Source organism: Aspergillus viridinutans, assembly GCF_018404265.1.
Source record: "Aspergillus viridinutans IFM 47045 DNA, scaffold_11, whole genome shotgun sequence".
Taxonomy (NCBI): domain Eukaryota; kingdom Fungi; phylum Ascomycota; class Eurotiomycetes; order Eurotiales; family Aspergillaceae; genus Aspergillus; species Aspergillus viridinutans.
Genome location: NW_025091227.1, coordinates 913,301 through 983,711, shown reverse-complemented (window position 1 = coordinate 983,711; position 70,411 = coordinate 913,301). Strand labels below are relative to the sequence as shown.

Here is a 70,411-nt window from a genome sequence, read left to right as displayed (position 1 = left end):
AAGAGTAATTAGAGAAGGATAAGTTATCTAGTATTATAAGAATATTTAAATAGAAAAGAGAAAACCTATTTAATTTAAGTTAAAACTACTTAAAAATAGCTAAATATAAAAGAAAATAACTAAATATCTTAAGAGATCTTTTAGACTTTCTTAACTTTATTAGCTTTCTTAATAGAAGTAATACTTAATTATCTTAATCTCTATCTCTACTTTAAAGATTAGTAAGATTAGAAAGTTATTTATTTTAATATACTTTATTCTTTAGGTTAAGTTCTTTATTATTTTTATTTATTTTATTAGAGTAAAGAGCTTCCTTAAGCTTTAAAATTTTTCTATTAATAAGTTTAAAAAAATAGATAAAATCCTTCTAAACTATTTAAAATATAATAAGGTCTTTAAAGTTAGATATTAATATAGGCTAAGGGAGAATAGTACTATTAAAAAAATAGTTAAAATAATATTTTTTATAAGAAGTTAGAGATACTTTATTTAAAGTAAGATAATATTTACTCTTTAAATTATTAAGACTAGAAGTAATAGAGTTAGGCTAAAATAGATTTAAATAAAGATTAATAATAATAGCCTCTATAATAAAATCTATACTAAAAATAAAAAAATCTATAGTACTTAAAGTTAAAGTAATACCTAAGGTTAGAGAACTATTATCTAGTATTAAAAAAATTAAAATATTAGAGTATATTATTTTAGCCTAAGCTTTTTCTATAGTAGTATAGTAATAATAAATACTTAATATAAAAATAAGATTTTTTTTAAGACTACTTAATTAACTTAATTTAATCTAATACTTTAGATTAGTATTAGGTATAGATGGAATAGCTTTACTTATAAAAGAAGAGGAGTAATAACTATAATAATTTAAGTTAGATTTAATAATAAGCTTAGAAGAGGTCTAATATAAAGTATTTAATTATTATTTAGTAGATATATTAATAGTTTTACTTAGAGATATATCTTATAAGGTAGGACTATTATTCTAAATCTTTAGTAGATTACTAGCTTATAGAATTATCCTATATAAATAAGTAACTATTAGTAAAAAGTTTAAAATAAAAATTTATATATTATTTCTAGAATTCTATTACTTACTATAATCTAAATAGAATTTATAATTTAACTCTTTTCTATACTATAAATAATTAGTATAAGCACCCTAGAATAATACCTAAGTTATATTATTTAAATTATATTTAGGAGATATAATATATTTAAAAAATATACTAGAGTCTATATATTACTTATAGCCAGGACCTATAGTAATACCTTATTAATAGAGAATAATAGCTAATTACTAAGATAGATTAATAATTAGCTTAATTAATAATTTATTACTCTTACTATAAGACTATTTAATATTATATACTATATCTAGGAGGGTAATATAGAATTTATCTTACTTTATTAATAGAAAAAAATACTTCTCTATTACCTACTTAATAATATTATAATAATTAGGAATAAGTATCTTTAAATTAGGAATAGAAGTATAATAATTAAGAAGCTATAGAAGGTAAATATACTTTATAAAAAAAACAGACTCTAAAAGTTTATTAATCTAAATAAATAAAAGCTAAGCTAGGGGATCTAATATTAAGACTTAATTATAAAATATCTTATATATTAAGTAAGAAAAGTTAAGGATATTTATATCTAGGCTATATATACTAGTAGTAAATACTTACTTATTTATTTATACTTATTAGTTAATTCTATCTTTATTAATTTAATTATTTATATATATATATAAATAATAATATTTATTATAATTCTTTATATAGTATTTAAGGATTATTAATTACTTAGATAACTTACTTATTAATATTATTAAGTAAGATAATCTAATTATACCTCTTATATATTAAATAAAGAATATACTTAGCTACTACTATAGTAATTTTAAAATAACAGCATAAAGAATAATTTAACATAATTCCTGGGTGAGCTGCCATCCTGGGCGAGCCGCCACCCCCCCATTCAAATTCAATGTATTCAAATTCAAAGCTATCCAAATCACTACTATACCACTAAAACCGCGTCAACCCCCTAGAAATTTAGTGGAATAAGAGGGAAGGATCTAACTAGTAATATCTACTTTAAGAAAGAAAGAAATTTCAAGTATTTAATATACTACAGAGATATTTGATGTACCTAGATCTACCCTCTGTAGCTAACTTAATGGACACTAATATTAAATTAAAAAGTATACTAATAATCACAGGCTATCTCCTATGCAGGAAGAATCATTAGTAGAATAGATACTATCTAGGGATCTACATAGGGTGCCTCCTAGGCCATCTTATGTATAAGAGATGGCTAATATCCTTCTCCAGGCAGATAATCCCTCTAGATTCAAACCTATTAGTAAGAACTGGGTCTCTATCTTTACTAAATAGTATAAGGAGATTAAAACTTAATATACTTAATAATATAATTATAGCTAAGCTTAATATAAGGATCTAAAGATTATTAAGAAGTGGTTTAACTACTTATAATAGATCTAAATAGAATATAGCATCTCCTATAAAGATATCTATAATTTTAATAAAACTAGCTTTACTATAGGCTTGATTGCAACTACTAAGGTAGTTATAAGAGCTAATATACTAGGGAAGCCTTATCTTATTTAGCTAGGTAATTAGGAATAGGTTATAATAATTAAATATATTAATATTACTAGCTGGGTGCTTCCTTTATATATAATCTTTAAGGGAAAGGTTTATATTAAGGGATAGTATTAAGATTATACTCTACTACCTAATTAGAGAATTAAAGTTAGTTAAAATAGATAGATAATAGATAAGATAGGCCTCTAGTAGCTTTAAAATATCTTTATCCCTATAATAACTAGCTATATAGTTAGAAGATATTATCTACTTATCTTAGATAGCTATAGGAGCTATCTAATACCTGATTTTAATAAAGCCTATAAGGAGAATAATATTATTACTATCTATATACCTGCTTATTCTTCTCATCTCTTATAACTACTAGATATTAGTTATTTTAGCCTATTAAAGTATGCTTACAGAGGCCTTATTAAGTAGAAGATATACTTAGAATATAACTATATTAATAAGTTTAACTTCCTTTAAGTATATCTAACAGCTTATCTAGAGGTTTTTAAGCCTCTAAATATCTAGAATAGCTTTACTATAGCTAGAATCTACCCTTTTAAGCTAAAGAGGGTGCTTAAGAAGCTAAATATCTCTATATCTACCCCTACCCCCCCTCTAAGCTATATAAGTTAATTAACTAGCTCCTTATAGCTTGCTATACCTTATATAATTTAGTAATTATAAAAGCAAGCATCCTTAGTTAAGAAGCTCCTAAAATAATAATCTTAAAGCCCTTTAATGTCTTTAAAACTAGCTATCTAATAACTTATTAAGGGTTATGAGATGGCTATGCATAATATAGCTCTACTAGTAAAGGAAAATCATGATTTATATATAGCTAATAAGAAGGAGAAGTAGAAATTAAAGAGATCTAGATACTAGATAACTCCTAATAAAGGACTCTACATCCAGGAAGCTAGGGATCTTATCCAGGCAAGAAATAAGAGAGATGGGGGTATATCTATTAATTCTACATCTTTACTATTAGAACTAACTAAATGTGTGCCACCAAGGTGTTTAAATTGCTTTATTATAGGGCATACAAGAGTTAGATGCCCTACACGCAATACTAGCTAGATCTAATTAAATAATATTCTATTTTGGTTGATTTGGATAGCTTCGAATTTGAACGCGTTGAATTCAAATGGGGGGGTGGCAGCTCACCCGGGATGGTGGCTCACCCGGGAATTACATTAGTTAATTTTATAGATTATTAATAAAGAAATAATAATATCTAATACTAGATTTAGAAACTAATATCTCTTAGTAATAATTATATCTATATAGTTATACTAATAGGTGCTAACTAAGAACTCTATAAATAAAGTTTAGTTTAAGTAGAAGAGGATATAATATTAATAATAGATATATAGCTTTAGGGAAGCTATATAGGATATATAATAATATCTAGTAACTAATATTACTATTTATATAGTTAGTTAGACCTTATATTTATTCTTAGCTTAGGTTAAAATATAAAAGATAGCTAGAATCCCTTAAAGTAAAGGAGATATATATAGGGTAGCTACTAGCCTACCCCCCTATCCTTACACTCTTTAAAGACTCTACATCCTTAATGACTACAAATATGCCAATAATAATTCTAACTTATTAAGAGTAATTAGAGAAGGATAAGTTATCTAGTATTATAAGAATATTTAGATAGAAGAGAGAAGATCTATTTAATTAAAGTTAAAATTACTTAAAAATAGCTAAATATAAAAGAAAATAACTAAATAAAGAGATCTTCTAGACTTTTTTAACTTTATTAGCTTTCTTAATAAGAGTAATACTTAATTATCTTAATCTCTATCTCTATCTTAAAGACTAGTAAGATTAGAAAATTATTTATTTTAATATATCTTATTTTTTAAATTAAGTTCTTTATTATCTTTATCTATTTTATTAAGATAAAGAGCTTTCTTAAGCTTTAAAATTTTTTTATTAATAAGTTTAGAGAAATAAATAAGATTCTTCTAAACTACTTAAAGTATAATAAGATCTTTAAAGTTAGATATTAATATAGGCTAAAGGAGAATAGTACTATTAAAAAAATAATTAAAATAATATTTTTTAAAGAAAGTTAGAGATACTCTACTTAAAGTAAGATATATTTACTCTTTAAATTATTAAGAATAGAAGTAATAGAGCTAAGCTAAAATAAATTTAAATAAAGATTAATAATAATAACTTCTATAATAAAATCTATATTAGAAATAAAGAGATCTATAGTACTTAAAATTAGAATAATATTTAAGATTAAAGAACTACTATCTAATATTAGAAAAATTAAGATATTAAAGTATACTACCTTAGCTTAAGCTTTCTYTATAATAGTATAATAATAATAAGTACTTAATATAAAAATAAAGTTCTCTTTAAAACTACTTAATTAACTTAATTTAGTCTAATACTTTAAATTAATATTAGATATAGGTAGAATAGCTTTATAAAAAAAAAGAAGTAATAATTATAATAATTTAAGCTAGATTTAATAGTAAGCTTAAAAGAAGTCTAATATAAAGGTAGAATTTATARTTTAAATCTTTTCTATACTATAGATAGTTTATATAAGCACCCTAGAATAATATCTAAGTTATATTATTTAAATTATACTTAGGAGATATAATATATTTAAGAAATATACTAGAGTCTATATATTATTTATAACTAAGATCTATAGTAATACCTTACTAATAGAGAATAATAGCTAATTACTAAGATAGATTAATAATTAGCTTAATTAATAGTTTACTACTCTTACTATAAGACTATTTAATATTATATATTATATTTAGGAGGATAATATAGAATCTATCTTACTTTATTAATAGAAAATAATATTTCTTTATTACCTACTTAATAGCACTATAATAATTAGGAATAAGTATTTTTAAATTAGGAATAGGAGTATAATAGCTAAGAAGTTATAGAAGGTAAATATACTTTATAAAGAAAAGAGATTATAAAAGTCTATTAATCTAAATAAATAAAAGCTAAACTAAGGGATCTAATATTAAGGCTTAATTATAAAATATCTTATATTATTATATTTTACTATATAATATTATCTACACAGCTGGTCTATATGYTATACTATACCTCTATAATATTATCTATATAGCTAGTCTGTATGCYATACTATACCTCTAGAGGTTATAGTAGGTGGTAGAACCACTATCTTAGCTAGTTCTTTAATTAACTTACTATACTYAGAACTTTAGTTTACTATAACCTAGTAGTATATCCTTTTAACTAGAGGGTATTYCTCTTAGGCTTATAATTATCTCTTYCTTATAAAGCTTTTATTAGTATTTATAGATAATTAGTTAAACCTTAGGATTCTAAGCCTRTTAGTCTGTTAGTATCTTTCTAACTAATTAATAGTTATAGCAGAGGGTTTAAYCCTATACTATATAAATATTATATATACTTACTACTTATCTAACTATCTAAGAACCCYACTACTTAYRCCCTCTAAAATCTATAATTATTATTCTTCTACTAATTATATCTATTATTTTACTTCAYACTATTATTATCTCTATCTTATTATATTYCTAAACTATTATTCTAAAYCCTATACTATATCTTCCTGACATACTGYAGAGTCTAYTAGTYAGACTATTAGATAGYAGGTCTAATATCTAGAAATCATCCTAGTTTACTAAATAATTAGTAATTAGATRTTACACCTTACTAAACTTAGTTATTAAATTTACTAGTTTTYTAAATAGTCTAAGAGTTTACTTACTAGATAGTTTAATACTAAGACTCTCTATCTAGCCTATTTTATTTAGTCTATAAAACYAYCTCTAACTTTATTAAGTCTCCACCTATATCTAYCTAATTAGGATATTAATTATTCTACTTTAAATAAGGCYACTAAGGATTTCTTATATTTAATCTATTAATTTAATATYACTAACTCTAAGGAATACTAAATATAGCTAGCTAGTAATTCTACTAGACTAAATAACCTAGATAAACCTAAAAGACTRTTARAGAGAACCTATTCCTATTCCTARTTAATATTAAGCTTATTAATAACCTTATCTAACTACCTATCTAAGGACTAGGTTATACTAGTAATAATAYTATAATAAGTACTAATTAGTTAGTAGGGACCTACTATAGTATAACTAGTATAGAGAACTTACTCCTATTTAGCCTTATTAGGYAYTAYTACTAGATAGCTATTTCCTATTAATTTATACCTATAGGTTATTCCTACTAGTACTACTATATAGGCTACCCTAAATAATAGATATCTAGCTAGACCTCYACCTCCAGCYAGACCTCCTRCTCTGAATRGAGAACTATCTATTAGGGACCTTATRAATCTAATCTATATAAATTAGTAGATAATAACTTAGTAATTTAAATAGTTCTRAATAATAATAAACTAGTAACTTAATAYTACTAATTAAGACTATTAGGCCCTACTTCCTCTACCTTAAGGTYTACTARATYCACTAGTTTCTCTAGTTAACCCTCTGCTAGTAGTACCYGCTGTTAYTAGYAGCTAGAAAACTAAGGAACTAGGATATTTCTAGCCTRATATACTAGATAATATTTTAATTAAGTAGTATAATACTAGCTTATTCTATAAAGATATTTATATTTTTATTAACTAGRTAAAAGATATTATTAACTATAAGGGTAAAGCCCTAATTAAGATAAAYCTATAGGCTTCCCTCTATAGTACTACCCTAGATTAGTTTATAACTAAACTTAYTAATYTAGAAAAATAATCTCTRYATACTCTTCYCTTAGACTAGGGATAGTTACTAGAGCTAATTAAGTAATTTAAAYCTTAAGTAGTARATAYYCTTATTAAATTATAATCTCTTTCTTATAGATAYACTAATATTAGGAATAACTAGACTTTATATATATTTACTTAAGAAGTTATTTACTATGCCAGAGCTRCTTAAATTAATAATATATTTAAYTAAATTACTATAGTTTAGATCTAATTAGAGCCCTACCTCTRCTAAGAYATCCTAGAACTAATACTAAATACTATATTAACCTAGTTCCTTAAATAGCTTAAATTACACACTAGTATTTAGAAGGATATTACTTTAGGATACTAAGACTAGAATAAAGGCCCTAAACCCTATAGTAAAACTAGTYATCAGGCCCCCCAGAGTAACTAGAATTAAGGGAACCTATAATAGGAATATTTAATTAATTAAGGCAGGCCTATATAGCTATATATACYCTAATATAATTATAGTTAACCCTACTATCCACCYTCTATTCTATAATACTAATATCTATAGATRATGCTATTCACCTAGYAGTACTAGYAGTATACTTAGTAGTAGTTCCTATATCTATAATAGCCTATAGGGCAGGYGCTGGTCTACTARACCCTGAACTATTTAAATACTATTTACTAATAATAAYTACTAGGAYCTATTTAACCACCRYAAGYAGTAGCCCTAGTAAGTAAGGCTATAAACTATAATTATCCTACCTAGAATTAGAATAGTAAGTAGTCCTAGAACTAGGGGGCATCTTATATTAGCCCCCTAGGCTAAGCCTATATTACTAATTTAAGTACTAAACCTATTACTAAATAACTATCTTTRCTATTATAGTATRATGACTTAGGGYATTTAGTATATGCCTTAAATAGGCTATATAACTAGCTATTATATCTACTAACTAAACTAAATAGGCTATATAATTAATCTAATAATAACTTAGGTTATTAAGCCTTCCTTAGTTATCTAGTATTTAAAYCTAAGGACTTCTCTAAGTATAAGCCTAAGGAAGAATTATCTRYCTTTATAGTTAATATTAAACCTGTTATTATAACCTATAATAATTATAGTATAATATTCCTATTATAGAACTRTCTAYATRCCTATATCCTRGAGTATCTAGGTAGCTAGGATTAACTAATACTAGTTACCCCTACTATAAATAACTAGAGTTRYATTTAGTRTRAGTTTAGGTAAGTCCAGGCCTAGTTAGYACTAAACYACTATRGTTTTAAGCCTAAATTTTAGAACCYATAACYAAATTAAACCTAGTGTAATTTAGTTGYRGATTCACTATAAAAACCYACYRCTAGGCCTAGCTAGGCCTAGCTAGGCTGATCATAACTAACCATRGTTAGATTTGGTTYAGTTTTAGGTTAGTTAAACTRTGAATTTTAAYTATTTTACCCTTATYATTCCCCCTAGGGCCCCCTTTAGGGATGCCCTCTAAGGCCCCCTATYAAGCATGCTTATATAAAATYATTATTTTTATATAAAATATATRGTAATTATCATCATACTAATTTAGATCTAAAATATCAATTYAATATCTATAGATTTRAATAGGTRRTGGTTAAAAAACTATAGTAGTTATTAATCCTTAGTTATATATATATATAAACTACCACCACTTCTATACCAACCTATRACAGAGATGATTATTCCCTTATATCTTAGTAACCACTAGGTATTATAGATTAATATTTATATATTTAGATAGCCTGAATCAGGGGCTATCTAGTGATATYAATATTAATTAATAATATCTAGAATTTAATRATTTCTAGGTAAAATGGTGCAGGTTRGTTAAACCATTAGGTTAAACCTATAAAAACTATAACTAATGRTTTCCCCTAACAGATTTAATTTAGTGCTAAGAGAAATTAAAACYAGTRTAGTTCCCTAGGCTAGGCACTRAACCYAAACYACTCTAGGTTYAGTAAGRTTTAGGTTTAATTTTTATARTTTAGTTATATAACTCTATAAATAACCTAATAGTAGTCTAGATTATTAAGTCTACTGCTTCTAAGCTAACTAGTRTTATTAAGATTTATTCCTAGTATTATACTATAGTAAAAATCAGGATTAATAGCATATTAGAGTACTATAAAATCTATCTAGATACTAGTTATTTCTCTACTATTAGGAGTACTAAGTTYATTAAGGGAATACCTAATATARTTATTACTAAGCTTACTAATAGCATYACTATGTCTRGTATTAGTTCCTATTATTAGTCTAACTATTTAGTAATCCTAACCCTATRATTCCCTAGATTAATAAGTAATAGTGGTTCTGCTAATACTTTTACTAAAATCACTATCYATTACYATCTAGTTRATGATTTAAAGCTRAAACTATTAATTAGAATTAATATTATTTATAGAGAAGRCTTTAYCCTTAATTTTAGATAGGGAATAGTAAGGATTACTTCCTATAGRTAATTAATCTTCCCTATCTTAGTRTAAGYAAAACYATAATAAATTAGTAGTGYAGTAGTCTATACTAAATAGTAATTAGTTATTCCTRYATACTTAGTTAGTAAACTAGTAGTRTRATTAAAAGTAGACTTACTAAGTAATTAGGACTTTATCTTTAATCTACTAGATAACTTAATACTATATAGAGCTACTATATAYRCCTACTTAGTAGACTATAAGTTCTTATTTATTAAGGTTTATAATAAGACCYCTACTCTAATTACYATTACYTATTATRCCTRAATYAGGACTATCTTAGAAGCTAATTTYATYAYAGCCTACTAGGTYAGGGAGGAAGCTAYACTATTAGCCTAGCTAGTAGAACCTAGCCTTATTAAGCTAAYAGAGCCYATGATTAGTTACTAAGGGCTAGTTAAATACTAGTTAGAATATACTTATTAGCTAACTATTAAACCTAAGTCTGTTCAGCCTTTGGACTATGACTAAGATAACTAAATAGTTCTACTAAATAGTATTATAATCTACAGCAGGGGTCCCAAAGCTAATTAACTTACTAAGCTATTAATAAGYTATAATATTTAGGGAGATAATAGGTTAATAGTTTAGATTCTAGAAGATTAATAGATAGAAGTTCCTATGAAAGAGGGCTAGTAGAACTAGTTACTAAAACYATATATCTATTAGGTTAGCCTGAAGGACTAAAACTATATTAATAAAACCCTAGACCCTCTCTATACTACTAGAAAGCTTAAGCCTACTATAGGATATAYAYCTTCAGCATACCTAGTCTTTATTATATAGAAGATAGTTACTAATTAAAATGGTTAAACTAAGGAGAAAGGACATGTYATTATTAATTTATATAGTATTAATAAGGAGGTAGTGCCAGATCTATATCTAATTCTAATATAAGATRATATTATTAATATARTCTATAGCTATAAGTATATTACTATTATTAATGCTTGYAAGTTCTTCTACTAATAGCTAGTAAAATAATCTYATTAGAACTATCTTACYATTATCAGYCATTRTGGTYAAGAGATATTTAATATRGTGATAATGAGGTTYATTAATTYAGTCCTATATATTTAATAGTAGATGGATTAACTATTAAAGGGATTATAAGCTAGGCCCTATATTAATAATATTCTYACTATATCTAAGATATTTAATAAGTATTTAGAACATCTAGCTATAGTTCTAYAATGCCTATAAGATATAGGAATCTAGTTAGAACCTACTAAAGCCTTTGTTAGTTTCCTAAGCATTCAGCTATTAGGGTAATAAGTTAATATATTAGGTTTATCTATACTAGAGGAGAAGCTTACTGCTATCTGTAGCCTTGAATTCCCTTAGAACCTTAAAGAACTAGATCACTATCTAGGTTTAACTAGATAGTTTTATTATTATATTGACAAGTACACTACTATTACTAAGCTATTATAAGAATAGAAGATAGTTTTACTTAAAGGTAGTCTATTAAGGAAGGGATCTAAATAGTATACCTTTATTATAGGGAAAATTATTAAGTTCCTAACCACCCTTAAAACCAAGGCATTCTAACAGCTATAAGCCACCTTTAATAGCCTATTATTTTATGCTTACTTTAACCTAGTAAAATATCTCTATACTAATCTAGACATATTATATAAGGGATTTAGAGTCATAGCATATTATATCCAGGAAGATAACTAGTATACTAACCTGTTAGTTCTACTACCCTGGACAGTAGTTTAACTAATTCTCTTTCTTAGCTAAACTTTAACTATAGCTAAGTCCTGGTACTAGCCTACTAAGCTAGAGGTAGCCTGTTTAGTATAGGTACTCTAGAAACTATATTATTTAGTTAAGGCTTCCTGTCATCCCACTATTATCTATATAGATTATATATTAACTATTAATATCTCTACTTAAATGTCCATGAACACTGTTATACTAGAATAATTAAATTTATAACTAGTTTGTGTGTCCTAGTATATCTAGTAGTTCTAATTACAGGTCTTTTATTATCCTAGAAAATTAAATACTGTTACTGATATATTATCTTAGTTACTAATAAGATAGAAGGCTAAGTAGGATAAACCTGACCTTAACTTTATTAATATATACTAAGCTAAAGGTATTTATCTTACTATTAGTACTTATCTAACTAAGCATAACCACACCATGTTATCTATCTAGCTATCTAATGATTTTAAGAAGCATGTGGTTAATGCATACTGTAAAGACCTATAGGCTAAATATATTATTAAAGTCCTCTACTATAATTAGATATCTAACCTGCCTGCTACATTACCTTATAAACTGGATGATGATGGTTTACTTTACATAGTTAAATAATATATAATTAGTAATAGTATTATTAATAAGCCCTGGATCTACATCCTATATCTACTTACCTATAAGATGTTCTAGTTAATCCATAATAAATAAAACCACTAGGGGATAGATAAATATTTAGCTTTACTTAATAGGTTTATTATATACTAGGGACACTAATTACTCTACTAGTATATTAAGTATTGCCTAATTTACCTATAGAATAAGGTCTAGTACTATAAACTATATAGGAGCCTTTAGCCATTATAGGTTCCCCCTGCTCTATTTAAGGTTATTACTATGGATTTCATTATTACTCTACTAGATGATAGTGGTAATGACTAATTACTAGTTATTATTAATAAATTTAGTAAATATGTTGGTCTTACTCCTGGTAAAGCTATAATAACTACTAAAGAATAGGGATCTACTCTTCTATAGTATTTCTAGGGATATAATTAGGGTGTACCCTAGTTCTTTATCTCTAATTAAGATTTAATATTTATAAGTAAGTTCTAGAAGGGTCTCTTTACTACTCTCTAAGCTAAATAGTTCTATTTAACTACCTTCTATCCCTAGACTAATAGATAGACAGAGTGTGTTATCTAAGTAATTAAGGTGATGCTATAGTATAGTTATATAGTAGCTAAGTAATCTAACTAATACTATTAGATATTAGACCTTCCTAGTATTATATCTATAATTAATAGTTTAATTAATAAATTAACTAAGGCCATACCTTATTAATTACTCTTTAGAATTAACTTATACTAACTATAGAATCTCTTATATCAGCTTATTAAACAAGATTTCTCTATATAGATTAACACAGAGGAAGTAATGAAGTATATATTAATATATATAAAGAAACTCTATAATTAAAACTACTAACCTATCTAATTCTAGGTTAGTAATAAAGTCTATATCTATTTATACTATGGGTATGGGTATTCATTACTAACTAAGTAAGATAATTAAAAGCTCTAGCTTTAGAATGCAGGCCTATTCTAGGTGCTAGAATATATCAGTTAGCTAGCATACCATATTAAACTACTACTAATATAGAAGATTCACCTAGTTCTATTAGTTACCTATCTAGAGCCTGCACTAACCAAACCTAATCTATTTAACTAAGAGTTACTGAAGCCACCTCTAGTCCTAGATACTAAAGTATATCCTAATAAAGTTAACATCTATAAAGTAGAATAGCTTCTAGGGAAATAGACTATCTATTATAGTTATAATTATACTCTATTTACTAAGTACTTAATCTAATAGAAAGGATACAGCCCTAAGGATAATTTATAGATATATAAGGAAGACCTCTAGGGTTCTTTAGATTTACTTAAAGCTTATAACCATCTAATAGAACACACTAATTATACTCCTACTAATCCTAAAGACACCAGAGCTGTCTTACCAGCAGTCTAAATAGAATGTCTAAACATAACATATTTACTAAGGTGGAAGAGTAAACTACTAGATAGTTTTACCCTTAGTAACATCTAAACATCCTACTTACATCCACTTAGCAATGTAGATGTTGCATTTATTAGCCCCCCATGATGTTACATTTTACCACATGATGTCATCTACACAGCTGGTCTATATGCCATACCATACCTCTATAATGTCATCTACACAGCTGGTCTGTATGCCATACTGTACCTCTAGAGGTTATGGTGGGTGGTAGAACCACCATCTTAGCTAGTTCTTCAATCAACTTACCATACTCAGAACTTTAGTTTGCTACATATATATTAAGTAAGAAAAATTAAGGGTATTTATATTTAGGCTATATATATTAGTAGTAAATATTTACTTATTTATCTATACTTATTAGTTAATTCTATCTTTATTAATTTAATTATTTATATATATATATAAATAATAATATTTACTATAATTCTTTATATAGTATTTAAGAATTATTAATTACTTAGATAACTTACTTATTAATATTATTAAGTAAGGTAATCTAATTATATCTTTTATATATTAAATAAAGAATATACTTAGCTACTACTATAGTAATTTTAAAATAATAGTATAAAGAATAATTTAGTTAATTCTATAGATTATTAATAAAGAAATAATAATATCTAAATACTAGATTTAGAAACTAATATCTCTTAATAATAATTATATCTATATAGTTATACTAATAGGTGCTGACTAAGAACTCTATAAATAAAGTTTAATTTAAGTAGGGGAGGATATAATATTAATAATAGATATATAGCTTTAGGGAAGCTATATTAGATATATAGTAATATCTAATAACTAATATTACTATTTATATAGTTAGTTATACTATATATTTATTCTTAGCTTAGGTTAAAATATAAAAGATGACTAGAATCCCTTAAAGTAAAGAAGATATATAGGGGGTAGCTACTAGCCTACCCCCTATCCTTATACTCTTTGAAGACTCTATGTCCTTAATGATGACAAATGTCCCAATATCTAATAATAATTATTATTATTTATATAGCTAGTTAGATCTTACATTCCTTCCTAGCCTAGGTTAAAATATAAAAGAAGACTAGAATCCCTTAAAGTTAATAAGGCATGTATAGGGTAGCTACTAGCCTACCCCCTACCCTCACACTCTTTAATGACTCCATGTCCTTAACAACTACAAATATCCCAATATATAAGTAAGAAGAGATAATTAAGATAGAATTAGATAAGAGAGATAAGCTATATATATAAGTAAGGAGAGATAATTAAAGTAGAATTAGATAAGAGAGATAAGCTATGTATATAAGCAAGGAGAGATGATTAAGATAGAATTAGGTAAGAGAGATGAGCTATGCATGTGAGCCTTAACACAGATATAACCACCTATCTAATATTTTTTAAGCTATAGAATGCCCTTGCTTTTCCACTACAGCACATCTTCATCTTACACCAATATCTTTTTTTTTTCTTTTTTTTTTACTTTGGTGGGATACTGTTATATATTCATAGTTATTATTATTTATTATATAACACCTTGCTTTACAAGTTACCTTTAGTTAGCAGTTAGTTAAGAATCAACATCATCTTCCCCTTCATAAAGGCATCGCCATAAAGAGCTACCATCAGTTAGTAGATAATGCCTTTAGAGCCTGCTATAGTTTAGATTAATCCTTTATAAGGGGTTTCAAATCTTCCTAGGAATTAAGTATTATATATTTACCTAATCTAGATATACTACTAGATGGGATATTTATAGTTATTAAGGATATAGACTATTTAAAGAGTATAAGAATAGGGGGTAGGCTAGTAGCTACCCTATATAGTATATATGTCTTATTAACTTTAAGGGATTCTAGTCTTCTTTTATATTTTAACCTAGGCTAAGAAGGAATATAAGGTCTAACTAGCTATATAAAGAGTAATGATAATAACTAGATATTATTATATATCTAATAGACTTCCCTGAAGTCATATCTATCCTAGTTGATATCACATCCTCCCCTGCTTAGACTGAACTTTATCTGCAGAGTTCTTAGTCAGCCACTATTATAGGAAATTAGTCAGCACCTGCTGAAGCAACCATGTAGATATAACTAAGATATATTAATTTCTAAATCTGGCATTTAGATATAATTATTTCTTTATTAATGATCCATGGAATTAACTGAATTGTTCTTTGTGCTGTTATTTTGAAATCACCATGGTGATGGCTGAGTGTGTTCTTTATTTGATACATAGGGGGTGTAATTGGATCACCTCGCTTAGTAATGTTGACAAGTGAATTGCCTGAGCAATCAGTGATCTTCAAGCAGTATACAAAGAATCGTAAGGTCGAAATATAAAAGAAGACTGGAATCCCTTGAAGTTGACAAGGTATGTACAGGGCGGCCGCTGGCCTACCCCCTACCCTTAATCCTTTACACTCTTCAAAGGCTTCACATCCCTTGTGACTACAAATATCCCAGTATCATAGTCCCATGGGAATTCCCTTCTCTATAGTCAGCCTAGTTGCAGGCGGTGTTTGCTCAACCTTAAGGGGGGGTGGATGTGTGAATCCAGTGGATACATGGTTCAAAGAGCCATGGCAATATTTAGCCTTTTTGGCCCTGTGGGAATACCAGAATCTGGCTGGATCCTTTACAACCACTGGCTTGCTGTAATTTGGCAACTTAGCATCATGTGATAGTCTCATACAGAGTTAGTCATCACATCTAAAATGCCAGGGTGCTATACCTTGATATGCACTCTTTATCAAACGTTCCTAATTATATTTGTCATGCCCATTGGGACCTTGAACTTCGAGACCATCCTGTATAGACAACGTAATCGCTTCTTGTGGAGGCTACGTGAGCAGTCATACTATGGCAGCCTTCAGTCAAATATAATCTGATACTACAGAAAAAGAAAGGAGAGTCGCCCCGGATGAGACAATCAGGGTGACATCTACTATACTTTGCAACTATGCCTGCCTGAGGGCTAGACTGCACTTGTCTTGGATTTGCCCACAAAGTCATCTTATTAGAACATGGCAGCACTCGGCAGTTGCAAAGCACCCTAGCTCCTTGTGAAGTGTCTACACGCCGTTGTATTATCAAAATACCTAAGACAATGTCGGAGCAGACGAAGGAAACACCCCAAAGGGTCAGGAAATTTCTACCTAGTGTGATTGAAACGTCATCTCGCAGTTCACGGAATCATCAGTCACCTTCCTCAGCGCAGGCCTCCTCTGTGGAGCAGGGGGCTGAATCAGGCAAGCCAGCACGAACACTCATTGCAGATACACGGCCAGTCTCGCCCCACGATGTCAAGAGTTCACAACAACCGCAGGACGACTCCTTGATACCGAATGATGTTGAGGATAGTGACAACCGGATCTGCGGCCGTTCCCAGTGGCAGCTGACAAGGCACAATTCGGTTGACACCAAAACGAACAGAGACCGACTACACTACCCTGTTTCGAGTTCGGCTGCCAAAAAGGTCGTACTCCAGATGCAACCATGCCCTAGAAAGTTTGCGCCTCAGCTTGTTGAGACCAATAAACGTTCATTTCGCCGCAAGGAAACGTCGCGTACTTTGTCTGAAGCTCCTGTAGACGGGTATGACAACGGGTCTCGAACACGAAGCGGCACCTCCACCTATCCGAACTCAGATGCTTACTCTGCCACAATCGAATCTAAATTTTCATACTTTAGTCTTCAACAGCGCCAGGAGTCAAGAAGCCACTCTTTTCGAGTGCCAGACCTCCCTGCAATTCCTTCCAGCTGCAGTGATGCCTCGGAGGGGTCGGAAATACCGTCGCTATCGGCGTCTCCCTCCGTTTCATCCAATGTATCCGCTCATCACTCAAAAGCCGAAAACAGTCGTCAAACTGGTCATATGGCGGAGTACTTTCTTTCTCTCGCAGCTCAGTCGGTGGAAAATCAACTGAAGGAGCAGGCACTTGCAGCATTTCCCAATGAACAAGTCTATGAGCCTGTGGATCACTTTGCAATCGACAAGGATGAAGAAGAATGTTCCAATGAGGACACGAAAAACACACTTTTGCATGTATCGAGGCGGGAATCATCAACCGATCTTCCGTGGGAACTTGAACATATGCGCCGGCATAAGGAGGATGCCGAAATGAGGGATCGTGCTATGGCAGGTACGAAGGGGACACTCCTTTCGTCCGTGATGTTCAACCCCCGACAGTTTTACAACGGAATCGATAATGGCTGTTGGAGAGGAAACTATGAGCCAGATCTCTCCAGGCATCTCGCGCGTCCACCTATGCTAGGCGATGACCTTGTCTTCCCACAGAGTTTATCTCCCGAAGCGACGATGTGTGAGAGTGGMTCTGTGCGGGACTCTGCTACTGATCCCAGACATCGAGTCTGCAATGATTCTGGTCTTTGGTGTACAGAACCTGATCATGTGCAAGATGATGCAACTACTGGTCTCTGGAAGGGAACATGTTGCAATTACAAGCATGCTCAACAATCCAAAGGATCTTTAGCCTGCGTGACAGACAATTTTCGTCGCTATAACAACAATGAGTGTCAACCTAAAGTATGCAGCGATGAGCAGGACCAGGACCAATCTACTTCTAGTTCCTCTTGTCATCTGGCTTTAGATATAGGAGAATTATCGCGTCGTGACACTGACAATGAACATCATGATTGCTGCTTTGGGATTCACGATAATTTTGTGACCCAGATCTATAACTACTTATCTCTAGGTTATCCTTGTGTTGCACGTTACTACGACCATGAGCTTAGCAGGGTGTCAGGCATCCCTGTGGAGGAACTCAGACAGGATGATACGTCTGCTCTTGCTAGGGGCTACCTTCAAGTCAATGAAGATGGTTCAGCAAATGGGCCGGTCGTTAGACAGGTCTGTGCCCGTTGGGTGGCCTTACGTTTGTATATTCATGACTGGGCAAGATCACAACCTAGCTCTGATAATGATAATGATCATGACACATGGGGTGTGCTTGAGAGGAGAGGGAGCTGGGCAATTTAATGAAATTTTGACCTGAAAATACTAATACTGCGGATATTGTTCTTGGTCCATGCACATACTAGCCCAGGGTTATGACCTCTAACCTTGGAACTCAACACCAAACAAATATCAGTTATACTGCGCAGCTTTTCTTTTTTTCCTTTTTTTCATTTTCGTAGCTTGGAAATATCTGTAATAATTATGTATACAGAGGAGGTAAGTGACTTATTACGAATTGCCATGTACTATTTTAGCCTACATATCTTCAAAATAACACAGATCACCTACAGCAGGATATGCTCTCCCCTTCTTCTCAGCACCTTTGGCGCCACGATGCTTCAATGATCTGCTGTATGGTATATTTCTTCTGGCTTCCCAGTTATCAGTTTACAGTATCACATGTTCCATAATCCCTATCAGTACCTTAGCCAGGCACAAGAAATTCTATACCCTGGCTTCGTATCTGTTTTCCTTAAGGTAAAGCTTTTCATATTGTATTATGCTATGTAGATAGTACATCAGAGTAGATAGTAATTCCTAGTATCCAGATCACAACGCGATCGAGGCATGAATTAAGGATTATATCAATATTAAAGATGTGGACGGCTAACTTCAAACTTGTTCAAATCGGGTTCATAACATTTGTAACCAGATATTGTCAAAGCTGTTTATTTTCGGATTATTGAAACTCCAGCATTGGCATGGCCAATGCTCTCTACCTTATTTTCGAATGACATTCAGCAGTCATTATTGATGTTGTTACTATCTCTCCGGATTCTCTCATGAACAATACCAGGAAAAATTCGGTGCTCTGGTGGACTTCCCGGAGAAGCTGCCGCTTGCCCTGTGGGATGGGTACCTTCAAGTGAGTTGCCAGACTCGTCGGCCCTGGTGATATCTGAGGAGTAGAGGTTTCGAAAAGCCTCTGCTTCACTGGCATTGGATCGAAGCTGAGGTAAGACCGAGCTAATGGGAGGCTGTGCTGCATGTTCATCATTAGCAATCAGACCAAACAGACACTAAAACCTTACACTGTACAAGCACTCGAAGGACAGAGGACAACCATAGGGACACGGTGGTAATGGCGACAATAACAGTGATAATGAGACGACAAAGACTCCAATAACAGTGATAATGAGACGACAAAGACTCCAATATCATCGGATAAGAGACTCTAAAAGCGAGTTTTCATGCCTGCGATGTTGAACTTACAATGGCCTGGGTTTCCTTGCTCTGGATCCAGAGGAACCCGTGACTGTGCTTCTTGTTGACTGCTTGTGGCAGGGACAATTGGTCGTCTCGCTGAACAGTCAATATGACGATCAGAATATCGTTCAATCCTAATACGTCAGCAAGTGTTATTTTCGGCCTAAAATGTCTGTCTGTATGGTGGACTGCAAGCACGAGAATAACTTACAAGGCAAGCTCCCCAAGTAATGTTTCATGCCTGAATTGCTCCCGAATGTCTGGCACATTGCTTTTTGCGACATTATTTCCTGCGACCCCGCGAAGAGAACAGTTCGCACCAAGCCATCTCTTCTTCAATGATATTTCAAAGCCACTTTGCTCGACTGAATGTTTTGCGAGCTCACACATGTCCACAGCGTTGAATTTGTATATCTGTGCAGCAACCGAATATTCTTCAATCAATGGCTCCTTGGTAAATGCAAATTGTAGGGGATCGTCCGTTGACAAGGATACATTCAGGCCGCGCCTGAAAAAGTTCGCAAACGGATTCTTGTCATATGTCAGGAATAGCGCGTTGTTACTGAGCGGGGACATTGCGATTCCAATCTGATCGAGGTAAAACAAATACTGCAGTAAAGGGACCTTTCTAAGCAGTATCCCATGACTGATGCTGTGGCAGCAGAGAAAACCAACTGCAAGATGATCTGGATCCCCAGCCTCACCGCAATGAGGTCTTAAAACGAAGGTGTTAAAGCCGCGTTGCTTTCTCCAGAAATTCAATGACGCGATATTAGCGAACATGAAGTAAATCCAATAGCTGTACGGAGGATTTTGTTTCGTATTCCATTCTCTAGGAATGGGATATTTTCTATACAGCCGGCGCTCAGCTTTGCTTTCGTCATCCACACTGTCGAATCCGACCACACGCTGGAGGAAGATATGAAGCTTGGGATGGCTGCTGGGATTTTTGGTCACCTCAAATAATGGCTGGAAAACGTTTGTGATGACTTGCTCGAAGTTCTCCATCATGCCGCTTGCTTTGTAGACGTCGTAAAGCCGAGGAACTTGTATTAGCCAACGCACATTGGGGGAAAATAATTTGTTGTCAACGACCCAAGCAGCGAGCTTGTCCCATTCTTGAATCGACCTCCCATATATTGAGATGCGCCACTCCACCATTTGATATTTGCTGGACTCTAAATCTGAGATGACCTCTTTTGTGATCTCGGCCAGATAGCGACCTTTAATATAATTGTCCGTCTTCAAGAAGATCTCACGCAGCCTAGACTCCCCGACGGGATTATATTTGAGATTGAACTTGTCAAAGCGATGGAAGGAATCCGTATGCGCCTGCAAATTGATGAGAAGGGAGAGTTATAAGACGAAAGACTTGTGGGAATGATACATACATGCATATCCAGCGTATCAATGCTCAAGTCATAAGCTGTTAGGTTTATGCTTTCAAAAACCTCCCGCAACGTTAAATGTTTACCATCCCGGAATAATACAACCTCATCAGGTGACTTCTTCATTTTGCTTTTGATGAACCTGAGGAGATGCTTCTGATTCATGCAAGCCGAGTGATGGACATGGGTGTCGACTTTCCGGACGTTGTAGAAGTCTCTATGTGGTACTTTTTTGCTATCAGCAATCTCCTGATATTCATTGAGCAGCGTGTAGAGTTGAAATTTGCCCTCCAGATAAGAAAGGCGTTTAAACGCAAAGCTCTTGGCCGGTCCGTCTGTGGATACATCTATGACTGCATCGAGGTCCATATAAAAATCACGCAATGAAGGTATTCTGATGGTAGGCTTGTGCACATTTGCAGCCTCGATATTTTCGTACACTTGGTAGACACTATTTTCATCCAGTCTGAAAGTCCAACTTGACTCTCCCGGGAGCGGAATGAAGTGAGCCATGTCGAAGTCCTCACCAATATCCTGGCCCATCTTTCTTTTTTTTGGCCCGGCACCAGGAGAGGATTCTTGTTTCCCATTCTCTCCATCAGCATCCCAGGCCGGTTCTGGCGGGGGAGGGTAAATCCTCCAATTGGGACGATCTTTGGGATTATCCTCAGGACCCTGTGATGACAGTTGGATATATTCGGCACGTCGCTCAAGTAGCCCGCGAATCTTGCGGTAGATGATGTTTAATTCCGAGGCAACCGTGCCGCTGCCCGTCATATTCATAGCACTTTTGATAGCACCTGGAACCTCAGTGGCGAATTGCATGTAACCCGATCCTTGTTCATTTGAAATCTCATGATGCATTGCATCATGGGACAGTGGAAGCTGGCCGGTACTGGTGCTGGTATTTTCAGCGTATGCCGAAGTAGGCGTGCTAAACTGCGTGGAATTACTCGAGCCCAGTACGCCTGTCTGAGGCCTTCCGTCCGTCTCTTCTTTAGCTGATGGTATGTCAGAGGCAGAAGGCCTGCCCGTAAGGCCCCAACACTGATCAGACTCACTGTCGGCGCCGCGCGACACTAATTGATGATGCTGGTAGAAGAGTTTTGCTTCTGTGTGACTCATCGACTTCTCGTAGGCATAATCATATGTCGGTGTTTTCATCTCTCTATCCCTTGGGAGTACATGGTCAAGACTATCTGTCACAGTTGCAGATAAAGAGCTGTCAACATCTGCCTGTTGTGTGTTTTCTTCATCGCGGTCATGTTTTAAGTCGACAGTTGAGCTTTCAGGGCTAGCTTGTAGGTCATGCGCATTATCCATTTCGACCGAGTGGGTGTCAGGGAAAGGTTTGAATGAAAACAGGGATGACCTGTCAGCGATTGTACCTTACGGTCTGGAACTCTTCCAAAATCTTCCCAGAAAAACTTTTGTACTGCAGATTAGTACGGATCCAGCAGTAGGGTCACATGGAAGTCTCACCGCGTACTCCTGGGGTACTAGCGGGATATTAAAACTGCTTCCACTGAAGATAAGGAAATTAGATCTACCCCTCTATCAAGAGGCTAAAGTAGGTTGTTCGCAATATGTACCTTACTTAGGATACACTTTTTAGGTAGTGCCCTGGCTTATCAGTTTTCTGACATCTACCTTCTATAAACAGTCCAGAGCAAATGGTACCAGTCAAACACGGGAGTATTTGTAAGATATGAACAATGTCAAAAAGTCTGAACCAAATGATTGACAGTCTCTAATAATACCAGCAATACATATGTCAGACACAGGCTGTATCAGGCTCCAGGGAGGCTGGGAGGGCAGCACGACTTTCAGTTATTGTACTTACACCTGGCCAATTATCCTAGTCACCAATCAGTCTAAGACGGCAAAGGATCACCTTCTTTATCTTTATCATGGTGAAAAGTGAAAGTTTGTATGCTCTTCCTTGTTTCAACCCTATCTGATTATTTCACGAGGAAGCCAAGGTACTGACCCTTCATTTCTCTGTAAGAAGATCAGTGCTTGAGCCTATGTGGCTTTGTGGCTTTGTGGGCCCAGAATTAAGTCTGATTAGGGGGGAAGGGGGAAAAAGGAAAAGGTATGAGCACCAAAACTAAATAAGCAGTGTTGTCATTATTATACATGTTATATATGTTATTACAGGCCCATATACATCAGTACCTAATTATGTTGCTTCAGTCACACCTCTATCTATATATACTTCATACACACCACCTATATATATAGCATCTTTGCCCACATAATCTACCATGTGTATGTATTAAATAGCCACCTTATCTACCTGATAAGATAGATGTGGGGGATTTGGACAACATAATGTACCCTAGGCAGCTAGGGGAAAGCATCATTAAGGCTACATCAGTCAGGTTACCTTACCACTCACAGTCACTAAAATATTACAAGCCAGGTTGGGTCATACGGAGTCATATCTTGCTCCTACAATGGGTTTATTTAGCTAAATCTTAGGTATAATAACTAACTCTCAATTCGCCATGCATCTGATAATGATTATAAACCCTATTGTTTATTTAATATATCCATCATTACAGATTAGAGAATACAGCAGAGTGGTAGCGTACCTGAAGAACAGGCCATATCTATTGTACAGAGAACTCCTTCCATTACAATGATCACCTCTTGGCGCCCCTCAATTTACTTAATATTATGATGTAATCAGCATACTGCAGTACTAAGGTAACTATGTTGCCTCCCTAGAGAGATACAGGCTCCCTATTATATATAAGTTAGTAAAGTAAGGCAGCCATTTATCCGGACTAGCTTACAGAGTAAGGTAGGTAGGTATCTGTATAGATGGTATGACTTTTTTTATTCCTGTGCGTATGGGGTATCAACTGTTATGGATTAGATAGTAATATGTACTAATAATATTAATACTAGTATCCAAATGTAGGTACTTTGTTGATTTACCTTTACCTAAGGTAGTAAGATCATTAACCTAATGTTAGAAATACACCTGGCCTCCTCATCCCTGCTAAGTGACCTACCTAATCTTACCTTAGTTACCTGCATCACACTTATTCATTCTCCATGAATTCTGTTCCGCACCTTGCAATACTAGTCAACTAAAACAACTGTAGTTAGCAACTATCATTGCACCACTTATTTGATCCACACATCCTCGACACTATCCAGCGACTAGTTCTCAGCGATATGGCATCTCTGAATCTCTCGTCGAACGGGCCATCAATTACCAAGAGTTATCGGTCTGTAATCGATTGTTCGCTACCTACCAGCAGCGCTACCTATGGACAATGGGCAGTATTCTCTGTCTCAACGCCTTTGGTCAATGCCTTCCAGAGGAATTCAGATAGCAAGGAAAGCGTCTTGAAGGTCCAGAATACCGGGGGTTAGTCACATATTACTCGAGGCTCAACTCGAATGCTGATACCTAATCCCGCAGCTGGTGAGCTCGAGGATCTCATTGACGAGTTTTCGGAAGGAAAGATCCAGTTCGCTTTCGTCAAAGTCACTGATCCAAACACTGGTCTCCCGAAGAATGTCCTCATCGGATGGTGTGGGGAGGGCGTCCCAGAACGAACGAAAGGATACTTTACAAGCCACCTGTCTGCTGTCTCAACGTTTTTATCCGTCAGTGTCCCCTTCTACAGGTTAGATGAACATGATTTTCTGATATTAGGCTACTCCAGAACTATCATGTCCAAATCACTGCACGCACCGAGGGAGATTTGACACCCGAGGGAATAATACAGAAGGTCGGAGATGCTTCTGGTGCGAAATACACACCAGAGCGGGCTTCGCCAGTCACTGCTGTGCCCAAAACGCCTTCGGTTGCAAGCAAACCAGCATTTACCCCCACCAGAACTGGTGCGGTAGACTCGAAGACCGTGGCGAATGTTTCCACTAGGGTGGTTCCAAGAATGAGCGGCGATGATAATGGCTGGGGTCCAGATGCGCCCCCGGTTACCAGGACGGAACTTGAGAAGGTTCAGTCCGCGTACAAGCCAACTAAGGTTGACATAGAGGCAATCAAATCTCAGAATCAGCCCAGAACGTCCCACTACCATGAGCTTCCCGTTACAGAGAACAATGATGTTGTTAAGGGTGGCTATCAGCCGATAGGCAAAGTGGATATCGCTGCAATCAGGAAACAAGCACGGGAAGCAGGAGGATTGAAAGAAGACCGACCCGAGCCTGTGAGAGGCGCATATGAGCCGGTTGGTAAGGTCGACATTGCTGCTATTCGTTCTAAGGCGCAGAAGCAACCTGAATCATCAGTTGACCAGTCCGTCTCAAGCAACCCTGTTGAATCGCGTAGTGAAAGGGTTAGATATTTGGATTCTCCAAGACTAGCCGATCAGCCTGAGCGTTTGACGACTTTACCCAAGCCGAAGGTTGCGAACAAAATCGGGCTAAGCTCAACTTTTACAGGCACAAAGGCACCCTTGCCCGGTGGCTTCGTCTCAAGCCCGGTCCCTCCTGCCACACAGGTTGGCATTGCAAGCAGAACGTTTGCAGACGAAGGAGGAAAGACTCCTGCGCAGCAGTGGGCTGAAAGAAAGGCCCGAGAACGAGGGCAAGGTCCTGCCCCTAGCCCATCAGCAGCAAGCGGTGGCCAGGGCGGCAGCAAGGGAGAATGGAAAAGTTCGTACAATGGCAAGACATGGGCCCCCGTTCAGACTACGCCTACGGGCAACTCTGCGGACCGTGGTATCTCCCAGCAAGGGCAGGAATTGACGACTGGACTGGAAACGTCACTGCCTGGCCAGCCAGACTTTACCAGCCAGGATCAGAAATTACGTGCTGCAGGCATGAGTCCCTCTCCCGATGAAGAGCCAGTCGGCATACCTGGTTCCGAAAATGGATTACCTGCACCATATAATTCACATGGGATGAACCCGGAGGAATCCTCGGACGTCGAAGCTCATCAGCCTATACCTAGCCCTCCTCAACAGCCTCGTTCCCCTACTCCTCCAACGCCGCTTCCCGTACGTGAGTCTTCTCCAATTCGCGTTGCCGTGCCGGTTGGACGAGGAGAAGTTGCCGATGCTCACGACGAACAATACTCGCCACCTCCCGTCATGCCGACACAAAGCCTCCAACAGGCGGTACCGGATGATGAAGGGCTCGAGGATACTGCCATTGATATCGGTAGGGAAACGTCAAAAGCTACAGTCGTTGACCGTCCTCAAGGCGAGGCGCTCCAGGCTATTGTTCAGTATGATTATGAGAAGGCAGAGGACAATGAAATAGACCTGAAGGAGGGAGAGTATGTGTCTGGTATAGAGATGGTCGACAAGGACTGGTGGCTCGGTTCTAATGCGCGTGGCGAGCGGGGTCTCTTCCCCAGCAACTATGTTGAGCTCGTCAAAGAAAACCAGCTAGAACACCTCGCACCAGTTTCTGGAGCTGAAGAACCCCAGGAAATCTCTCCAGTCGTTCCTGCCCACAGTCCTGGGGGGATGAAAGATATCGCACAGCCGGTTGCAATGGCACTGTATGACTATGAGGCTGCGGAGGACAATGAGCTCAGCTTCCCGGAGGGTGCTCAAATAGTCAACATCGTAAGTGGAACATCTTGCAGTCCTTTTTACTCCTTCGTCTTTTTCTTCCTTTTTGCTTGTTTTTAGCCAGACGTCCTAGTCAAACAACGGCATCGCTAACTCAACACCAGGAATTCCCCGATGATGATTGGTGGTTCGGCGAGTACAAGGGCCAGAAGGGGCTCTTCCCTGCCAACTATGTACAACTCGAGGAGTAGGTTGTGATTGCTCTTTCTCTTGGCTGGGGCATGTTGGAGTCCCGGTCGGATATTGATAGAGTGGTCCGGCAAGTCTAGCATGAGCGCGTCTGCCTGAAAACCATTACAAGGAAAACAACTCACAATTACACTTTTCACTCCTGTGTCAGATATTGGATTTTTAACCCTCTGTAAAAGCCTGTACTTTAGTCTTTTGTCCCAGGCATTATTTCTCTCATTGATGTCTGAACTTCAGCAGAAGTCATTAAATGTGTATCCTTCCCATCCAGTCCGGGGATGAAATAGCTTACTACATCATTAAATCAATTATCGGGTAATAATGGCGTTGTTTGATCAATGTGGCACCTGGCGTTTTGACGGAACAGCCCATCCTGTTTCTCTATTCTCTGTATGTATGGTCGCTACATCATGACATGTGCAGGTGAGCCATAGATTTACACATGAGGCTAGTCTTGAAAAATATAGAAATGTCTGGACATTTCTAGACATTAGTCTTGCCTATGGAGAGTGTTTTTTTTGGAAACAAATCTAGAAAATTACCGAGAAGATTAAGGGAATATCTTTGTTTGCGAATTATTTAGAGACTTATCCAGGACTTTAAAGACCATACTTAGATATATACAAAGGAGTAATGGTGGATTTTCAGTGAATCGTAGATAGCCATATCACGTGATAACTGCTAGCTTTTTCTGTTGGTCAACTATACAAACCACTGCTTTAGTATTAAATACTACATATGTACCTCTCTGCTCATAGCTATTGTGTGTTCTATAGCACACTATCAAAATAGCAAATTCTATTATTCATTTTCAAGTAGTCTATCTGTCACTTGCAGACTCATTTACCCTTGAACACTACTTTCCTTATTAAACCTTACTCACCCCCCTACGCGGTCATCTCTTAAAGGTCCTACACCAGTCTCTGAAGCACTAAGTGCTACCTGGGCTCAATTCTCAGAGCAACATGGCATCCCTTAGTGAAGACTTGCTTATAACAGTGAATAAGCTACAAGATCTTGTTTTCAACACGATTGGAAATGACTCACTCGATCTACCGCAAATTGTGAGTTCTTATGGGAGGCATCACAACTGTGTGCCAACATTGCTCCATTACTTCTCTTTTGCTGATTCACCTTCTCGGAATTTCCCTTGCTCTCTAGGTTGTTGTAGGTTCCCAGTCTTCCGGAAAATCTTCTGTCCTGGAAAACATTGTTGGGAGGGATTTCCTGCCGAGGGGAAGTGGTATCGTCACAAGACGGCCCTTGATTCTACAGCTCATCAACATCCCCAGTGAACACAATGATAGGCCCGGTGACAACGATGTTCTTGCACCCCACACAGCTGCTAGTGTAGCTAATCAGCACGAATGGGCTGAATTTCATCACATTCCGGGGCGCAAGTTTGAAGACTTTGCCTTGGTGAAGCAGGAGATTGAGGCCGAAACAGCTCGAATTGCTGGGAATAACAAAGGCATCAATAGGCAGCCCATCAATCTCAAGATTTTCTCCCCTCATGTGCTCAATCTTACCATGGTCGATTTACCAGGGTTGACTAAGGTGCCTATCGGAGACCAACCATCCGACATTGAGAAGCAGACCCGAACGTTGATTCTTGAATACATAGCCAAGCCGAATAGCATTATACTCGCAGTCTCTCCGGCAAATGTCGACCTTGTGAACTCCGAAGCGCTAAAGCTTGCAAGACAAGTAGATCCAATGGGCCGGAGAACAATTGGTGTCTTGACGAAGTTGGATTTAATGGATCATGGAACCAATGCAATGGACATCCTTTCTGGTCGTGTCTACCCGTTGAAACTCGGTTTCATCGGCGTCGTCAATCGATCTCAGCAAGATATACAGTCAGGGAAGTCGCTATCCGAGGCCTTGCAGGCTGAAGTTGAGTTCTTCAGGCATCACCCTGCTTATCGAAACATGGCGAATAGATGCGGAACTCAGTTTCTTGCAAAAACCTTGAACACGACGCTGATGGCTCATATACGAGATCGTTTGCCAGATATCAAAGCCCGCCTCAACACCCTCATGGGCCAAACGCAACAAGAGCTTGCCAGCTATGGCAACAAACAATTTAGTGGGGAAGAACACCGTGGATCGTTGATACTGCAGCTGATGACACGTTTTGCCTCCTCCTTTATCGCTTCGATCGACGGTACCTCCTCTGAGATTTCTACTAAGGAGCTGTGCGGAGGTGCCAGGATATACTATATATTCAACTCTGTGTTCGGCAACTCGCTTGAAACGATTGATCCCACGCATAATTTGACTGTGTCCGATATAAGAACGGCGATCAGAAACTCGACCGGCCCTCGACCAAGTCTTTTTGTTCCAGAACTTGCCTTTGACCTGCTTGTGAAGCCTCAGATTAAAATGCTTGAAGCTCCTAGTCAGCGTTGTGTTGAACTCGTCTACGAAGAGCTCATCAAAATTTGTCATACCTGTGGCTCCCAAGAACTCTTGCGCTTCCCTCGACTGCAAGCAAAACTTATTGAAGTAGTGTCCGATCTTCTTCGCGAGCGTTTGGGACCATGCTCTGCTTACGTTGAATCTCTAATCTCCATTCAAAGGGCGTACATCAACACGAATCACCCAAACTTTCTTGGAGCAGCAGCAGCAATGTCGTCTGTCATACAGAATAAACAGGAACAGGAGAGAAAGATGATGTTAGCAGACGATAGAAAAAAGCGAGAGAGAAGACGTCAGAAAGAGCTGGGCAGTGTCAATGGCGCCATCCCAATCTCGCCTGAAGAGGAAGAGGACCACTCCACTGAGTTGAGAACACAGAACCTCAGTAGTCGCGGTCAAACTTCGAAGAATTCCAGGAGCATGTCTCCTCACGTTAACAAGGGTCAAGATAGCGCCATTACCGCCACCCTGAACGGTGTCAACACTAACCCAAATGCCATGTTTGGTGCTACGAATACTACACGCGACTCGTTCTTGAATTACTTTTTTGGTAAGGACGGGATGCAGAGCTCGACACCGCTGCCTCAGCCCTTGATTCAACAGAGACAACCCAACCATCTCAGCGAGCCCGGCATTAGCCAGAGTATTAGACGACCAGATTTACGCTCGCCAATGTCGTTACCCGATGACTATGCGGGATCTTCTGATCACGGTGGGGAGATGTCTCAGCATGTATGTCGATATCCATTCTTTGAACTCATTTGAAACGGGAGCTTACTTGACTTATGGCAGGCGGACCATGCTGAGCCGACTCTCTCCGACCGCGAGCTCATGGAAACAGAGCTGATTCGTCGACTGATTTCCTCGTATTTCAATATTGTTCGGGAAACCATCGCCGACCAAGTCCCGAAAGCTATTATGCACCTTCTTGTCAACCATAGTAAAGATGTTGTGCAAAATAGACTTGTGAGTGAGCTTTATAAAGAGGATCTGTTCTCAGAGCTCCTTTATGAGGATGATGGCATCAAGGCAGAGAGAGAAAAGTGTGAAAGGCTGTTAGAAACGTACAAAGAAGCAGCGAGAATTGTAGGTGAAGTGCTGTGACCTCCGTGATGCAAAGAGTTAGAGAGCCTTCAGCCCACAAAGCCAGTTTCAGATGTTCCCCAGCAGATCAGTGATGGATGTCATTGATGCTGTATCACTCAATTGTACATAGTGTTTATTTTCCGCTTTTAATTTAGTGAGTGCCCCTGTGTGGTGCATGCTTGACTGTTGGCTATACTTTGTACTATTGACGTTAAAGATGTCTTCTTTCAGGCTTTCTTTTCAATAGCATAACTCAAGTCAGTAATATACACAAGCTAGACTTGCCCGTGGTTATCAACATATATCTATACATCCAGAACGCAAAGTCTGCCTGCGATTCGCGGGCATTCCGATCTAATATGTTACTTCACTGGCGCACCCCGCTCTAAGCTATCAGACTTAATCCTTCTTCTTACTCGGTTTTCTTAGCCGGGCACCCTCCAAACCATAGAGACCACCCCCTGCGAAGACACAGACAGCCCCAATAACAACACCCGGCGAAAGCTGGTTTCCAAATAGGTAGATGGATAACAGGAGCGAAACAAGTTTGCGAACGTTCAAAACCACCGTCACTGTCAATGAAGACGTCTGGGCGGAGAGGAGATGAACTCCACGAATGCATAGATATTGGGTCAGCGCATTCACAAAAAGATAAGCCACCTGCATGGGAATATGCGCGATGAAAGATGGAAATAAGTGGGATCCCGGTATTCCTAAATCCAAACGAGGCCCGCATATGGCAATTGAAGTGGTGGAAGAGCCTGAAGGAAGCTCGGCATCTTTTCCGACACTGATGGATGTCGCCGGAAACCGACATCGCAAGGGAGGGGAGGAAAGCATGACGCGCCATTGATCCAGGAGCCGCGGATAGGTTGGGAGGAAAAGTGGTAGCGAGAGTACATGAGAATAGAAAAGCGCTTCCTTCCAGTGGCTTCGGCCATAAGTCTCATAGAGTCGGTCTGCATATATTCCCTGAAAGGCCGAAAGAACCATTGCAGAAGCAAGAATTGCGAAGCCAGTAGCGGTAGCCGTTATACCAAGGTCTGTTCCACCATGCCCAATGTCTAATGGTACGCCTTTAGCTTGAGCATCTGCCAATGCTGCTGTAACAACACCAAGAGTGAGCACCGCTACTGCCAAAATCTGACCACAAGAATACTTCTTTCCATTGAGCAAGTATCCGACGATAAGGGAAGCAACAGGGCCGCCTGATCTCAATATTATGTGTAGGGGAACCGATATGCTATATGCGAAAGCCCAATTGTTCAAAAGATTGACTGTCACGAAGAAGGCCGTGTATACCAACCATGACCTTAATGGGATGACACGTGGACTGAGGAAGAGTGACCGAGCCCCACATGATAGCGAGACAAAATTTGGTAACGTAAATCCAGCAGTCACAATAAATTGCGCGAAGGTGATCAGGGGACCTTCCAGCGGCGGACAGAGAGGGTCAGACAGAAGTATATCTTAGTCGGGGCAATAATAGTCAGTCAATTACCTGAACTTGGTTGATCTCTAGGTAGTTTTAAATATCAGTATGTTACCATTGAGCTACCCGGGGTTCTGAACTCACTTGACAATGGCTTCTAATGCGAACACCTAGAACAACGAAGTTAATCATAGCAAGATCCATCGTACTCGGAGTACCTACATTTGCACAACACCCACCAAATATCAATGACACCATCAGGACCATGCTAATCCACTTAGGAGAGGTTGCATAAGCCGCTGCCGTAGCTATGCTTCCTAGAGCACCGGATTCTAGTGCATCCCCGTGCTTTTCTTTCGCACCAGGCTTATTTGAATCAGCGTCATCGCAGTTGCGATTGATCATTTGCTCTATTGTACCTAGGGCCGGCGTGTTTTTGATCTAGGAAGGTTGTGCTCTGTTCGGAAGTGAAAGAGGGAGAGGATGTACAAATGAGTCGAAAGGATAAATGGGACTGAGCAGCAGATTCTAGTCAAATATGGGAGATTGAATCAACTTCTGTCGCTAAATGTTGTTGACAATTCATTGTTGCTTAGTCAAGAGAGGAAGAGCTAACCAGAAATTGATGGCATAAGGTTAGATAGCGCGCGAATCGATTTTCAGGCAACCGAGGAAGACTATTCCTGATCTGTCTATTTACTAAAACGTGAATCAGGCATCGACTGATATCACACGAATTGCTTTGTATATTATAAGATCAGCCTTTTTAGGGCAAGGTATGAATTTCTAAGACCAACGTGACTCGCACGCTGGAGGAATGCATTCAAATGAACAGACCATTCAGCCTTCCAGCCTCTTTCCGTGCCAGCGGTCGGGCTAGACAGCCGTGAAAGGACAGATTAACATGCTTTAAAAGTCAAACCAGTGCAAATTGAGACGTAATATCAGAGAAAGTATGTGAAAGCCGAAAAAGCCAATCACGGTAAGTGCCGACATAATCAAACATCCTCGATATCATCGTCGCTCAAGACAAATTTATCCTCCCTGTCTGAGACCACAGGCGGAAGGTTGTGTTGGCGGTAAATGCGGCCATTAGCAGGCATTGTAGGCTGTCTGACAGAGGAGGCCCGATAAGTGGTCATGGGCTCAGGGTCGAAAGTATCATCGATGCCTTGGCGGTCACATTGTGTTCTTCGCTTGGGAATGGATGTAATCTCATCAAGTTCACGTGAAACAGTCTCATTGAACCCAATTCTAGCCATGTATGGCAATTGGTATAACAAAAAGTCACTGCGGGATGCCATAGTGGCAACTATCGCTTGCCTACCAGCCTGAAAGTAACGGCCTGCCAAGGACTTGGTGCTTTGTCTGCCGAGTCCGTTGAGTGAGTGTAATAATGTCGTTTTCCACAAATTTGTAAGTTCTTCAACTTGAACCTTCTCTTTTAATCGCCGCAGCTCAGCGGGGAAAAAAATTCTATGCCCATCTTGTGCATTCCCATTCTGGTTCGTTGACGTTATTCGCCTTTTTACCGGGGATGGGAGGGAAAATAGTAAACCACGTGCAGCAACTTGATAACTGAGCTCATCCTGTCGCAACATGCCAAGACCAAGGGTGGCCTTGTACCTTCCACGTGAAGAACTGCCTGGAGTTGTCATATTGTCAGCACTTAAAACATCACTATCTGACAATGCCTCTATGCATCCATTTATGCAGTCGACAAAAACAGGGCCATCGCACGATGGTATGTAATTCTCATAAAGGGCGCTGATGAAAGTTTGTGTATCTGTTCCCGACTGCTCTAGAAGCTCGTTCACAGGAACCAGTGAGACTGTAGGCCGATCGCAATGACATAAATGATCTGGTGGTCTGGGTGGCCGAGGATCGACGGTTGTAGAACTTAGACCCTCACGCTTATTGTAGACGATTTTTCCGACTGCATGGAATAAACCAAGGCTGCTCTCCCTGTACGTTATTGTTTGCAGTGCTTCTTTCTCAACCGGCGCCAAAGATATGTTACCTCGGCCTGTTCTCGTGGCATTGGGGAAAGGATACTTCTCAAACCGTTCACACCGAAGACAGAGAAACTCCAGTGAAGAGATCGCGCTCCGGATGTCGCCTATCTCTGATAGACTCTTCAAAATTGCGGGCCCAGGTCTTTTAGTTGATCTATATCGGCGGCTATGCTTCTCGAGAACCAGGTCCAGAGCCTTGAACATGAACGTCGGAGCAATGGCATTAAATTCAACAATCGTTGTGCCTGGATCGCTTAAAATGGCTGGCCCCAGCAACCTGTGAGCTGTTAAGTTGTCCGAATAGGATGCCCCGGTATTCAACATGGTCTCGGAAACGACAATAACAACAGGTGAGCTCCCGTGTCTCTCGATATCGTTCCGGGTATTGCTTCTCGGTTCGGATGACACTGAGAGATACCGCTGCAGAGAAAGTCGGAAAGCGGCTAAACTGGGGGAATCTCCATCAAAGACTGTTGGGAACTCCTCAATGAGAATGATACGTGGCCTCATATGATCACTGCTGTTCCTCTTGCTTGCTGATAAACCGGTTGTGCCATAAAACTCGAGCCCACGTAATCTATTACTCCTTGTCAAGAATTCTTCGAATTGGGCTGCTGTGGATGTGAATCCTTTCGCCGCAAACTCAGATCCCGACGGATTCTTCCATTCGAGAACATCGAAACCTAGCTTGTCCGACAATAGCGATAATGTAGTCGTTTTGCCGCTTCCTGCGGGGCCTCTGAGGACAAGTAATTTCTGATTTGTTCTCGAAGTTAATCTTTTGAGTCTAGGAATTCATCACTCATTTGTGATTCTGTATGCATACCTTCTCGTACGCGCAAAGGGCGCCTAATAACCAACTCTGTACATCGGCAATCTTTTTCTTGTGAACCGCGAGCTCATTCAAATTTATAGGGGAATATTTCTGTGCCCATGGCAGTTTCTCGGAGTCTCTGTCGTAATTGGTCGCTAATGGGTATGAACCATGATGCTTGCTCTCCGACGCCGATGGAACGACGAAGCGCCTGCGATTGCTTGCAAAGCTCCGCGAACGAAAAGCGTGAGCTGTTGCTTGAGCCTGATTGGCACGCTCTCCAGCAGCCAAAGGCGCCTCCATCCGCTTTTCGGGCGTTACTTTTCGCTCTGCAATGTAGTGTGAGAAAAGCTCATCGTAAGAATCGTAACCGTCCTCGATCGTGTCGTCGCTCATGTCTGTCTTGTCTGTTCTTGGCTGAGCCCAACGGAACGATTCAGCCTTGTGTGTATCCCATCTTTGTGTTTCACTCGCGGCTGGAAAGAAGTTGTGAAGCGATCGAGTCTTGGATATCTTGCTTGGGGAAGATTTCGAACATTCCGTCCTCTGACAGACCGGTTCGGAGGGTAGTGCGGCATTGCTGGCAGAGGTTTGCTGCGAATGGACATCTGTGTCTGACGGAGAATTTCGATAGAGAAGAAACTCGCAATCGGGACTCGAAGTCAAACGACTCGGTTCATTACCCTTGCAATTGTCAGGCAGGTGTTTACCTTCGAAAGCAGAATCATCAGGATTCGAAGACCAACCTGATCTTCCAATGGACGGACAATTGATATCCGCTGCCGTTTCGCTGCGTGGGTGGCCATGACGACGATCAGCAACAAGAGTATGAACAGTTATCTGCTTCTATGGAGCACGGGCCAAGGCATGGAAAACATTCAATTTTAATAGGCATGTCGTAGATATAGGTAGGTAAGATAAGACCCAGGGGATCTTGGTGTCCGATAAGTCTAGATAGTCAGTTTGTCACCCAACACGCCAGATCTCATTCGGTATGCAAAGTGAAAGAATCCTTTCGTCTCTGATAAGGTACAAGATCAATGGAAAGACGCTAGTAACTCACAATGGCCACCCCGACCCCACAGTGTCTACAACGGTATCTTTATTGACATGCCAATGATGCCATACTATAAAATGAAGCCTAGGTAGGTAATTTCTCATTTTCCGTCCAATCAATCACTGTCCTTTCTATATCATGAAGCCTAAGTCAGATCTGCTCAGCGAAAAATAAGTGTGAATATCCCGTGTGAATTATCCTATGTATGGAGTAGGTACCTTAGACAAGTTAACCTTAAATGATAAGGTAGTTCCACTGCTCAAAATTTACTTCCAGTGCTTGAATTGAATTTCCTTTCTTATTTAGAACTACTGTAGTCTGTAGTATAGTATGAAACTGTCCTTAACTAAATTTGCCTGATTGCTTATATGTAGAGAAGTATAGTTAAACCAGTACATATAAAGACCTCCAGAGGCGACGGTGCATAGAGGGCAATATTTAAATTTTTTATTAGTACCATTTTCCAAACTAGAACTATCTAGTACATACCAATTTTCTATCTCTCTGTAGCCCAAGAAGTCAACTTAGATACACCATTAGCTTAATATATCCCCGGCTACAGAATACACTGGAGTACTGGACTCACAGCTACACAAATCCTCGGGCTTGTCTCAAACTCTCATCATTCCTGCTTTAGATCCCTCTTAGCTGAAGCTTGTTAGTTCCTTAACATCCCTTGATTAACTGGATCTCGGTACCTAGAATGAGCAGAGGGGCCGTGCAACATGTAGCCATCACCTATAATAGCCTAAAGTACTTTTTGAAAGGACAAATATGTACGAGAGCTGAGACTCCCAGCATATATATCAAGTACCATGATATATAAATCATCAAACTTGATAGTACCAGTGATGCTAGCATACATCATTCCTAATATATATCAACTATTCTCCGTGATTCGCTATTATCAACTACTTAGGGCGTTAACTAACTATGCCAGTCTTGCCCAGGTTTGTCACTCTGTGACGGAGAAGAACTTTCTATGGGATGCAGAGTGTCTCGGCATGAATCTTCATAGGCTTGAGGGAACCCGACCCGATGTCACAATAGTATGCTTGGAAATATGTGGCAAGGAAGGAAGATTTCAATGGTAGTAGAGAGGTATTCGAAGATTTTAAAACATACAACTCTGTGCATGCCCGCCAGCCAATTGAACGACATATATTATGCTTTCCAAGTCCAGCAATGACATCCGAATCGGCCACTAGACGAGCACTCTGGAAAGGAGACTGAGAAAAAACCAAAATTGGTCCAAAGTTCGTTGGCTCGGTCGCCCTACATTGTCAACCATCAACGGAGCGCTACAAAGTATGAGACATGGAGATAGGTGTAAGAGCTGGTATGTTTCCTGCTTGCCTCTTCTCTTCTCTTGTGTGAATCGCTTAAGACGCACCGAAAAGATCGTAATAATAGTCATCATCCAGGCCATCTCGGGAAGGAACCTTCGGAATTTCCCCAGGAAAAGTCGCATCTTCAAAGCGCACATTGAATAGACGGATCTTCAGCCCGTAGTCGCTGACCACATTGATCAACTTGTTAGAGTCTGCTGTTATAGGTCTCTGATCCAGCAACATAAGCAACCCGTCGAGCCACTCAGACGCCATGCTCGGGGATTGAGGCCGGAGAGTCAACAAAACACCCTCCTTTGACTTGCTGATAGAACGAGCATGACTATGACCCTTCGATGGGCCCCTTGTGACAGACGAGGGACATTCAATATACCCATGGATCGTGATTTTAGTCGAAGATACAGAAAGGGGTGCGATTTTCAAGGTAGACGAAGATGAAGCGTCAGCTGATGCTGAGATGTTGGATGCCACAGACGAAACGGCCGACAAATCAACTGGTCGACGAGATAGTCAACAGACAGGTACGGTTAAAGTGAATGAACAGAGGAAATCCGAACCTTTTCCTGGGAGAGAATCAAGGTCTATCCTGCCATTTCCTAGCGTCTCAAAATCCCCGTAATGCAGGAATTTCCTGTTATGCGACAATCGCACATATCGGTAAGAGACATTTTCGACAGAAGAGGAGTCTGTATGAGTAGTGGCCTCAACAGGAAACCAGTAGCCCTGCAGAAGGCAACGGATCCTTTGTTCCTTGACGAATTGGAGAGCCTCGTGATGAAGTTCTTCTCGGACCTGTTGCAGATGTTGCCTCCAAACGTCTTCATACGTGAGCTCTAAGAGTTCCATCTGTAGATCTCGAAGCCGGCGGTATTCGAAATTGACTATCTCGTCTTCCACGTCATGCACTTCCTTTGTTCGAGTTGCCCCACCGACAACCGATTCAACAAGAATTCGAACCAGCTCAGCAATTTTTGCGAAATCATCGACGTCTGCATTGGTGGTCTTCCATAACCGGACGAAAGCTTGCAATGCCGCGACGTGCAAGCGTGTCCAGTGTAGCAATAGAGGCTTGAACAACCGGTCAAGGTTGGCGCGAGACTCTAAGACCAGATAGTTCTTTGAATCCTCTATCTCGGATTTCTCTATCTCAAAGTGCTCGTATAAGATTGAAGTTACCGCCAAGGAAGCGCGGGCAATCGGACACCGTTTCTGGCCTGGTTTTGCTGACTGCTCCAACAGCATTTTTCGGAACTCGTTTCGATGATTTCTGACATAATCCGCAAGATCCATCATTCCCAGGAATCCCATCTCTTCGAACTGAGCTATTGGATTTTCTGATTCGAATCCAAGCCGCCTCCACTTTTCTGAGTTGTGCTTTCTAGAATGCCGCAACTCAGCGTCACTATCAACCTTTTCGTCAATGCTCTTCTCCTGGTCACTAGCAAGGTGTATTCCTTTCAATGCTCTCCTATGCTCTGGTTTCTCTAGATCCAGGGGAATATCTCGCCACCTCCTAAGCAGAACCTTTGTGAGAGATTGGAACTCTATCAAAGGATGAGCGTGGTCCTGCAACGTTGTACCTTGCATGAGAGCGTAAACTGCTCGAATCACCCCTAGATCTTGAAGTTTTTGTATGAACCTGGGCCATTCTAGCTCGGAGCCATTTGCGATGGAGTCACGCATAAGCGAGTTGATGAGTTGAAGCGCATTCGCACATAGTGCATGGTCCGCGGACGAGAGTCTATTGACAAGCATCTCGAGGAATTGTGGATAGATTGCAAGTGCGGGTTTCAGGGCGCGAAACCCAAAAGCATCAGCCTGTGGTGGACGACCCCCCGTGTACGGATGGGATACAATGGATACTAAGATAGACATTGCGCCGCGCAAAATGTTGACCAGAGGCTGCGTCACAATGAGCTCGACAATCTAGAGGTAGGGGCCAAAACGCTCTGTTAGCATTGATGCAAGCTATGAGACTTTGCTATCCTTTTATGGCGGCGAATTTCAAAGACCTACTCTTTCCACCAACTCTTGGTCAACTAAGTCCCATCCTTTATCTACTTCCAACAGCCTCGCGAAGCTTGTCAAACTGTAAGCCAGCGTATTTCCAGTTGCATGTAATGTCAATTCGCGCAGTTTGGTCAGCCCCCCTTCAGCAATGAAAATATCAGCAAACGAAGGGTCTCCGATGCTGCCTTGAAGCTTAAAAACTGCCATCTTGCGCACCGCATCTTCTTCACTCCCCAATCGCTCGACTATGTCATGAATATTGCCCTCCATTTCAAAGGAGTTGCTCCGTGTATGACCGACCGTCGTAGTATGCCATCAGAGATCCAAGAATCCAAGAATCCAAACAGGTAGCAGTCACCATCCATATATTTGCAATTTAAAACAAAAAGAAAGAAAGAAAGAAAGAAAGGAACACGGAAATGTGATTATTTATGAAACTAGGTGAATCTGCAGCAGCTTCCTGCTCCGCTGGCTATTTATGGCTAGGTGATGCCTCCATACGGAGTACGAATACTCCGTACTTTATGAAGTGAATTCAGGGGCGTCACCTGACTTAGGTCCCTGAAGTTGATTCAGGATAGTAAAATAACTTACTCTATATAACACACTACCAAACCATATCTGCTTCTAGGAAAGTACCAGGAAATATTGAACATATAGCAAATTGAAGTGCAGACAGTAAAGCGAGCAATCAAGGTACATGATTTATGTGAGCGTCTCATCCCTAACGCTACACCTGGAGCTTCGAGCTTCGGGTCAGGCAAAGATATTGAGAAGCCAGCAAGCTGCTTCTAGCGACCAAACCTCATCTGAGCCCCGGCGTAATGCCATAAACCCCTGAGAAAACCCTGATATTCGACAGGTTCGCCATAACTAGTAACGCCGCTGCTTTTACCACCGGTGCAAAACATTTCAGTCAGGCGGATATGCCAGGGAGGATATCCATCCAGTTTCAGAAAGGGCGCGAACACTAATAGTAAATCTGGTTCTGGCTTCACTGCAATAGGGGGTTGAATAGCAGTCGTTCGTCTCTCACCAATACTCGATGTGGCTGGCTGCAATGGCTGCGTTGTAATTTCGCTAATCTCTGCATCCACCAATCCCATGGTGATATCCCCTGGTGACAGTCTACCATTCTGTGACATCTCTGCTAGCGTTTGAGTCAGATCAACTATAGTTTCTCTCCCATCGGTAGCGGATAACAGAAGCAGGGTAAGAGAGTCAGTATTGACTCTACGGGTCGTATCATGATCAAGAGATGGCTCATATACAGAATGATGAGGAGCGAAAAGTCGCAGGGTTGGCTGCTGAGGGAGTGAACCGTAATATGAAGCGAATTTGCTCGCAACCACTTGATGCAGCATCGGGATGCATGATTTCAGGACCCCTATAGAGGACGGTCAGCTACTCGTCTACCTCAGAGCGCTTGAGGAAACCGGAATGTCGAGCGTGAACTGTCATTACATACCGCTCTTCTCATAGACACTCAGCATGGGTATACCAGAGCAAACACTCCAAGCAGCCAGTTCTGCCACTTCGTCCATCAGGATCGCCAGCGCATCATCTTCCTTACGCAATGATAAAACAACGGTCAGATGTTCAGGCAAACGTCTTAGGCCCTTGACATCTTTTCGGATCAATTCCGGTGTGCGGTGATGATAATAGACGATCGCAAGAACCCGATCCACAAGGGCATGGTAGCTCTGAATCAGACGCAGGATAATCCCATAGACAATATGGATGAAGGTGTAAGTAAGTTGATGTAGCTGAGACTTCAAGAATGTTCGAATAGGAGCTTTTCGGGGGGCTTTCTTCTGTCGCTGCAGTGGTCGACGTGCAAGATCTGATGGATCCGGCAGATATGGCTTCAGGATATTTTCGCGATCGGCAGCAGTGAGTGTGGTCCCTTGGGTGCGAACAGTGTCCCTCAGTAATTCTCTATCACGTGCTAGGACCATGGTTGCTCGAGGAGTGCATCTGTTTAGCAGGAGCAATGAGTCAAGAAAAGAGCCTTGATCTCGCAAATTGCTTGGGGGTGAAATTGGGGGAAATCACTTTCTGCTGTCACTTTCTGCTGCGAGGTGAGCAGGCAAATGTCGAATCAGTGGTCCACGTTTTTGCAGTGGCGCATGGAGCTGATCTTATTGTACAGAGTAGATAGGTTGTAGATACATACCCAACAGGCAGCAGGAGCGACAGACAGCGCCGGAGTAATGAGGCCGTTGATGGTTATATTTTGGAAGGGGCGCAGTGCATAGATACCTAGTACATTTGTATACTCCGCACCTTCCATTGTAACTACTTTGTAATTAATGCATGTGGCCTTTGTACTACCGTACAGAGTATTCTACCTACCGCGCACTTTCCAGCTTGAGTCCCTCAGTCACCGATAGGCAGCAGTTAATCAGAAGTAAGGTACGGAGGTGTGGTGCAAAACTCATTAGCCACTAGTAAACTTAGCATTTCCATTATAAATAGCCATACACTAAAATTACTATGGAGACCTATACTCCTTCCAAAACAATAGTTTTCAACTTCTCTATCTATTATTTCTTGGCTAAAAAAAGTAATTTAAAGCTATATAGAACCCCCTTTTCTCTCTCTATAATAAATTCAATGCAGTATTCCCCTATTATTTATATTTTCAGCCTGCCTGCCTCCTCCAAGCCCTCCTCTAAGCCCTCGAAGCCCTTAAAGCCATTAAAGATGTATAGATCTTATCATCTAGTTACCATGCATATGCAGGCCCTGACTTTAGCCTATTATAGTATTAATATAAAGTATATTAAGGCTACAACTGGCATGCCTTATCAGTCAATTCAATACTAGGTCAAGAAAGCTAGGGAATGTAGCTATAATCTAGAGATAGATCCACGCATCTTACTAGAATATGTTGAAGATGGCAAGTGTATAGGATGTCTAAAGGAGATTATAGAAGTAACTAAATAAGCTATTCTTGAATCTATTAGTAAAGATTAAAATAGGCGTGAAAAATCTTCTAAAATTCTAGTATTTAAAGCTAGTATCTCTTATTCTTCTGTTTTACATATTCTTAAGCAGCATAGCTATAAAGTAGTTAAGTAAACTATAAAACTAGGCCTTACTAATAAGATGAAGTAGAAAAGATTATAGTTTTACCTTACCTATAAGGACTAGACCCTCAAAGACTAGAAAAACATAATATAGACTAATGAAACCTCTATTTCTCTTAGATAATAGCATGGAGTAATCTATATTTAGTATATAAAAGATAAGAGAAATAATCCCACAGTTATATACTAGTGTTGGAAGGGGACTTCTAATTTTATGGTTTAGGGGGCATTTTCTTATAATAAGAAGGGTCCTCTTTATATCTAGGCTCTAGAAATAGCTTAAGATAAGAGATATACTGAGTAAGAGATTATTCTCTTAAATTAATAGCTTAAGCCTATCTAGAAGGCAGAATAGGAGCTTAATACTAATATAATATATTTAAAACTTTAGAATGGAAGAGCACCTAGCTATATACCTATCTAGAAGTGAAATAAGAAGAATGGCCTACTCTCTTAGGATTTAAAAGGAGATATTAACTAGTATAGATACTATAAGGTAGTATTCTCCTTCTCTATAATTTCTGCTTAGAATTTAAGAACTAATACCTTCTTTTACTATCTTTATAGGAAGTCCTTATCCCTAAGCTAATTCCCTTTACTCAAGAATGTGTAATTAAATAACTAAATATAATTATCCTTAAAGATAGTGCTCCAGCTTACTGTTATTGATTTTAGCAGACTATATATAATATTAAGAGGGTCTAGAAGATTATGGATTAGCTAGGGAACTCCCCTGATCTTAATGCTATTGAACTAGCCTAGCCATAGCTCAAACAGCGTACAACTTCTCGAGGGGCACCCCAGGATAAGAAGACAGGGAAGGAGGCATAGATAAAGGTATGGAATAATCTTCTGCAGGAGCATATTTAGCAGTGGATTAAGTGTCTTATACACTATATCTAGGTCATCATTAGTCTAAATAGAGGTAATGAATATCAGGAGGGCCAAACAGGCAAGGATAATCATAATTAGAAGGGCCATTAAGCAAAGGGTACTATCTCTTATAGGCAAGATATTAGTAAACTAGCCTAGGAAGATATTTTGCCGCTGTTTGAATAGCTTTAATATTCAATTCTTAGGAGTTGAAATCAATCAAAGTAATCTACTATATAAATTACTATGTAATGTTGCTTGGTCTTATTACCTTGCCAAGCTTACTAGCAGCTAATGAGTTCTGCACCACACCTCCGTACCTACTACCAGTACTTACTTAGGTGGTTGGTTCCAGCTTAAAAGCGATAATAGGTAGGTACCTAATCATTAGGTAGGTTCAAGCATACCCCGTACAGTACGATAACTATTGAAGCCCCTTGAAATCAAAGGTTGCGCCCGGCCTCATTTGATCTACAATATGCATGTATTTTTAAGAATGCCTGTCTGCCCTTTGACGAACTATACATAGTATTGCAGATAAGAAAATAAGAGTTAGTCTAAATGCTACCTATATAGCTGCCATAGCTTGGATGTTATTGTGTCCAATGTATATTAAGGTGACGTGGTGTTCACAGGGACGAACAAAAAGGGTGTAAGGCAGGTAAGAAGAAAATGCCCATGTTCTTTCCGGAGTTTACCCTTGGTCGACTTTGGAGTTCTCTTTCACAACCATAACTTAGCATATATTTCAATGTTACCACCAATTGATCTGATGGTCATTGCAACCCGTTATCTGCGGCCCTGCTGTCCCTGTTGACGAGGTCATCCCATGCCGCAAAGATGTCGGACAGTGTGTCCACAACGCCCCAGTCAAACCCCGCGTCCCGATCTATCTTTCCCAAGGGCCCCAATTTTACTCTTTCTGACTTCTCAAGCCGCGATTACATCGTCAAAGAGTTTATCGAGGCGCTTTCTGACAGTACTACCTCAAATCGACGTTCTACGCTTGGACCTGGTCCCGGCAACCAGCTTTTTGATCCCAAACCACTGATTCGAGCATTCGAGCATGCTCAACGACGACTTGGTGAACTTTCTGGTGATCTTGAAATCAAAGAGAACGAGCTATCGGCTGCAGCTCGAAGAGCCGAGGCGCAGCATGCGCAAAATCTCGGCACATTGGGTAGAAAGTTGAAGCAGACCATCGATTCCTTCCAGCTATTGGATACGTCTCTAAATGGAGCAGGGCTATCGGGAGGTGACCTCGCTGGAGCGACCGGGAATATGGCTGTTGAGACAGGAAGAAGGCTAGAGGAGTTAGACCGACAGAGACGCCGAGCCCTTGATGCTCATTTCCTGATTCAATGTTGGGATGGAGTAAGTAACAGAGGAGAGATAACACTCCTAGATAACTTAAGGAAGTCGGGGACTGGTGAAGCCAAAGTCAGATCGGCACATATTGCGCGACAGTTGCTCAGGATAAGTCAAAGACTCGATCCCCGCAGTTGGGATGAATTGAGAGCGAAGAAAGACGACCTGTACCGGAATGACGACGTTTCTGTCGACGAAGGCACAAGAGGAAACATCAATGGAATTCATCGAAACACGAGAGAGATAATTGAAAAGTTCTCCGAGACTCTCGAGAAAGATCTTCTGAAGCAGTTCGATGATTTCTACCGCAAGGCAAATTTCGAGGGCATGAGAGACTGCGCGACTGTGCTTCAGGACTTCAGCGGAGGCGCAAGTGTGACCGCCTTGTTTGTTAATCAACACCAATTCTTCATTGATCGAAGTCAGCTAGTGACAGAAGAAGTGGGCGGGGATTTGAACAGCTGGGAACAATTGGCGGATCCTGACGCCGAACCCCTGAAGGTGGAACCAAGCCTTCAATCGCTAGTTGATGAGGTTAAGGTGGTCGTGCAGGAAGAATCGGCCATCATCAAGCGAGCTTTCCCTTTCTATGAGCAGGTGCTGAGCAAATTCTTACAACGTGTCTTTCAGCAGTCCATCCAGCAGAGACTGGAAATGGTTCTGGAGAAAGCCAATGGCATCTCGTCTTTAGCCTTCCTCCGATCGCTACAGAGTTCTCGCAGCTACATTAGCGGCTTGGTCGACGATCTCAAGACTCATGGCTTGACTGAACATCCGGACCCTGTTTCGTCTCAAACAGCCTTGATTTTAGATCAGCAGCTGGAAGATTTGTTTGTGCCATATTTTGTTGGATCATCATACATCGAAAGGGAGAAAAAATCACTCGAGGAGTTGTACACGTCATTGTTGTTCAGGTTTACTACTTTTCATGCTCGGAGGAAACGAGCAGCGACGACGTTTATGGCATCAATTTCCAAGTCTGGAACTGAGCTCCTTTCTTCTGCTCGGGACGCTTACGTCAATCGCCTTGAGTCCTCGGAATTCACGCCCACTCAAAAGAAGATGCTCCTTCAGTTGGCCGGGTTGAAAGATCAAAGCGACTCCATGAAGCCCGCTGAGATCAAGCTGATGGAGCAGGATGGTCTTCCTAATATTACCTATGCCAAGAGGATGTTGAAATGGCTGGCTGAAGCAGTTGGACGCGGCTTGGAACTGGGCGCCACCAGCGAGACCCCAAAGGATGTGTCTGCTTTGTTGAGTCTGCTGTTGTCTTCGATGGGCGAGAGCTATGTCGAGGTGTGTCTTGACGCTGTCTTGGAGTCTGCAACGTCTCAGGAGTCTGCAAGGGCAGAGCCTGATTTTGGCTATCTTACTGTGGTCAAAAGCATTATCAGCATCACCAACTTGATGGTGATGTGTATACAAACGTTGCTAATTCCTCTTGCAACTCCCAGTATAACAATTCGCCGGGAAATGGAGAAGAAGACGAATGCAGCGACTTTACGCATAGAAGATAAAATAAACGCGATTGAGCAGAAGGTCGTTGACACGGCCTTGATGTGGGTTAACAGGTTACTTTCGGGACAGAAGAAGAATGATTTCCGGCCCAAGGAAGGAGATAATGCAGCTTGGTTGGAAATGTTACACACACCAGTAAGTCACTGAGATGCTGAAATGTGAATCTTTCACCCGGGAATTATATTGACCTTGTCCTAGACGTGTGCGTCAATATGTGCTTTCTTAACCCGGCTGCATGACACTATCGCAGCAACGCTATCCTCCAGTGGTTCCAACTTTCGTTATTTACTCACAGAGATTGCGCTTGGGACCCGGAGCCATCTCCTCGAACATTTCAAGCGATATGCCGTCAACGGGGCTGGAGGCCTTATGGTCACTAAGGACATGACACAGTATGCAGATCTGCTCAAGTCTTGGGACATCGACGAACACATCAAAGGACCAGGTGGTTCCCTGGACGTTCTGCTAGAAGTTGGCAGTCTATTCGTCATTGGGCCAGAAGCTTTGCGGGAGAGAATTCGTGGGGGGGCCAGCTCTAACGCAAGCAGACGGCCAGGGACTACTCGTACTGAGACTGAACGGGAACAGGAGCTAGTCGGGACTGGCCAGATCGAGCCAGGCCTTAGTGTACAGGAGATCAGAGCTTACGTGTCTCGAAGGGAGGATTCCAGCACTACAGCAATGCAACATGTGCTCAACCTCTTGTGATTTCATGGAACTGTTCACGTTCTAGCGGCAGGTAAACGGCCTCCTTTTTATTGCTCTGAAAATCCATTGATCGAAATAACATCTTCCGTAACTCATTGTTCATTCTGAAGATTAGTCATTTTCCGCTTGCAATGTAAATATTTTGGCTTTAATCCCTAACTAGGTCTATCTTCTTCCTGAGGTGTAGATAGTGGAGGACCAAGAGAACAGGACAACTCTGGAAATCTTGACGTTTCCCAGGATCGAAAAGGATGTAGTTGAACAAAACAAATAATCGTATCACGATCTTCCCTAAGCTGCAGTTTTCTTTACATCATCAATTCGGTTCTAGTGAAGGTCTACGGAAAAATGTTTCTTGAAGGTGGAATTTCTAAATAACAAGTGCAGCGCAGATGAAATATGACGAATTTCCTACTGTCATTGAATGATGGCCTTGCCAGTGGCTTTGATCTATCATTAATTCAGACTATGATGCTACGGTTGTTATGGCTGAAATTTGTGGCATGGCTGTGTTTGCGGACGAGCTACTCCGTACCTTGAGCTTCATTCACGCCGACAGTACATTTTGTAGCCATTGAACATGATCATAGCTCTCTGAGCCCATACCTTCCGTGAGAATATATCATTTGGCTGGCGAATATTTAGGCATCAGCAGAGTATCTAGACCTTGTCCCGACACTAGCACGGTCTGAGACAGCCTATGTTGCACTGATACGGCAGTCGCATTTGGAACTCATGGTCTTGGCGATGAAGAAACTATTGCCCAGGTCATGATCCAAATTCGGACATTTGAGAGCAGGACACAAACTGATACCATCCAGACATCATAGGCAACTGTATTCTCGACTTTTTATCCTTCATTGAAGGAAGCAAACTCAATATTATCCTACAATTAATATCTATCCTTACAATTAAGATAGTAAGTATATTTTTAGAGAGCAAGAGCTCAAAGCGTGCAGATAAAAGTTCAGCACGTGACCGGGCAGCTAGGAGACTACGCAACTGGCGAGCTTCAAGGTATCAGCACGCAAGCGCGGCTCCGCAGGCGTTGGTCAGAAGAAGGCTAATGCTTGACCACTCTTTTGCAATTCAACGTCTTGGACTGTTATAGCAGAAATACTGCATGTCCAGTTTCACTACTGTTGCGTTTGCTCTCACTCCGCTTTACATAGGCCGCCTCGCAACCTTGCTGTCAGCTTCTTGCTGTCATTCTCTCTGACAAGCGTCGTCAGTAGTCTTCGTGGATTGTCCTATGGTCCGCTACCATGATTACTCGATGGCTACTGATCACAAGCTTCCTGGCATTAGCCATCTTATCGCAGTCTAGCGCTGCGAAGAAGTCAGAACCAGAAATCACTCCGTCATCCTTCGACAATGAACCCTTCTCATTGTTCTATTTCGAGGACACCGAAACAATACTCATGAACACACGAGATGGCGATCTTTTGCGCTCGTTCGATGGAGGTAAGGGCTGGGAACAGGTGGATGACCCAAATGGTAAAATGAAGAAGCGTGTGCTTTCCATCTGGCAGCACCCGTTTGACAATAATAGAGCCTATGCCTTGGGTGCGAATGGACGTCACTGGGTGACAAAGGATCAAGCTAAGACTTGGGAATCTTTCGAGGTCGACGGATACCCAGCCACCCAACACGAACCTCTCATTTTCCATGGCTGGGATTCTGCAAAGGTCATCTTCCAAAGTGATGAATGTATGGGACGGTTTTGTATAGTGAAATCATACTATACTACCGATGATTTCAAAACCGTCTCGCCACTACGGGTCAGTGCTGGTGGATGCGCGTGGGCTGTTGGACATCCACAATTCGCCGAAGGATTGAATCTTCAAGAGGAACTCCGTGATCGCGTTCTCTGCATAGTGCCTGGCCTGAAAGTGCCATCCGCACATGCGAATCGCCTTGTGTATTCGGACGACTTCTTCAGAAGCGATGCGGAAGGGACGGAGCTGAACATTCAACAGGGACGACCTGTTTCGGGTATACTCAGCGTCGCTGCTGTCAAGAAGTTCTTCGTGACAGCAGCAAAATCTCAAGGGACAAATGAGCTGGCTCTTTACGTCACGCTAGATACCAAGGCCTGGCATCGGGCAGACTTTGGAGGTCATCGAGTGGAACAAGACGGTTATACACTGCTGGAAAGCACGAACTATAGCATGCAAGTGGACGTCCTGACTAGCCCCTCTAGCAATACCGGCATACTATTCACCTCGAATTCTAACGGTACCTATTTCACGCGTAATGTCGAACATACAAATCGTGATCGCTTTGGCCACGTGGATTTTGAAAAGATAGCAGATATCCAAGGTATTGTGCTGGTCAATACAGTGAAGAACTGGGACAAAGTTGAATCGGAAAATGAGAAGAAGGTTGTTAGCTCAATTAGTTTTGATGATGGACGGACTTTCCAGTCCCTCAAAGTTGGCGACAAGCAGTTGCACCTACATTCCGTGACCACTTTTGCCAACACGGGTCGTGTTTTCTCAAGTCCCGCTCCGGGCCTGGTGATGGGTGTTGGTAACACAGGCGGCCACCTCAAAAAATACTCAGAAGGTAGCCTTTATGTCTCAGATGATGCTGGCGTGACTTGGCGCCATGCGCTTGACGGTCCATTCAAGTACGAGTTCGGTGATCAGGGTTCGGTGATAATGGCTGTCAGTGACAAGGGAAGCACAGACGAAATTCAGTTCTCAATTGATCATGGGAAGGAGTGGCACTCTACCAAACTTCAACATAAGATTTATCCCAAATTGCTGACAACGACGCCCGATTCTACCAGCTTGACTTTCCTTCTTGTTGGCTCAGAGGAAAGTTCGGGAACAAAATATGTTGTTTACTCCATCGACTTCAGCGGTCTTCATGAAAGAAAGTGCGAGAAAGATGATTTCGAAAAGTGGACGGCCAGATTGAACGAAAACGGTGAACCAGACTGCTTGATGGGACACCAGCAATTTTTCAACCGGAGGAAGGCCAACGCGGACTGTTTTGTGGACGAGGAATTCAAAGATCCGCAGCCCATTTTCGAACCATGCAAATGCTCATTTGAAGATTTCGAGTGCGACTTCAACTTTGTGCGCAGTGAAGATGGAAAGAGCTGTGTCCCTGCAGCCCCGCTAGTGCCCCCCTTAGGCAAGTGCCAGAAGCAGACCAATACGTTCATGGGACCGTCAGGCTGGAGGCTCATTCCAGGAGACACTTGCAATCGGGAGGGCGGCGAGAATCTCGATAAAGACATCGAGAGGCCTTGCAAGGATGTAGTTAGCGCACCTTCACACGACCAACTGATGGCACAGAAGCAGGTGTTTAATGACGCGAGACAATTTAGTGAGCAATATTATTACCTTGAACGCCAAGCAAGCAGCAGTGGAAATGATGAGACCGTCATAATGCTTACCAGCGAGGGTGAATGTTGGGTTTCTCATGATCATGGCAAAAGTTGGGAACAACCTCTTAAAGGCGTGAAGATTGCCGCCATTGTCCCTCATCCTTACTACAGTGATGGGGCGTTTCTCCTTACTCGCGACAAACAGGCTTTCTGGACCGTCGATCGTGCCTATACCTTCAAATCCTTCGAAGCACCGATCCCACCTAATCAGGAGGGCTTGCCAGTCCTTTCTTTTCACTCCCAGTACAAGGACTGGTTGATTTGGACTGGGGCAGTTGACTGCGGTCACGGCGATTGCCACTCCGATGCTTACTTTAGCAAGAATCGGGGGGAGAACTGGGATCTTCTCCTCCGCTACGTTGGAAAGTGTGAATTCGAGAGCCGCGAGAACAGGCCGGACAGTGAAAAGCTTATATTTTGCCAGCAATATGAGAATGAGAACAAGAAAAACCACCTACAGCTGCTGTCTAGCAAAAACCTATTCTCTGACAGCCACGTTCATTTCAACGATGCGATCCGGTACGCTACAATGTCTGAATACATAATTGTAGCCTCGCGGGACCCGGACAATCCTGATTCATTAGTTGCCAGCATCAGCGTCGACGGCAAGACATTTGCGCGAGCCGAATTTCCTCCAAATGTTGATGTACCCGTCAAAACAGCTTTCACTGTTCTGGATAGCTCGACTCATGCCGTTTTCCTGCATGTCACCGTGAGTGACGTCAAAGGAGCTGAGTATGGCTCAATTATCAAGAGCAACAGTAATGGAACGTCCTATGTCCTTAGCCTCAACGCGGCGAGCAGGAATGAATGGGGCTACGTTGACTTTGAGAAGATGCAAGGTCTAGAAGGAGTAGCGGTTGTGAACATCATCAGCGATGTGGAGGCCGTATTGAAGAAGGGACCAACCGCAAAGAAGTTAAAGACGATGATCACTCACAATGATGGTGGCCAGTGGATGTTACTCCCTCCTCCAGCAAAAGACGCCGATGGTCAAAACTTTGGTTGTTCAGTCAAAGATAGGAAAGGCAGTGATCAATGCTCGCTTCATCTGCATGGCTACACCGAACGCCGAGATCCGCGCGACACATTCTCTTCAGGGTCTGCCATCGGCCTCATGATGGGGATAGGCAACGTTGGTGCTCATCTGTCTGGCAAGGACGAAGCGGACACATTCATGACTCGGGATGGCGGAATAACCTGGAAGTCCGTGAAAAAAGGGCGACATATGTGGGAGTATGGCGACTCCGGGTCAGTAATTGTGATTGTTCCCGAGTCTCCACCAACAAAGGTCCTTTATTATAGTCTTGATGAGGGCGACAATTGGGAACCCTATGAATTTTCGGACGTCGAGATGCAAATTTATCGCCTGTCAACCGTTCCGTCCGACACTTCCAAGAATTTTCTTCTCTGGGGAAAAGAAGTGGAGTCCAACAGACTTGCCACGATTAACGTTGACTTCAGTGGTCTCCGGAAGAAGTCATGCAACTTGGTCGAAGATGGTCATGAAAGTGACGATTATTACCTTTGGGAACCCAAGCACCCCTTCCAGGAAGATAATTGTCTATTCGGCCATGTAGAACAGTACCACCGCAAGAAACTGTCCTCCCAGTGCTGGAACAATTGGCGCGAACCTCATGTCCACAGTATCGGAAGGAATTGCACCTGCACAAGAGCTGACTATGAATGGTGAGCTGCTAATACTTCTCTTGATTTTGTTATTGGCATATCTGACCACTATTACAGTAATTACAACTATGAGCCCCAGAATGATGGTAGTTGTGCACTAGTACCCGGCCTTCCCAAGCCTGACGCATTAGCTGTGTGTAGGGAAGATCCTGATAGGGTCGAATACTGGGAGCCGACAGCGTACCGACGGATTCCACAAACTACGTGCGCGGGCGGGTTGATTTTAGATCATGTCGTTTCAAAGCCATGTCCCAGCAAAGAAAAGGAGTATGAGAAGAAGCATGGTATAAGTGGAACTGGCTTATTCTTTGCGATAATGATACCAATTGTGGTGGCAGCTGGTGTTGGGTATTATGTATACGCCAAGTGGGATGGCAAATTTGGCCAAATTCGCCTTGGAGAGAATGCTGGTACCTATGAGAGCCTACTCTCGCGAGAGTCACCTATAGTGACTGTGCCAATCGCGGTTATTGCGGGTATTGTGGCTGTTGTCAGAGCACTTCCCCTTCTTGCCATGAGTTTGTGGCGCAGCGCCAGCGGCTATGTGCGCCTTGGGCGCAACAGGGCTTATTCAAGGCCATACGCATCGAGGGGCTCGTTTGCGGCCCGAAGAGGCGATTATACCAGTGTCGTCGATGATGAAGATGAGCTTTTGGGCGTGGATGACGCCGAGATTGATGAAGACGACGAGCTTTGATCAAGCTTATATTTGCTACTGCCGAAGGTGATGAGGTTGTGAGATTAATCTGATGTTTCCTTGAACATGTACCCTGTGCCGGTTTAAGCCCTTGTTACGATTTTCAAGAGTCTCTGAGAAGATATCGACATATTGGTAATTGAATAGAAAGAAATGTTGTTTCAGCTGAATACCGTATCCCAATGCAGGTCTTCTCTGGGAGTTTCTCAGTGCTATGATATAGGCTGCTGATCATTGTGGATTGATTTGCATGGTGCATTGAATGTCTCGCGCAACGAGACCCAACCCAATATTTGTATTTTGAATGAAGGCTCAGTTATGTCAGACAATTGCCATCAATCCTATTCATGGGAGACAAAAATGCATCTAGATATCGAACTGACATGCATTGCCTGGCAAATCCGACAGGCCTATCGAGGCAAGTCATCCGGTCCGAATGAGTCTGGTAGAAGCTAAAGTGACAGGGTCAACCGGAGCAGTTCCCAACTACGCATAAACAAGCAGCAATGTGGAAGAAAGAGTTTGCAATGAAAGGACTGCTTACCTCTCCCATTGTCCTTACAGCATAGTTTCCCTGCCCGTCATACATGAAAACAGGAAACGATGGGGATGTAAACTCGCGCATGCTAGTAGATAAGAAAGTAAGAAGATTAGTGAACTGCCTTGCAAAACTGACTAAGGCCAAACAAATATGAAAAGAATGCCTGTTCAGATCAATGCCACTAATAGAACCAGGCCGAGGTGAACGCAAAATCGATAGATTTAGATCTAGGTCTGGTTCGGTAGCACTTACAATTGCCTGCACATACCACATGGCGATGCGCCAGGTGTGATATCAGTAGCGACTGCAACAGCCTTGAAATCATGGTGTCCGGCGGCCTGTATAACATCAGACCATATGAGACTGCTCTTCTCACGAAGTTTCGAGGGCAACCGCATGCATTGACCCTAAGAAGCCATGTGGACAAGGAGACTCATATCAAGTACTTACGACCGCGGTACCGAAAGCTACCCTTTCCGCACAGGTCCCAACAGGATATGCGACATTCTCGACATTTGCACCAGCAATATACTCGCCAGTCTTAGTGAGAACACATGCGCCAACGCGGAATTTGGAATAGGGACCTGCACAATTTTCAAAACTTGCCCCATACATAGGTGTTAAAGAAAGGATTTCCCTCCATGTGATTGAGGAATGATGTTTGTTGTGGAACATACAATAAGCATTGGCCTTTGCAGCGATGGCCTTCGACGAGAGTGTCTCTAGTTCTTGCGTTGTAAGACCTGATAGTGTAGTCATTGTTAAGGACAAAGATTAAAGTAGGCAAGCGCACTTATAGATAGAAGAACAAAAGAGCCTTGATGGACACGGGCTATCTAGACTGTAGTCGCAAGTGAGGTAGGTGCAGGGTCTCTAGTGGCGATTCCGCAGCGAGCTGTTCCCAATTTTCTGCCCCGCCTTCTGGAAAAAGTGGACAGTCCTACCTCTCTATAGGAAGTGGAAACAAGGTAGACCGTTAGATTGACCAAATTTAGCATAAGTGTATTCATGGAGAATCTCAAGAGCATTTAACCAGTCTGCACAATGATATGCTTTTCTATGCTTTGATCCTTACATATGGTTTCCCGGCCCTAGTTCAATGTCGTGGGTATTTGTGCCACAATTCAGAATGAAAGAACAAGTATGCCTTTTGTAAAGATGCCAATACCAGATTGGCCCAGAATATTGACTGTCGTAAAGCAGAAGTAGACAGAAGAGAAGATCTATACATCTAGTGAGGTATCATAAACGCGAGCAAGCTAGAAAGGGGGGTGGGGAGGGAAAAGTCAATGGGAAGACACAGGCAAGTAATAAACAATTATGCTCATGAGAAATAATTCCGCAGCCCTTCATATATAGTGAAGATGAACGCTGAGCTAGGGGCAGACCGAGCACATGTAATACCGCAGCCACGATACAATGCCCTCAGCCCCTGCTGCTTCCATAAAGCTCTGCCAACACTCCAGAATGTTTGCCTCTTACCACGATTTCCTGCACTATTGATGTCCTCTGTCTGCATCCGTGATTTGACTGTATCAGCCGGATAGAACAGGAAATTGTAGCTTATACCCGCTGCGGCCCCCGCGATCATTTGTTGATAGATTGGAAGTGACTCAGAGTCGCGAGGCGATGCTGTTGAATGGTACTTTCGAAAGAAAGCCGATACTCCTTCATAGCCTCCAAACCAGGCGGCTCCTCCTCCGGTCTCACGAATCAACGTTCCCATCTGGCCTCTCCAGAAACCAAGAATACCGTCCTGACGAAATATAGCGGCGACGAGAATCAATGGCCCGGGCATCTTGCTGCTAGAAGCTTCAAGTGGTACCTGCATTTTGCATTTGACGAGCTCAATCGGGGTAAGTGCAAGTGAGGTGATAGACCCGGAAGCAGCACCACTGAACAATAGAGCTGAGAAAGGCATAGAATCCGCCGTAGGGTAGCAGGTGGTCCTAAGAATATCCTGAATGATGCGGTAGCTGAAAAAGAGGCAGCTATTCTCTATGGCAGCACCTGCCATTGGGGCACTAATGCCTCGGTAGAGCCCTCGTAGGCCATCCGCCCGAATTGATTGGCGGAAGCAGTCCAAAGGGCCTTGGTACCGAAGTGGAATATGAGCTGGTTGTGATTGAAGCCGCACTTTCACAGTGTCGAAAGGATATTCAATGACCTTGCCAGCCATTCCAGCTGCCTAGATGATTGATTTGAGAGTGAGCGATATTCGTTTAGACGTGAAGAAGCCAAGCGCTTACAGATCCAAAGATTATGTCTTTGAACGCCTCGAAACCCCGGTGAGGCGGCAGGACAGGCAGCTCCATTGATTTCTCATTATCGATCGCAAGCACATGTTCTGCGGCCGCCATTAAGGTTCAGGGAACGAGCTGTGGAGCTCTGAAGTGCAGGTGACGGAAGAGAATAAGCCGCGAAAGAGATGGAAAAAGCGAAGGATGCAGTGTAAGACCTATTGGTGAAGCATTGTATAGGTCAGATTTTCCAGAGGAGAAGCAACGGGAGGGGGCGGTATATATGGATTGGATTGATTTCGAATTATCTTCTGTGCCCGATCAACACTCGGTGAAGCCGCTAAGTGTGCATCGCTTATGAGTGGGAATAGGCCTCAAAGGCCAATGCACATGATTGATTCAGAGGCTGTGGTGGAGACTTGTTTCTGTGGCGCTCTATTGCGACGGTAAATCTCGCGAACGGGATGGAATGAGCGAGGTTCGATTGAGGCATTTCTTCTTCAGGCGCCAATGGAGGGGATCGGACCACACCTTCAGCCGAGATCCGGTTATCTGATCGGTCTAAGATAACTTTTTCCCTCAAAAAACTGCGAGCCGCTAATAAAAATTAGTTACTGAAAAGATCGTAGTTTTATTAAGGTAGTGCCACCACTACAACTATTTCGTACTCTGCTCCGTACTGCCGTAGCCCGTTTTCCTTCTCAGACCAGGGCCAGTTCTTCTCCTCATTCTTGTTACAAACCCGTCCTTCCATAGTTTCTTTCATAATTCTGCTGACAATGTCGTCGGCAATCCCAACCTCATCTGTCAACCCCGTCAAGGGTATTAGAAAGAACGGTACGGTCTTATCCCCCTCGTCTCTTACATTACTGTACTGTTCCTTGAATGGTTTTCAGTCGTTCTACTATTGCCTCGAGCTGCTCCAACTGATAGACTATCCGTTTCCACAGGCAAAAACTGGCACGATTCCAAGAAACCATTTCGTCCCACTTCAGGCCTGACAAGCTATGAGAAAAGGCTGGAAGCACGCAAGCGTCAGGAGGCAGTTAAGGAACACGAACGTGAGCTGAGGGAAGAAAAAGAGGCTGAACGGAAGGTAGGGAGAAGACGCAAAGCTCTTCATGAAGATTCTCTGTTGCTGACGATACTGGTCAGGCCCAAATACAGAAGATCAAGGATCGGAGAGCTGCCAAGGAAGAAAAAGAACGCTACGAGAAAATGGCAGAGAAAATGCATCGCAAACGAGTTGAGCGGCTGAAACGAAGGGAGAAGCGTAATAAGCTACTCCACTCGTGACAGCATTGCCTCATTGCCTGTCATGAATTATCTACCTCCTACCGGCAGTGTCCGCATCCCAATTCACCACCGTACCCTTCACATTTGCGGCAGATACCAGGTTCTTTTCTTTTTCCTCAGTTCTTCAGTTCTTCAGTTATTGCATTACTCAAGAAATTGGCGGCGATGCAGGAGTTGGGTTGGCTTTTACTTGTTCAGTCTCTTCTGACCTGATTTGTGTGACATGCAATGTTTCGAGGAGGAATATCTCGGTGAATATAGGTCACGAATCAAAACGACATTCTCAGAATTCGCAATTCCATCTTTTTAATAGCTTCTCAAGACACTTGCTCGATCAGAGCTGAAGATATTGATCAGGGTGAGATCTCGCATGTTGCAGCTATGTCATTGAGGAGGTGTGGTTCTTAAGCCTTAGAGAGTCTACAGCACAAATCTAAATATTCTGCTTCTGGGAATCTGGAGGATGTCCGACTATGTTTCAAAGAAGAGAAATAGTTCCGACGAAGGGTGCACGTCGATTTGTACAGATGGATCGTCCTCTCGGAGCTACCATTGCAGTGCCCGTCACGGCTTACCCAAACAAACTCTCAAAAAGGCGCAGGTTCAAGACCCACATACTCGATGACAACATCTACTTCGCTCGCAGCAGACATAAGACAGTTATCAGTGCAGAAAGTCTTCCAAAGTACAATGAACTTGGCCCAATTTTTATTGTCTATTGATTTCAATGCAATTCGAGGAAATCGCTCGCACGACCGTCAAGCCGTCGAGATCCATCAGCCGGCTGAAACAGTGATAAAGACAAATACAGCTAGTCTGCACTTTCCCGCCAAAAATGAGTCGCTCCGTCACTCCTGCTGATGCCAGAGGCTCGTTGCCAATATGGACGGGAGCGCAAGGGTCAGGCGAGGGTGATGATAAACTGCTCAAGCCGACGAGCGAGACAACTCGATCGCGTTGGGGATCAGACTCTACCACGGGGTTGGTGTCTGGAAATGGAAAAGGCACTTTACTTGGGAAACATAACAACCAGAGGACTGATTCCCTGACGGCACACGATGTGCGCTCATTGGAGGATCTAGAGCTGGTGAAGTCTAGAAGACAACAAGGAGAGGAGTAAGGTCGTTCCAACGTCTATTGACAAACTATCTGACTTAAGCAAATCGCTTAGGTACTTACGATCCGCCCTGTCTACGATCGGCACTCTCGCAACAGATATTACACGCAGGTTGGATTATACATACTACAGTCTGCTCGAGAAGATCGCTGCTCTCACTTCAACATTTGCATCTTTTCAGGAACTCGCCGATTCCGCATCAACAATATTTAATGACTTTGAGCGGGAGACATCTGTGTTGGATGGGGATATTCGGAGACAGATTGGAGACCTGAAGGATTTTCAGCCCCAGATGCGAAAAATAGAAAGGCTAGAACAGCGTATGCGATCAGGGAAAACGAAAGCCGACGCGCTTGGGAAGAGACTAGAAGCAATCCGCAACCAGATCGATCTTTGGGAGAAAAGGGAGGTGGAATGGCAGACACGAGTTGGTCGGCGGCTTCGAATCTTTTGGGTTGTTGTTGCTCTTACCGTACTGGTTTTCTTCCTCGTTCTCATCAGCCGCAAATCCTCGGCAACTTGTATTCCTGGATTTGAGAGCCATCTACCCGCTGAGATGGGGGACAGACGCCCTTCTGCACTATCCATCCAACTACCGAAGACAGCTTCTGGCGAAGTATGGTCTCGATTTCACTCTGGCAGCAAGTCTCATCCGGGATGTTATCGGAAGTCCCATTCGACCCCTACACCGACATCTCCAACATTCAATGCAATGACAACTCGTGCTAGCTCGGATTCCCTAAGAAAACTTGATGAACTTTGATGGAAGATCATGCCAGCCAGCGACAGATGTTGTTGCTCGGAGTGATCTTGCGTCACACTCTCATATTGTCGTTTTGAATTTCATATTGTCAGGATACTCAACATGTGGGGAGAAAAGGTCCCAGAATTGGACGTTCAGCTTCACAAAGTCATCGTTTCAGCCACTTGTCTTCTTCTTCTTATCCTCGACAAGCTCGATGTTGGATTCAGGAATTTCCTTCCCATATACTTCCAGAAGCCACTCTTGAACATCCTCACTAACGTCACCTTGCACTGTGATTTCCTCGACCCCTGCGGGTGACTTCGTCACTGAGGAACCAGTAGCGAATTTCTTTCCCAGTTCCTTTGCGACTTTCTTGTTTTCCAAACCATGTACTTCCAACCCTGTGATAACGGTGACATGTTTGCGTTTGTTGCGCTCAACACGCTTGATCTGAACCTTGGCCGCTGCCTTCCGCTCTGCGTCGCGTGCTTCAGCAGCAGCAGCTTTCGCTTCCTTCTTGGCGGCGTCTTTGGCTGCACGCTCCCGAACGGATACTGACAGCTCGGACAGATTGGAGCTGAGGGCTTCTATACCAGGAATCTCTCAGTTGGCCTCTCACTACTGCTTGATAGGCGAAAAAGATGGACAAGCATACCTTCCGAGTATAACCGCTGATATAGATCTGCATGATTATCCTTCAACCATTCTTCGCACTTCTTTGCGGTACCGCCGAATTCACAGTACTGGAACACTTTCGAGTTAATATGCTGCAATTATCTTTATTACGGCTGCCTGCGCCCTGCTTCGATACGGCGAACAAGGGAAATTCAGGTGGACGTGCTGATAGGAAGGCTAAGTGCCCGTACCTCTGGAGGCAGTGTGCAGACTAGAGATTGCCAGGTTCAGTTTTGCAATTATAGGAAACGGACCGAGCAGGGATATTCGAATCGGATTGAGGGCCATGGGACTTACCACCACAATAGACAACTTGTTTGGCCTGAACCTCGGCAGGAGAATTTTGCGCTACCTCAGCCATCTTGATATGAGTTTCCGAAATCTAAGCTCAGGTGATAGGTGTACAGAACAACTGTATGATGGATATTGATACAACGGAGTGCGGGGCCATCGAGCCTAACCGCTAGTAGCTAGACACTTGTCTGAGGTGCGGTCATGTGACATCAGTATAATAATATGCTCTGTGGTGAAGTGACTCGCGCATCAGAGTATTCGTCTAATTCAACTTATGAGACCCGAGTCTATTGCAGCTCTAGTCTTGTTGTTGTTCTGCTACTTCTAGGATTTCAGTCTATCGCCCCCTGTGCAGTTCTGCAAGTTTATCAAGTGGGGGGTCTGCAGTTTCCCATTGCCACAGTGATCTAGTAATGTACCCCCGCGCGCTTGAACCCTTGCTGTGGCCAACGCTTGCGTTACTTTTCGGATAGGAAGGTTCTCCATAGATAGATATGGCAGCATAACAACCAATGGATGACCCCACGCACGCAACGGTTGTGGGCGGAAGTTGTTCTGGATGTTATGCATGAGCACAGGCGCTCGCTCATGGTAAGTAGGTTAGTAGGCATTGAGTCGCTTCGTCGAATCATATCCGGAGTTCTGCTGACAGCACCCCTGGTAAATCATAAAGATAAAAATTCCTACCATAGTAATCTAGGACGAATAAGCAGATTAGCTTGATTAATGGTTTGATTTACCCATTGAAGTCTTTTATCACAAAGAAGCTAGAACAGGAGCAGGTCAGATAAGGATAATGAGTTGCTGCTTGGTGGTACTCTGATTCCTGAACAATTCTTTTCATCAGGCCTGAATTGAGTCTAGTGAAATAGAACCAGGATGATTACGGTGAGGCGCAAGTTGTGAAACGTCCTCCTAAGGATCTAAAATAGTCATGACGTCTCCGCCAACGCAATGGTGAGGGGGTAATTGACGAATCGCTTTGTGGTATCCATGCGCGCTACTCCTTTACCACGGTGCTAAGGTAGCGCTCAGAAGACAATCAAAAGCTCTAGAACTGATAGGCAGAATCCCCAATAATAATACGAATCCAAAATTGCCATTGCAGTGCTGATAAGCGATCTAGACGATTCTCGTTCAGAGGCCTCATCTCCATTTAGACATCTTAGATATACGAGAAGACAGAATTGGACTGCTGTCATCGAGCTTCCTTTTCAACTACCCCAATTCTTCTCATAAACAATCAATTGCTGACCTGGCAATAACCAAACCAACTGGTAAGCTAGATGTAATGGGGCCAACCGTCTTCTGGTTAAACTTTGGCGATCAAGAACTGACAGGGTGAAAGAATCTAGCTTCGAATAGCCTGGAGCTGTTATCCGCCGTATCATATGCTTCCCTCTATTGTATGCTATCATTATTGCATCGAGGCGTATATGGCATGCTGCATCGTGGCCGAAGGTGTGCACAGATCCTTCGGGTGTGGCACAAGAAAGCCCCGATCATCAAGCTAGTGGCGCTGCGCAACGGACGGTTGGACAAGATATGACATGACGGCCCATTGAGACCGGAAGAGATGTGGCAAGCTGCTTGTTAATAGCATAACTCACGATTCAGTAGAGTTTCTCTGGAAAGGCGCTGGGAACAGAATTTGACGGCTCCGATAGAATCCGGGAGGAGATGAAGTGACATTTGCATATTGCGTAGGGAGGACATTTCAGTCCACTGAAGTGTAACAAAGTCGGATAGACCTCCTGCAGGTTTCCAACCATGCTCTCCAACGTCAATCGACCATTGGATAGCTCGGATTTCTGGTCTAATTTATGCAGCAGACATGGTTCAAGTTGCGTTATCTGTCTCTCAGTTTCCCTAAGTGTTTCGACTTTAGTCCCAGAGTCCACTTGCCTGTACCATACACCCATGGTCATTCATTTCTAGGTGAATCAGCGGCCATCTATGCAAAGGCAAAGTTAACAATGTCTAAGTAAGAATAGTAATATGAACTATATTTGTATGTGTGTCCTATCTCGGCGGCATCCATCGGAAAACGTCCCGTCATACTCCGAGAGCAGCATTCCGGCGAATCATCGTATTTACTCTCTCCACTACGAAGCACAGACGCTACTCAAGCCGTAGCTTTGGTAGCCGATCACAGATGGAAGTGCGTCTCCTTTCGCCGATCGACACCATTTCCGGCTTCAGTTTGACAGCCACGATAACTGCACAAGCGAGTTAGGAGACTAGAAACCATTGTGTAGCGGATCAATATCATCATGACTGCCCTGACATAAGTCCTCTGTTGTTATTCATATTTATATCTAAACCTAGCATTACTTCAAGGCTGCACCCGATTAGATCGAACCATCTGATGATTTCATCTGCGACAATGAGATTCAGCTTCTACTTCAGGAGTCAAGAGTAGATAGATCATAGATAATAACTCCCTTCTCCAGAACCGTTTTGCGCATTGTTTTACTTTCTCTCCCCCATGGGGGGGTCCGTGGTATATTTTATGGAGTACATGGAGCAGTTTGTTGACCAACAGCGAGCCACTACGGACTAGATATCTGCCTGGGTACCTTTAGATTTGCTTCTAAGTTCATTTAGCGCTAAATATTAATCTGTTATCTTCTATCGTGGATCTCGACCCGCCAACGCTCCTAGGGTCTGGAGCTCTTAAGAATTGATGGACAACCCCCACTTGGACGCAGACGAAAGTTCTGGCAGCCACCCAGATTACCTAAGGAAGACAAGGGTCGCCCAATGAGGTCATGGAACCTGCTGGCCTTTCCCCACTTGACCAAGGTACCTAAGGTACCTTAGGTATGGTTGTGCTTTGTTGAACGTTCAGCCTGCCTAGATTTCAGCGTCGGAGTGCTCAGGACATTGTTATTGTGCAAACTACTGTAGATACTCTGCCAGAGGTACTCACTCCGTACCTAAGTATCAAAAACTCATGTCGTAATTGCCTCTCTTACCCATGGGTTACTCCCATCCTGACATACACATCCATCTAGATACATTTCGGGTACATTTATCCTCTATTAGTTATTGTGTGATAATTTGTCTATCTCAAAATAGTCAATTACGCGCTCAGCAGTCCATCAACTATGGTATCATCCCCTCGTATCAAACTCTTGATTACTGTCCGATAGTCCGGAACCGAACTCAAAAGAGGGGACTAAGGACCATGCAAACCGCAAACAGACATTAGCATCTCCACTTCCTCCGCCATGACCTCTTCCTTGCTTTGCCTTTTTCGAAAAGAAACCCGCCACTTCCTATCGATAACTACCTGACTCTTGTACTCCGTACTAACTAAACTCATCTGTCTTGACCCCTGCCCAGTGTCCACTGATGGATTCCAGGCTTTCGTTTGAAGAAGGCGTGGCACAAAGGAAAGAAGGATGAGAACCAAAGGACTTTGACGTTGTTAACATCAAAACTCTCAAAGTATCTCCCCGTCTTAGTTGTCCCTCGAGTTTTCAGAATCTCTCATGATCGATTATCCTCTCCTGTCTATAAGTTCCTCCTTCGCATATCTGAGTTGCTCCCTCGGATCGTCCTCGATTGAATATATACATATATATATTTCTTTGCCTTTCTATCTTTTTTTCTTTTTCCTGCCAGGCTTCTCTCTTGTTCAATTGTATCGAGCTTTTAATAATTCGTCATCCCACTTCCACAGTTTATCTTCATTCCGAAGTCCTTTGATGACTGTGATCTCTCCACCCTCAGTACGATGATTGTTGTGCTACCTGTCTCGCGGGAAAAACGCTCTCAGTCTCCTCTGAATCTCCAGCGACGCGCCATGGCCCAAACTTATTACCTGGACTCACCTGATATTGCCATGTTCAAAAATCCCCCACTCCATTACTCTCCGCGAGATTGTCCCAGTCCGATCACTTCCTCTTGCCCGTCCTCGGTTCCTCCCTCACCTCACTTCGCACCAACAACTGAGCAGCTACCTCCTACTCCAGCAACCCTCAGCAGTTTGTCTCTCTCTGTGAGCAACGATAGCGACGACGAGATCATCCTACCTTCATATGATTCGAGCCACTTCAACGACTTAGACGAGCCTGTATCAGCTGTTTCCTCGGACCAGGCCTCGGAGTCATTTCCCACGGACCCCCCTTGTTTGCATGTACATACACCGGCCGCTGATGATACTTCGGTTGAAGAGGAGCCGACCAGGCATGTCGATTATCTCTCCCATGAGTGGAAAGAGGAAGATATTTGGGCTTCTTGGAAATATGTCGTTTGCCGCAGAGACATTTACAGCAATGGCGCGAGATTAGAGAATGCCTCGTGGCGGACTTGGGCAAAGCTGAAGAATAACTTGGGAACGGTGTCGCCCGAGACCCTCAATTGGTCAGTACACCATGATCTCGCATTCCAAAACCACGGCAGACCTGATATTAAAGTTGTGTCCATGTATTCTAACAAGTTTACCAGGTTGAAAGATTGCGATGTAACATGGCTGTATGGTCCGTTGAAGTCCTGCACCAAGTTTACAAAAGCGTCGCCGAGTATCTCCCCGCCGCCGAGCTGCCTCGAAACCCCCTCGATGTATGCGGACAGGAAGCCGATCTTGAAGAAAAGGACGGCGTCGGAGACTATCTTGCAACGATCGCTGTCTCAGCACACCCTCCTGCAACACGCAGGCGCTATCTTAAAGGCGCAAGAGGCTGCGTCTTATCGGACTCGGCCTTCTGTCTCAAGGCCCGAACTTGAACCTCGCCTGAATACATCGTCAGCCAACCTTCCATATGTTCCGCTCAGTTATGCCTCTACCAAAGAGTCATCTGGGGTGGCCTCTCCTAGCGGGAGGCGCCGTATTCACTTCAATAACGAGGTAGTGCAATGCATAGCTATCGACGCCAAGGGTGCCGACGACGACGACGATGACGAGGAGGAAGAGTGGCCGATAGCGTCAGAAGACGATGTTTTGTCGGACGACGGTATCGTCATGATGAGACAGTCCCCGCCACAAGAGTCTGGGAGCCATAAAAGTACGCCGCGTGGCAGCTTCAGCAGCGAGAACAAAATAATCGCCCCGCTCCCTCCGACTACCCTCAAGTGCCGAGGGGACACGCCAGAACCGCCATCAGGCTCGATGATAGGGCGATGGACAGGATACTTTTCGAAATCGACTGTCGCATCTACTCCTTCCGTACCGTCTGATCCGGCGTTCAGCTTCTTTTTGGACAGCGAGGATGACCACCTGGATTTCTGCTGGCAGCCGAGCCAGAGCCAAGGCGTCACAGACGGGAATCGGCCTTGGTTTGTGGACCCTGAAGACGAAGAAGAGGTTCACCGACATCAGGGTTCGAACTCCAGTTTGAGCATATTTCTGGATGAAGGAGACACCTCGAACGTCAGCATTTTTGATAGGGTTGTTGATACTGTCAACACCGCCAGAGACATTGCTCATGTGATATGGAACGTTGGATGGCGAAGATGACATTCTAGAGTGGGCATACTGGAGCATGTCTTGAGCCCGTTCAGCTGGATGGGCATCGCCAGATGCTGATCCGAATTGCTTATACCCAGCATATATGTTAATAGAGCTTTGCATTCTTTGTGGCGTTCGGAGGCATTTTTCCCATATTTCTGGTTGGTTTCATCATTTTTTATATACCTGGATGTTTGGCTTTGAATATCAAAAGATTGCGGTGGGAGGGTGGTTCTGGTGGCTCTTTATATCTAGGTTAACTCACGACGAATACGAACATGATAATGATAGTAATATGTCTGTGATCTCCCTTCGTCTTGAAGATGGAGAGGATCATGCTTACATCTCTAATACCACCTATTCGAATGAGTGTCTCAAGACACTTGAGCCATATTAACGGAGAAACGTGCCACCTATGCACGAACGCCTCGATCCTCCACAGCCATCATTGGAGGCCGGGGGTTTGGCGAAAGCCTTCCATGATGGTTTGGCTGACCAACACCTCGTAGTCATTCTATTCACCAGTTCCAGGGCCATCAGTCGACCTACCCGTCATAGCATCTGACGACCTTCAGTAATGAACAACCAAGAGATATCGCGATGTCACATTGGATGATCTGGATCGAAAATTGTACAAAGTAGTAAGGGAAGCGAAAGTTGTATATCATTCATGTTCAATGGGGGAAGGGATCCAAAGAGCCAGTCTCTCTCTCTCTTTCTCTCTTTTCACAACCTTGCAGATGTCACTCCGCGTTTTGATCACTCCATCGCAGCCCGGACCGAAGGCGAAGAAAATCATAAGCCTTCAAAACATCATATCTCACTCCAGGGAGTAATATAAAGCAGCAGACTAGTAGACTCGAGCGATGGAGATACGCCCTGTGGATTGCCGAAATCCTCTGGATACCCTGCCCTTGGTAACATATGTGCAGACATCACAAGCGGAAGCACCAGCTATGAAGCGGAGACGGTCCTGACTCTGGAGCGTATTACTTCTTTGTCTCACTATGGACATTCTCCAGCCACACGCTCATAAAAGGTAAGAGTTGATTCTCGTTGGACAAGGAGGACACGTCCAGAGATCATTATTATCAAGCATACAAGCTAGGCGCGTCTCCGATTTCGACATCGTGCCATCGTTTAACAAGCACATCAGTCCGCCGTGGAAGAACATTGATATTTTGAGCCGTCGGCTTCAGAGGTTGCTGCTGCTAAAGGTATATCTGCCGTTGATATATTGATGTAGTCGCTGCTTGCTGCCTTCTTGAACCAACTTCGCACCACCCGAGTGAACTGGAAAATTCACCGCCAGACCATTCAACATTCATGAAAGCATCATAGCCAATAGGTTTTGACTAAGCGTACTAGCAAAATATTGATATTCGCTGATATCTGAAATGAGGTGTCACGTAGTAGCAGTCACAGAGGGGACGTTTATCTGATAATTATATACAAATGTTCGAAGAATTCAACTATACAATCATCAGTTAGCTCGTTATGAAGTCTTAAAGAAACATCATAGCATTGCTACTTACATTTGGGTATCATCCAAACACACATCGCTTCCAACTTCAAGGATCCTCATTCCCGTCGGCATTCCCCCGGCTTGAAAACATCAAGGCAGCGAAGTCAAGGAGCCTCGAATGTGTAACTTCGTTCAAGTCTGATGCGCGAACTCCCAGTGCGGCGTCGTTGCTTATTGAAAAAGGGAACCTGTGAAGTTCAACTTTCCATGTCGTCGGTAGATTCTTGGAAGGTCTCCGGGAAAAATCCAGGGGGAGGCCAGATGTCGGCAATAGACGGCGGGTGAACCAGTGGCTGAGATCCGACCAAACGATCTGGATCATGACAAAATGCCTGGAATGTACTGTCGTCTAGAAATCCAAAATCCTTCAAGCCTGCCTCACGACTTGTAGCCCAATCGGTAGTGTCCAGATATGCAAGGTCTTTGAAGATAGCATCAATATCACTGGGTGCGGTCTGACCATCGGTCATAGATTTACCAAGGTCCCTACTTGAATTTTGCCCTGGTTGTCGGGACCGATCACTGAAGTTGGCATTGCCAGGTATGGCTGGATTAGAGCTTGAAGAATCCGGGGTTGGTGGGTGTGGGTGACTTTGAGTTGATGGAAGCAGCGACGCTTCTAGCCCATTCGCTGGATTGGACTTGCCAAAAATCGAAGAATCGCCCCCTATTTGTTGCTGAAAGGATATATCCAGCATGGAAAGGTCGCCAGTATCCATTATCGAATCCTTGGGAGTCATATATTGGGCGTCTACGGGGATGCTTATGCCGAGGATGGTGGAGGTATAGTCGGAATCGCTGGCACCAGGCTGGAATCCTCGGATGTCAGAGTATGTTCGGCTGCCATCTGGTGGACTTCGGGCTCCTGGAGCTGCACCCATTCTAGTGGCAATCGTGGACACAGCGTTGGACAAGGCATGTCTGTTTCTTGAGGAACTGCCCTCACAGGGCGGCTGGAAAGATAATGAATGTTCCGGCACATTTCTGAGGCGATATGATTTTTCAATAGCTGTGTTCAGTGAACTGTAGAGGGGCCATGTAGAACCGAGTTCTTCAGTTCGTTGAATTAACGCTTCCGCCCATCGCTCGAAAGGAAACGTGTCAGACTCGATCTTGCTCTGCAAAACAGATGCTTGCTCGGCGATGGTGCGTAAAGAAAGCTCAAAGATAGGGGGAAGGCTGCACGTAGGGAAATTTTCCAGATGTTGGGAAATCATCGGCAGGGCACGGAATAGAAGTTTCTTCGCACCTTCGATGGCAGGCCGCTGCGAGCGATGCAAGTCGAGCTCCTGGGGAGCAATACGCAAATACAACCATAATAGTGTAGCAACATACGTCAACCCTAGATAGGTCTGATGAGGGAGTAGAGACGAGTGCCGTTCAGGATAGATACTTTCAGGTCCAATGAGACGGCATCCAAGGGGCAGACGATCGTCCCATTGTTTCAGTTCGAGCACCAGTTGTTGCGCAAACGTATGAGCATTAGGCCCGCCGACTGCGTCACGCGCTATTTTGTTCAGAACACTAGCCAGCTCCACCAGCCGGTTGAAGCAGCTAAGGGCAAGAAGGGGCCCGCGTCGAGGTGTCCTTCCCTGCGCAGTTCCTTTGCCGGGCAGAACGTCAGCCCAAGAATTCCATTCTTCTAGACCGTCTTCTTCAAGCAACCCGACAGTAGTCAGATCTCGAGGGTGCATGCAAGGTCTCCGTGCTATTCGAAAGGAAAGTAAAGAATCAACGACGAAGCAGCCGAGGAAAACAGCTTTCCCTTGCCGCAGCTCGTCGGAGCGCCTTATGTCTGCAAGTGAGCCTAGATTCTTGGAAATAGCCATGCGCACCGCTTGACCGCTTAGCAGCCAAGCGGCCGTCCACTCTTCAAGCCCGATGTTCACCAAAGTCAGCAACAGAAGCGCCTGCACATGCCCAAGCTCGTAACGCGCCGTTTCGGAAGGTATCAGGCTTCGAGCGATGGTGTAATACTCCTTTGTTGTGGCGAGAACCTCGAAAGCCCCATCCCGTGCATTGGTTCGCGAGTGAGAAACCGTGTAACTGAGAACTGCCCACAGTGCGGCGTGGTCACCGGACCCAGGTGACATGCTCTCAACAGACAGAGGGGCGCTTGCGTAAAGATAGGATGCTCGAAGAATATTATGCTTCGTCACGACCGGGAACCAGGAATGAGTGACTGCGAAATATGTGTCCAACAGCTGCGATGTTTGAGGAGGAAGTTTCAAAGGTTGCACTCTGCCAGTGGCTTGCGGTACCAGCACGCCGTCACCCGACTGTGACAATCGAGGTCTCTTGACATTCTGGGAAGAGGAAAGTCCTACCACCCGAGGCGCATCCTGTGCCAAAGGTGTAGAACTGAGGTCAAGTCTGAAACCCCATTCGCTCGTCGAATCTAACGAGCCGGTATCATTTTCGTCCCGTGGCCTCTTGCTCGAACCATGCGATGAAGACGTATCGGAGTGCGACAACATCTTCTCCAACGTGCCATAGAGGCGACTGGTTTTCCAGGACTCGTGCAACGTTTCCGAAGCACTGTCGTCCATCCACAAGCTCAAAAGCTTATCCCGCCGGCCAGCAGAGTCAGGTGTTGTGCCCAAAAGGGCCAGCATAGTATCTTCGAAGCCATCTATATTGCAGATCGACAGAGCCCAAAGCTTCTCAAGACCGCGAACGTAGCCCTCCGGCAGACCACGTTTCTTCGCATGTGGGTCGTACGAACATGTCTGGCCAGAGGCTCGGCAGGCGGAACAAGACGGCCTAAGGCCATCGCATTTGTCCTATATGTCAAAAACGGTGTCAGTTACAGCCCGCCGCGTCTGACTATGTGGGAAGATAAAAGATCGAGGGACAGGAACGGCCGATGCGTAGAGGGACCAGAAATGGGACACAAAATGAGCTAACCTTTTTGCTCCGACACCTATCGCAAGCCCGTGAAACCCTCTTCCGCCGAGGAACTTTTGGATCTGGACTTTCGTCCATCTAGGAGGGATCAATGACGGGCAGATCTGCACGCCATGTAGGGGGTGGAGGTATGGACAAGAGATACAGAGCCCTGGGAGCAGACGACCAGAAGAACGAAGGAGTCGGCGGACGGAAATCGAGAGGGAAGCGGTAGGAATCAACCTAGGGACAGATAGTCACGGGCGCAAGAGGTCAAACGTGTCTGTCCCTCCTCGTCGTGACTGGACACTCAATGTTCGGTCGATATAGTAAAGGAACGAACTTCTTAGGCGCAATCGGAAGGTGAAAAGCTGTGTATCATGGGGGAAAGCGTGGACAGGAGCCGACCGCACTTTTCCATAGCCACTTGCAATTACCCTATCAACACATCGACTCTTCCAGCTCGAGGATAAGACTCTGATGGCTGGAGTGAGACCCATTCCGAGGAAGAGGTGGACGGGTTTTAGCCACAAAGCGTTCGGGAAGAGCTCAGCAAGTGGCCCAGGAAGTGAGAAAACGAGGACGCTGGTTTCCGTCGGCTTTTCCCCACATTTGGCTCTCCACGGTTCTCCACGGCGGGATGTGGGAAGAAGAAGCCCATATTATGATCAGTATTATCATTACACCAATTCCATTATTATTGACTTGAATCCTACAGATATCTGCTCTTCAGCGTCTCACGAGGGCTTGGTCCTAACTATTGAAGGGAACTAAGGGCTGCATCAACAGTAGTCCATCTCTCAAGTACTAATCAATCTACTCCCAGTTAATTATTAATCAATCACAGTGCAGTCTCACATACTCTGCAGATACATCCATGTTATGATGATCCAGATTCACTGAACGATCTGGATCAAGTCCTCAACGGAGTACGACACCCCGAAGTCTCAATCCTCGGGCATTATTTCACGCCTAGGATTCTCGCCAGCTCCAAATTCCTACCCATTTCCGAGCAGATAAAAGCGAGCAGCAGCATAACAAAATTGGGAGAGATGATTCCACCAATCATGACTTCCCTGATGAAGGGGTTGATTGTTGAACTGCTGAAAATCGGTGCTTTGTATGTGGGACCTAAATGGGCTC

General features: G+C 42.1%; 17 protein-coding genes across 17 annotated transcripts; 8 read left to right on the top strand and 9 right to left on the bottom strand.

Annotated features, from left to right (window-relative positions):
* Positions 1–16,743: 16,743 nt before the first annotated feature.
* Aspvir_002453 (uncharacterized protein) lies at positions 16,744–18,636 on the top strand (the record flags this gene model as incomplete). Its single annotated transcript, XM_043274052.1, has 1 exon — positions 16,744–18,636. One exon carries the CDS (start codon positions 16,744–16,746, stop codon positions 18,634–18,636), a length of 1,893 nt encoding a protein of 630 aa, XP_043129987.1.
* Positions 18,637–19,803: 1,167 nt separating this feature from the next.
* Positions 19,804–22,532, bottom strand: Aspvir_002452 (AMP deaminase; the record flags this gene model as incomplete). Its single annotated transcript, XM_043274051.1, has 3 exons — positions 19,804–19,984; positions 20,033–21,153; positions 21,213–22,532. 3 exons carry the CDS (start codon positions 22,530–22,532, stop codon positions 19,804–19,806), a joined length of 2,622 nt encoding a protein of 873 aa, XP_043129986.1.
* A 1,866-nt stretch (positions 22,533–24,398) lies between these two features.
* Aspvir_002451 (putative actin binding protein) lies at positions 24,399–26,967 on the top strand (the record flags this gene model as incomplete). Its single annotated transcript, XM_043274050.1, has 4 exons — positions 24,399–24,594; positions 24,649–24,836; positions 24,896–26,770; positions 26,881–26,967. 4 exons carry the CDS (start codon positions 24,399–24,401, stop codon positions 26,965–26,967), a joined length of 2,346 nt encoding a protein of 781 aa, XP_043129985.1.
* A 963-nt stretch (positions 26,968–27,930) lies between these two features.
* On the top strand, positions 27,931–30,490 carry Aspvir_002450 (dynamin-related GTPase DNM1; the record flags this gene model as incomplete). The annotated part of the gene is made up of 3 exons (XM_043274049.1): positions 27,931–28,029; positions 28,127–30,118; positions 30,179–30,490. 3 exons carry the CDS (start codon positions 27,931–27,933, stop codon positions 30,488–30,490), a joined length of 2,403 nt encoding a protein of 800 aa, XP_043129984.1.
* A 381-nt stretch (positions 30,491–30,871) lies between these two features.
* Positions 30,872–32,309, bottom strand: Aspvir_002449 (putative UPD-GlcNAc transporter (Mnn2-2); the record flags this gene model as incomplete). Its single annotated transcript, XM_043274048.1, has 4 exons — positions 30,872–31,902; positions 31,974–31,990; positions 32,049–32,074; positions 32,127–32,309. 4 exons carry the CDS (start codon positions 32,307–32,309, stop codon positions 30,872–30,874), a joined length of 1,257 nt encoding a protein of 418 aa, XP_043129983.1.
* A 593-nt stretch (positions 32,310–32,902) lies between these two features.
* On the bottom strand, positions 32,903–35,539 carry Aspvir_002448 (putative cell cycle checkpoint protein Rad17; the record flags this gene model as incomplete). The annotated part of the gene is made up of 3 exons (XM_043274047.1): positions 32,903–34,675; positions 34,746–35,417; positions 35,480–35,539. 3 exons carry the CDS (start codon positions 35,537–35,539, stop codon positions 32,903–32,905), a joined length of 2,505 nt encoding a protein of 834 aa, XP_043129982.1.
* A 1,633-nt stretch (positions 35,540–37,172) lies between these two features.
* Positions 37,173–39,419, bottom strand: Aspvir_002447 (ELMO/CED-12 family protein; the record flags this gene model as incomplete). Its single annotated transcript, XM_043274046.1, has 3 exons — positions 37,173–37,633; positions 37,697–39,065; positions 39,156–39,419. The coding sequence occupies 3 exons, from the start codon at positions 39,417–39,419 to the stop codon at positions 37,173–37,175; spliced, it is 2,094 nt and encodes a 697-aa protein (XP_043129981.1).
* A 521-nt stretch (positions 39,420–39,940) lies between these two features.
* On the bottom strand, positions 39,941–41,107 carry Aspvir_002446 (ditrans,polycis-polyprenyl diphosphate synthase; the record flags this gene model as incomplete). The annotated part of the gene is made up of 2 exons (XM_043274045.1): positions 39,941–40,536; positions 40,618–41,107. 2 exons carry the CDS (start codon positions 41,105–41,107, stop codon positions 39,941–39,943), a joined length of 1,086 nt encoding a protein of 361 aa, XP_043129980.1.
* A 2,847-nt stretch (positions 41,108–43,954) lies between these two features.
* Positions 43,955–46,708, top strand: Aspvir_002445 (exocyst subunit SEC10; the record flags this gene model as incomplete). The annotated part of the gene is made up of 2 exons (XM_043274044.1): positions 43,955–46,135; positions 46,199–46,708. The coding sequence occupies 2 exons, from the start codon at positions 43,955–43,957 to the stop codon at positions 46,706–46,708; spliced, it is 2,691 nt and encodes an 896-aa protein (XP_043129979.1).
* A 1,265-nt stretch (positions 46,709–47,973) lies between these two features.
* Aspvir_002444 (vacuolar protein sorting/targeting protein 10) lies at positions 47,974–52,494 on the top strand (the record flags this gene model as incomplete). The annotated part of the gene is made up of 2 exons (XM_043274043.1): positions 47,974–51,797; positions 51,855–52,494. The coding sequence occupies 2 exons, from the start codon at positions 47,974–47,976 to the stop codon at positions 52,492–52,494; spliced, it is 4,464 nt and encodes a 1,487-aa protein (XP_043129978.1).
* Positions 52,495–53,283: 789 nt separating this feature from the next.
* On the bottom strand, positions 53,284–53,794 carry Aspvir_002443 (cytidine deaminase; the record flags this gene model as incomplete). The annotated part of the gene is made up of 3 exons (XM_043274042.1): positions 53,284–53,373; positions 53,486–53,619; positions 53,713–53,794. 3 exons carry the CDS (start codon positions 53,792–53,794, stop codon positions 53,284–53,286), a joined length of 306 nt encoding a protein of 101 aa, XP_043129977.1.
* A 565-nt stretch (positions 53,795–54,359) lies between these two features.
* Positions 54,360–55,395, bottom strand: amcA (putative mitochondrial ornithine carrier protein AmcA/Ort1; the record flags this gene model as incomplete). The annotated part of the gene is made up of 2 exons (XM_043274041.1): positions 54,360–55,223; positions 55,285–55,395. The coding sequence occupies 2 exons, from the start codon at positions 55,393–55,395 to the stop codon at positions 54,360–54,362; spliced, it is 975 nt and encodes a 324-aa protein (XP_043129976.1).
* A 659-nt stretch (positions 55,396–56,054) lies between these two features.
* Positions 56,055–56,571, top strand: Aspvir_002441 (CGR1 family protein; the record flags this gene model as incomplete). The annotated part of the gene is made up of 3 exons (XM_043274040.1): positions 56,055–56,112; positions 56,226–56,371; positions 56,431–56,571. 3 exons carry the CDS (start codon positions 56,055–56,057, stop codon positions 56,569–56,571), a joined length of 345 nt encoding a protein of 114 aa, XP_043129975.1.
* Positions 56,572–57,406: 835 nt separating this feature from the next.
* Aspvir_002440 (uncharacterized protein) lies at positions 57,407–58,451 on the top strand (the record flags this gene model as incomplete). Its single annotated transcript, XM_043274039.1, has 2 exons — positions 57,407–57,687; positions 57,821–58,451. 2 exons carry the CDS (start codon positions 57,407–57,409, stop codon positions 58,449–58,451), a joined length of 912 nt encoding a protein of 303 aa, XP_043129974.1.
* Positions 58,452–58,607: 156 nt separating this feature from the next.
* On the bottom strand, positions 58,608–59,469 carry tma22 (putative RNA binding protein Tma22; the record flags this gene model as incomplete). The annotated part of the gene is made up of 4 exons (XM_043274038.1): positions 58,608–59,020; positions 59,089–59,176; positions 59,300–59,319; positions 59,406–59,469. 4 exons carry the CDS (start codon positions 59,467–59,469, stop codon positions 58,608–58,610), a joined length of 585 nt encoding a protein of 194 aa, XP_043129973.1.
* A 3,675-nt stretch (positions 59,470–63,144) lies between these two features.
* Aspvir_002438 (protein phosphatase regulator REG1) lies at positions 63,145–64,866 on the top strand (the record flags this gene model as incomplete). Its single annotated transcript, XM_043274037.1, has 1 exon — positions 63,145–64,866. The coding sequence occupies one exon, from the start codon at positions 63,145–63,147 to the stop codon at positions 64,864–64,866; it is 1,722 nt and encodes a 573-aa protein (XP_043129972.1).
* Positions 64,867–66,579: 1,713 nt separating this feature from the next.
* Positions 66,580–69,367, bottom strand: Aspvir_002437 (putative C6 transcription factor; the record flags this gene model as incomplete). Its single annotated transcript, XM_043274036.1, has 2 exons — positions 66,580–69,165; positions 69,290–69,367. 2 exons carry the CDS (start codon positions 69,365–69,367, stop codon positions 66,580–66,582), a joined length of 2,664 nt encoding a protein of 887 aa, XP_043129971.1.
* Positions 69,368–70,411: the final 1,044 nt, after the last annotated feature.